Consider the following 72,089-nt stretch of genomic DNA (forward strand, 5'->3'; position numbering starts at 1 on the left):
TAGTATTCCATTGTGTAGATGTACCACAGTTTTCTAATCCACTTATCTGCTGATGGGCACTTAGGTTGTTTCCAAATCTTAGCTATGGTGAATTGTGCTGCTATGAACATAGGGGTGCATATATCCTTTCTGATTGGTGTTTCTGGCTTCTTGGGATATATTCCTAGAAGTGGGATCACTGGGTCAAATGGGAGTTCCATTTTTAATTTTTTGAGGAAACTCCATACTGTGTTCCACAGTGGCTGCACCAGTCTGCATTCCCACCAGCAGGGCAAGAGGGTTCCTTTTTCTCCACATCCTCTCTAGTACTTGTCCTTTGTTGATTTGTTGATGATAGCCATTCTGACAGGTGTGAGATGGTACCTCACTGTTGTTTTGATTTGCATCTCTCGGATGATTAGTGACTTTGAGTATATTTTCATGTCTCTCGGCCTTCTGTATGCCCTCTTTTGAAAAGTGTCTATTTAGGTCCTTTGCCCAGTTTTTGATTAGATTGTTTATCTTCCTTTTGTTAAGTTGTATGAGTTCTCTGTAAATTTTGGAGATTAAACCTTATCTGAAATAGCATTGGCAAATATGTTCTCCTATGCAGTGGGCTTCCTTGTTGTTTTATTGATGGTTTCTTTTGCTGTGCAGAAGCTTTTTATTTTGATGTAGTCCCATTTGTTTATTTTCTCCTTAGTCTACATTGCCCTAGGATCTGTGTCTGTACAGACACTCCTATGACAAATATCTGCTATTTTGCTGCCTATGGAGTCTTATAGGATTTTTATGGTTTCCCACCTTACATTTAAGTCCTTAAGCCATTTTGAGTTTGTTTTTGTGTATGGTGTAAGTTGGTGATCTAGTTTCATTTTTTTGCATGTATCTGACCAAATTTCCCAGCACCATTTATTGGAGAGACTGTCTTGACTCCATTGTACGCTCTTGCCTCCTTTGTCAAATACTAATTCAGCGTAATGGCTTGGGTCGATTTCTGGGTTCTCACATTTATCATGTTTTTGTTCAGTATTTCTCAAATGGAAGTTAAAATATTAAAATTCTCCATTTGAATCATTCAACACTTTATGCATGTTATATATATTTGGGTTTCTGTAGAATTCATTAGTAAAAGCAAATTTTTATATATTCTTTTATCAGTCATCTAAAAGTTTAACTCATATTACAATAATTTTAAAGCAAGCTAGAGAACTGAGATCAGATACATACACTAGAGATTGAAGATAATTAGTGTGATTACTATGATGGATTTCTCTGCTCACTCATTTGTCTATTCTTGTAGTTTTTTAAAAAGATGACTGAAAATAAGAATTAGGCTAGTTCACTGTAGACAAATTTAGTTAGGGTATAATTTGCCTTATGCATCAATAGACACTTTTGGCCTAAAAGTTCTAGGCTTCACTAGTGAAAGTTATACAACTGTGACTCAGTATGCTACTGGTCACCAACGTGTGTTCTCCTCTTCTTTCTTAGCACACCACCAGCTTACATGTTCCACTTGGGATGGTTTCGTAACTGAGTTCTGGTCAATGGAATGTGAATAGAAGTTCCACTACCAGAATGTGTCATTACCAGTCCTGCTCATGAAAATCTCCTATGTCCATTCCTTGTTCTAACCCCATCTTCTGGTTGAATGATGAGGTCTGTGAAGACTTAGAGCAGGGTAGAGCCACCTGATGAAAGGAAAATGTGTCCCTGAGAGACTACATGGAGCAAAGTTCCAACTCCCTTTGCTAACCTGCATTAAATTATGTTGTGAGCAAGAAGTAAAGTATATTGTATTAAGTCACTATAAATTTGGGGTGGGTTGTTAAGGCAGTTAAACCTTCCTGACTAATACTTTGAACAAAATGCGTTACAGACAAGCAGAAAAAAAATTCTGCAATTGAAGACAGGAATCCATTACAGGTTTTGAAACAGACCCAGTACATGATCAAGTTTGAGAGGATGTAAGATCAGAACTTGGAGCACGTTGGATGTAGTTGGTTGTTCTGGGACAAGCAGGAAGGCATATGGGTCCAGAGAGTAGGTCTAGAACCTGGATTCAACCCAAGGGAAGCAATTAGCATTAAAAAGGGTACAGGGACTCATTCTCCTGGAAACCAGGACTCCATGCTGAGAATCCTAGCCTGGAGTCCAGTACAGGAAGCTGGGGGAGTGGGATGTGAGGGAGGAAACTCTGCCAAAGTGAATCTTGAGAGAAATCTAATCTTTTTCTGAAATATGTTAATATAATAAGAGTTCCAGACACAGGGGCCTTGTATCATGTTTTCAAGGCTGTAATCATAGAGCAACACTCAAATAAGAGGGGTTTTTCTGCAAGTTTTTACATTTTCAAAAATATGCAGAAAGACTTTTGAAGTAGGAATGGGAAATGGAAAAAGATGGGTGTAGTTTCTTCTTTGTACTATTTTTAAAAGATTTTTGTGTTTTGTGAAGTCAGGTTTACTCTCAGGGCAGGAAAATATATAAAAAGATCTTTAGACATTTAACTAAGGCAACTGGGCATAGATGCAGATTCACTTTTTTTTGGAAAGTGCTGAGGATATTGATGTCACATATTTTATCTCTCTTTTTATATTTTTGGTTATTCACTTTAACTTATAAATTAAGTCCCTTTTAGCTAGTGAGACATAAACTAAAACCTGGGCAATTTGCTATATAATATAATTTCAGGGCAGCATGAAGCAGGCAAAGGGGTCCAGTGCAATGTCAGAGTTCTCACAGGGCACCCACCTAAACAAAAAGCTCACCCCTGTCTAAGCTCTCCTCACTTCTCCAATTACTCTCTTTCACCCAAGCTGGGGAAGTGTCATCTTTCTGCTAGAAGTTGGAATCCTTGCTTTTAATCTTCCATGCTTCTTTCTGGTCTCCCCTTTCTCTGCTTTTGATTAACACATCCTTTCCCTGAGTCAGTAAACCACAAACAGTCATTGAGCTTTGCCTGGCTGGGGGCAGGGCAGCAAACAGGTCAAGATGTCACAACATTATCCTGCTACACACATATGCACACGTGCACATACTCCAGGCTCCAAATTACACAGAGATAACTACGGTCTGGATTCTCTAAATGCCCCTCTTCACTCGTCCCTTTCTGGATTCTACTCTTTGGTTTCACTGCTTTGTGTTATGTGCTGATGCTGTGTTTTATTCCACTTTTATCCATGTCCCAGCTTAACCCAGCAGATTGGTCAAATTAGTTACTATCAGAGTGATTTTATTGAGTACAGAGAATTCTGTCTCTCTGCAATTGTAAAAAGTTCTGACATTACAGTTTGGATTCTAAAGGTTTTTTTCTTCTTTATTTTATTTCTTTCCATCACCACTTATACTCACTATACCCTCTTCCACCTCTACCCATCCACTCACACACCCCTATTCAATCACCAACGCTGTCCATGAGTTCTTTCTTTTTTCTTTTTCTTTTTTTGTCAATCCCTCCACACCCCCAACCATCTTTCCCCTGACAGCTGTCAGCCTGCTCTTCAACTATGAGTCTGTCTCTATTTTGCATGTTTGTTCATTAGATTTTACATATGAGTGAAATCATATGGTACTTGTCTTTTTCTGACTAGCTTGTTTCACTTAGCCTGATGTTCTCCAGGTCCATTCATGCTGTCCCAAAGTTTAAATTTCCTTCTTTTTTACAGCTGTTTAATATTCTGTTGTGTAAAGGTACCACAGATTTTTTTATCCACTCATCAATTGATGGACACTTGGACTGCTTCCAAGTTTAGATTCTTTAAAAACTACATTTCTGCAACACCAGCTAGTTCCATTTCTAGTTGACACTGCACATATCTGGGCAAATGCAGAAACTTAGGAAGACTTGGGTCTCCTCTAAAATAGACTCTATAAAATGACTATAAAATGTCTTCTCCTCTCTGCACTGTTGTGGAGGGCAGTGATATTATAGGCCCCTTTGATTTGGGGACAGCAATTGAAAATTTTTCTGTTTAGAAACTGTCTAGAAAGGCCATCTTCTCTTTCCTCCACTTATTTGGAGATGCTTACTTTGTGATTACTGCCTATATTGTGTTGTCTTCATTCTCCCAATGGCAACACAGGTTTTTTTTTAATGATCTCTCTCCTCCATTAGTGAAGTTTAGCTATTTAACTATTTGATGCACACACATATGTGGGTGTACACTATCAAAATGTATGCAATAGTCCAGAGGAATTATTGGGGGTGGAAAAAAGAATGATTAATTTCGCCTGAGGAAAAAGGATCAGCAAGAGATATTAAAGGCTTTATGCAGAAGGTGACATTTGAACTAGGTTTGAAGTATAAATAGAATTTCACCATTGGGGGAAGACATCTACCTTGGAGGTAGCAGATATCATAAGGAAAAGAGGGTGACAAATAGAAAGTAGAGTGAGCAAAGGCATAGGAGTGTGCTATGAAAAGAACAGAGGCAATTTCTGATAACTGAAGTGCATGGTACTTGAATCAATAGAGAAATATCTATGGCCATTGTTTAGCCCTGTTTGAATGAGTGTAAAGAATCTGAAAATCTTCAAAAAATAAACACAAAAATCTAAAGAAAATACTAAATTCATAAACCAAAAAAACACTCCTTCTTCCATTTCAAAAAATGTCTTTTGCTTATTGGAACTTTGAACAGGAATCGCAGGCTCTGAGGAGTAAAGAGCACTACATTACGTATAATTTTATGTTCATAACTAGTGACCCGGTGCACAAAATTTGTGTAGGGGTGTTGGGGTGTCCCTCAGCCCAGCCCGCACCCTCTCCAATCTGAAACTCCTGAGGGGATGTGGGATTGGGCCTAAACTGGCAGTTGGACATCCCTCTCACAATCCTGGACCGCTGGCTCCTAACCGTTCACCTGCCTACCTGCCTGATCATCCCTAACAACTCTGCCTACTGGCCCTCTCGCCCCCAACTGCGCCCCCCCTGCCAACCTGCTTGCCCCCAACTGCCCCACCACTAGACTGCTCGCCCCCAACTGCCCTCCCATCCTGGCTTGATCTCCCCTTACCACCTCTGCCTAGGCCCCGCCATCATGGCTTTGTCCGGAAGGACATCCAGAAGGTCTCCCGGAAGGTCTCCTGGCCTAATTAGCATATTACCCTTTTATTAGTATAGATTGTTACCTACACCCCCAGGCATTATCAAACACAAAGAGCTGCCCTTTGATGAAAAACAAAAGCACCTGAAAATATAACCACTATCAACAAATGTGTAAAAACCATATAAAGTGGGGGCTTTCCTGCATTTCTGCCCATCCCCGCTCTACCCCAATCACTTTAATAATGAAGACCCAAATACTAGTGCTGAATGAACCTCTGAGAGTCTAAGCATTTGATTTGGACCACTAATTTACTCCATTCTTTATACCCTCAAATTCTCAAAATATGGAGAGAAAATGTGTGACCTTTAAGGAAGAGAGAAGAAAGGTGAGATGAGGAGAGACGAGATCTGTCAATAGCCCCTTGGCATTTTCTGTCTCCTGATGTTAGTGAAAGCTTACAGCCCCAGCTCCTCCCTCACACTGTGAAATTCTCCACTAGTGCAGTTATCTAGAGATTAATACAGCAGGCCCACCCAGAGAGTGAACACCAGCAAGCCAGGGGTTGGCTCTGTTTGGAATAAATGTTTGAGGAGGCTTTGAAAACTTCATAGAAATAAGGATTGTGACCCTGAAGAAGATATTGGCTGCAAGAAGTTCCCTTTACTCTTGGGAAGCAAATTCCAGCCTCTCCTTGCTTTTAAAAACTCACATGGATAATGAGGAGACCAGCACACTCCCTTTGGATGCCAGAACCTCTCAGCAGACAGGATCGGGGAAGGTGTCAGTTTAACAGATAGGTCCAGCTCTCTGTGGCTGAAGCTGCGAGGACACAGTCACCCCTCCATCCACCTACTCGCTATGCAGCATGTGTTTTACGAGGTTGCTCCAAATGTTATCAGCTACTCCGGCAATCACTCTTAGCATCACAGAGCTGCTGCTTACACTTCAAAGGGTGTCACAGCCCCACATTTGCCATCTTCTAGTGACCTTTCTCTGTTTCAGGAGCAAGGACTTATCTGATGTGTTAACTTCTGCATCCAGTTAGAACAAGACATCAGTGACTCAACACTGACCTCCACTGGTTTTTGTAAAAATACCTCATCCCTTTCTCTCCAAACCTTGCACATTTTCACAGGTTGGGCAGGGGGCCCATAGCACTTTGCACTGCTACATTAGCATTTTGCTATTGATTGAAATGTAAAATGATAATAAAATCCACCTTCCAGGGTACCTATATACATTCTGAAAAACTGGTACAACATAGATCTGTGGGACCACAGACCCTGGCGGGCCTCAAGCCACCCACCCCCACTGCCACAAACCAAAACAGGATGTGCTACCATTTTGCCTATGGCAGGTTTGGATGATCAAGATAGAATTCACAGCGATCTGAGAAATCAAGGTCAACCTATTCCCATGGTGGTATCAATGACTACTCAGTTGCCAATTGACTGAATATCTTTCAAATGCCTCAAACTCAAATTGGCATTTATAACCATATTTTCAACTAGTGTAATAACCTCACCTACAGACTCAATCTGCACAAGATACCAAGTTGCCAATGCCTTCGTTGTTTGCCAGGAGGTAGGCAGGGAAGGCCTACTTAGATCAGTGCCACCGAGAGTGGGCTGTGATTCTCCCCATAGCAGTGGTCAGGGTTTGGAACCAGCCAGGGTTTTTTGGTGAGGTGGTGTGCAAAGTGCACCCTGAAAAAAATGCAAGCCCATTTCTTTCCCGGAAATATTTTAGGAAATATTTACTGTAGCCCTTCAGGAATTTGAGCCCCTTATTGGTTATAAATGGAAGCCTACTGAGGCTCCCCACTCAGGAGTTTACATAAGATTCAAGGAGCAATTGATAGAGGAGATTCTGACTTGGAAATAATTACCATTTGGTCCCACTGAACAGAGGAGGTCAGAAAAGTCTAAGCAAACATGGTAACAGGTGTTTCTGACTATTGAAAAAACAGGACCCAAAAAAACAAACTCTCGGAGACCAAACCTGTGTTTTTTGGGATGGTGCCTGCATTTGGAACAGGATGTTGCCTTAACACCACTATGTTGAGGTTAATCTTAAGGAGAAATTTTAAAGTATACGTTTGCAGTAGATATTTTAAAAAGTGAGTGACACAGTCTCAACTGAAATTCTTGTTGCTTCAATGCCCTTTAATATACTTAAATACTTTATATACATTTTCAATAGGTAATACATATTCATAGTACTAAATTAAAAGGCATTGAAGGGTATACAATAAAAAGTAACTCTCTCTTACCCCTGTCTCATAGTCAACCAGCTTTCTTCCCAGTAGGCAACCACTATTACTAATTACTTATGGATATTTCCAGACTCATTAAATATGTCTGTGTGTATGTATGTTACCTCTGTGTATATGTATACATACGTATGTATATATTTACATAAATTTTTTCACAGTTGGTACTAGATTATTTATACTTATCTGTGTCTTGCCTTTTTCTCCCACGAAACAATACAGCTTAAATAGCTTCCCCTATTATTACATAAAACGGGTTATGTCGGAGATCCATTTCTATGGTGCAATGTAACATGATTTTTGCTGTAGGTCGGAACCCACCTACATAAGCACCTATGTCACTCACATAGAGCACATACACAGCAGTAATGAAGTGAAACAGTAAAAAAAAAAATTTTAAAGAAAGATAACAATTCCTGACCTTTACTTGTGGTAAATAAATAATAAAAAACATAAAGCACATATCTACATACGTCAAAATGACGGAAGTTTTTTTTATATAAATAAATGGGAGATAGCGACATAACCACAAAACAACGTACATTGAGTCCTATGTAACCCGAGGACATAATAAAAGCATAATATGCTAAGTGTCTGACCGATTGGTTGACCATTGGGTCGACTGCTCAACCAGTTGCTATGACGCACAATGACCACTAGGGGGCAGACGCTCCAACTGGTAGGTTAGCTTGTTGCTGGGATCCAGCTGATTGGGACTGGGCGAGAAGGCCAGACACTCCCTGGACCCTTCTCACGGCCCCTCCCTGGCCAGCCGGCACCCATCAGACCTGATCAGGACTGGGCCAGACAGCCTCAATTGATCACCAGCTAGGCTGAGGGACCCCACCCATGCAAGAATTCGTGCACTGGGCCTCTAGTTGTTAATAAAGAAACATCTCCATTCAAAGATCTTTTCAACTCATATTTCAAATGACTGAAATGGGTAAAGGAAGTGAAAGGAGACACCTGGAAACCATGTATTTCTTGATACAGGAAATTACACACACACACACACACACACACACACACACACACACACTTCAGAGTGTTCCAAGTGTGTGCTATAACTCCTGTGCTCTTTAGCTATATTCAGAGCTAGTGTGACATATGCAGGAGGGGATGGGGTTGGTAAAAACTCCTCTCTTCTCTTTGTAGCAACTAAGCCAACACTGTTTTATACTTATTTTAAGGATCATTTTGAATTTATTTTTCCACCAGAAATACTCTTTATGCTCCACAGACATTTCATAATGCTTTAAATGAAGCCATGAAGGTTATTATCAAAGCAAGAGGAATTAATTAGTGTTATAGGGAAAGATTTATGCCAACCATGAAAGTGTCTCCTGACTTATGACTATAAGCATGGGGCAGATATGAGCTTGTCTATAAGCAGAGAAATTTATAAACTATGGTTCTGCTTTAAATACCACTTCTATTGAGCAAAGTATTAAACAAGTCACATCAGACAAAGATAAGCTCTCGGGTAACACACATCAAGGCTATAACTGCTGAGTGAAACCAGGACTGTGGTCACTTTGGGCTATAGAATGGACCACTGGGATCCCAATGAGGATACCTAGATTATAAAAAAAAAAAAAAAAAAACAACACTTATTTGAAGCTCTGCTGAATTAAATGTCTTGAAACTCATGGATGACAGAGTTTATACTCCTCTCAGATTTATAGTCCTCTCAGATTTATCACATAAGTGATAAAGAGCATGAAGAACAATAGAAAATGGGTCCAACTTTTAGAAAGAATTTTTAGACAGGAAAGACTTAATTCTTGAAGTACTGTGTTCTGTATGAAATAACTATCTAAATGATTTCCTACTCTCCAAAGGTTTTCATTGAAACCAAGGAAGGGAATCCACTTTGAGGAAAAACTGTGTCAGATATGTTAGGAAAGCATTTAAATGGAGGGAGAGAACTGGTTCTGAAGACACAAAAGAAAAATTATGAAAATGTATATTAAAAAGTATAACATGTGATCCCTGGCCAGTGTGGCTCAGTTGGTTAGAAGTCCTTCCACACACCAAAAGGTGGAAGGTTCAATTCCCAGTAGTCAGGGCACATACCCAGGTTGTGGGTTTGATCCCCAGTCAGGGTATATGGGAGGCAACCGATCAATGTTTCTTTCACCTCTCTCTCTTCTCTCTCTCTCTCTTTCTCTTTCTCTCTCTCTCTCTCTCTCTCTCTCTATATATATATATATATGTCAATTAAAACATTTTTTAAAATGTATAAAGTGTGTAGTCAAGAAGATGTAGGATCAGGCTGACCTGGGAGCTCTTGGGGCTTTCAGAAAGTACAGAAGGTAGTGAGGATGAGGAAAACATCTAAAGACAAGAGAAAGGGTGGAGGCACTACTTTGTCACTTGCTTGTCAGCTCTACTTAGAAAGTTCCTGTATGGCCTCTACCTTTATTCTACCACCCAGAAATCATTGTTATAGATCATTCAAACATGAGTCCAGGGCAATGGGAGGGTGAAATATCCAAGGAAGTTCAGCAGGAAAAAAATCACATGACTCAAATTTTCTCAACACTATGAAGAGACATCCACAAAGTGTACTCATGCTACTGCTCTGGGAACTATATGGTTTTACATTTAAATCTGTGGCCTGACTCCAAGATGACCAAATCTCCCCAAAACACTTCTGGAACCACAAAAATTTAAGAATTTTCATTACTATTATTTTTGTTGTGATGATGATGATATATATGGCTGTGGACTAAAGCAGCCCACAATATTAAAGCTTAAAATGTTCCTTTTTAAACCTATATATATGCAGTCTTTGCGGTAAGAGAGAAGAGAAAATGTACTCTTTAGCGTGGCCTGGACAGTCATTGTTACAATGGTCACCATAATAATCACTTATTAAATAATAGCTACATAATTATTCTTAACTCAAAACTTGACCAAAATGTGCTGATTAGTTTAACTTTTAAAATTGTCAGACTTTTTCTTTGAGTTTAGTTATTTATGAAAATATATAAGACTTCGGAACTTTCTAAAGGAATCAAATCCCAAGTTTAAAAAAAGCTTCAATTAATAACCATATGACTTCTATGTTTTTATTCATCAAATATTGATTGAGTTGCTGCTCTGGCCAGATGTTTCTACAGTACTGATGAAACAGCCACAGACAATAGCCTGTGCTTATATTCTAATAAGGAAAACAGGTGTATTTAGTTTCTTACGGCTGCTGCAACAAATGATCACAAACGGGTACCTTAAAAGCAGGAATTCTCTCGAAGTTATGGAGACCAGAAGTCCAAAACCCAGTAATCAGCAGGCAGCTCCTGCTGGAGGCTGGAGGGGAGGATCCATTCTTTGCCTCTTCCAGCTTCTGTTTGATGTCAGCATTCCTTGACTTGTAGATACGTCATTCCAACCTATGTCTCTGTCACATTGCTGTCTCCTCTTCTGCCTATATTGTTTCCCGTTGCCTCTTCCTCATAAGGACACTTGTGATGCCATATGTTATAATCCCAAATCATCTTATCTCAATATCCCTAGTGTAATTATGTCTGTTACTACTTAAGGGTATATTCACCTTTGTCATATTTGGTAATTTTCCCATTTCTTCTTACCTTTTAAGGTGGCTACTAAAAACTTGGAGTTTTATATGTGGCTTGCATCATAATTCTATAGAATAGTACTATCCTAGAACATCTACTAGACAATTCAATGCTGTCCTTGACAATTTACTCTTTAATGGGGTTGTTCCATACCTTCTCAAAATTGGTTCTTCTCCATCCTCCTCACTCTTAGCTGATAACCTTGCTTCTGATTGCACAGGGAAAATGAAAGCCATCAGAAGTGCATGTTCATCTTCACACTAGCAGATGTACTTTATATCTGTGTTCCCTTTTGTTGTACGGAAGACCTTCCCTGCTCCTGCTCCTACCTGAGGCTACTTCCTCTCTCTGAAATCAATAAAACAACAACAGCAACAACAAAAAGATATTACTCAGACTGATGTCAAATAATTTACTAGGAGTTTGTGGTTTCAGACCATATATTTAAATCTTTAATTCATTTTGAGTTTATTTTTGTATGTGGTGTAATAAAGTGGTCCAGTACTATTTTTTTTTCATGTATCTGTCCAGTTTTTCCAATACCATTTGAAGAGATTGTAGGTGTCTATCGCTAGATAAATAGATTTTAAAAAGGTATGGTAAATATACAACACAATGGAATATTACACAGCAATAAAAAAATCAGAGGAAACCAAGATGGTGGCATAGGTAAACACCTGAAATTGCTGCCTCGCACAACCACTTCAAAAATACAACTAAAAGACAAAACGGACATCATCCAGAACCACAGGAAAGCTGGCTGAGTGGAAATTCTACAACTAGAAGGAAAGAGAAAAGCACACTGAAACTCAAGGGAGGTGCGGAAGTAAAGTGCAGAGATATGGAGGCGCACGTGGAAAGGGCTGGCAACTGAGGACATGGTTGTCTTTTTCAATCGGGAGGGAGTCTCAAGCTCCCGACTGCTCTGAACTCCAGTTCCAGGCGAGTCTCTGGGGACCCAGACTCATACCGGGAGAAACTGGACTATCTGGCAGCAGGCGGAACTCGAGGGCGGCTTTCTCTCAGAGGTTCTTGCAGCGATTACCGGGACACTGAGATCCAGGGCCTCTTAGGGCAGGGCTGAGGATCAGCCATAGCTGTTTGCTCCACCCTGTTAATTCCCTGAGACCCTGCCCCACCCAAGCTGTGCACAGAGGCTTTTGCATAAGAAAGGCCTGGCCCTTTGCAATCTGAAAATTACCTAACAAACTGCAGCTGGGTCAGAGAGACCCAGAACTTCCAAAAGAAGGCCCAAGGCCCCACAGCAGCTTGCATTGCTTCACAGCTGGGACTCATCTGGGCACCTCCAAACCCCAAACAAAGAAGAGGAATCTGCAGATCTCTCCATAGCTCCTGCTGGGTAGCCTCAGGCAGAGGCTAAATTACCACCTCCTTAGAGATCCAAGAGCCAGTGTACCCAGTGGTCAGAGTGGGACCATCCAGATTACAACTCTTCAGATCCATAAGGGACACACTCAGGGGGCAGACTCAGTGAGCACCAAAGCCCCACTGAAGCAAGTCTTGCCCCAGAAGGGTGTCTCCAGCACTGAAGTTCTCCCACTGTAGACACAGCTGATTCTCACAGCCAATTGGCCTGGAGGTCAATTCCTCCCAGGGATACCTACAACAATCAAGGCTTAACTACAACAAGACTGTGCACAAAGCCCACAAAGGGGTGCACCAAGAGTGTCCATCTCAGGTAATTGGGGAGGCTGAGCCACTGGGCTCTATAGGACACCTAGCACAGAAAGCCACTCTATCAACACAGGCAAGCATAAAAAATGCGGAGACAAAGAAACAGGTCACAAATGACAGAAATGGAGGAAAGCAAACTACTGGATATAGAGTTGAAAATCACAGTTATAAGGTTTTTCAAGAATTTTCTAGAAACAGCCGATAAATTTAGTAAGACCCTCAATAAGTCTAGTGAGACTGCCGATAAATTTAGTGAGACCCTCAAGAAATCTAGTGAGACCCTCAAGGATATGAAAAAGGACCAACTAGAAATTAAGCATACACTGACTGAAATAAATAATATTATACAGAGTTCCAACAGCAGACTAGAGGATCGCAAGAATAACGTCAAAGACTTGAAATATGAAGAAGCAAAAAACACCCAACCAGAAAAACAAAAAGAAAAAAGAATCCAAAAATATGAAGATAGTGTAAGGAGCCTCTGGGACAACTTCAAGCACACCAACATCCAAATTATGGGGGTGCCAGAAGAAGGGAGAGAGCAAGATATTGAAAACCTATTTGAAGAAATAATGACAGAAAACTTCCCCTACCTGGTGAAAGAAATAGACTTACAAGTCCAGGAAGCACAGAGAACCCCAAACAAAAGGAATCCAAAGAGGACCACACCAAGACACATCATAATTAAAATGCCAAGAGCAAAAGACAAAGAGAAAATCTTAAAAGCAGCAAGAGAAAAACAGTTAGTTACCTACAAGGGAGTACCCATACTACTGTCAGCCGATTTCTCAACAGAAACTATGCAGGCCAGAAGGGAGTGCAAGAAATATTCAAAGTGATGAATAGCAAGAACCTACAACCAAGATTACTTCATCCAGCAAAGCTATCATTCAGAAGTGAAGGTCAGATAAAGAGCTTCACAGATAAGGAAAAGCTAAAGGAGTTCATCACCACCAAACCAGTATTATATGAAATGCTGAAAGGTATCCTTTAAGAAGAGGAAGAAGAAGAAAAAGGTAAAGATACAAATTATGAACAACAAATAAATGTCTAATAACAAGTGAATCTAAAAATCAAGTGAATAAATAATCTGATGAACAGAATAAACTGGTGAATATAATAGAATCAGGGGCATAGAAAGGGAGTGGACTGACTATTCTCAGGGGGGAAAGGGGTGTGGGGGATGCGGGAAGAGACTGAACAAAAATCGTACACCTATTGATGAGGACAGTGAGGGTGTGGGGGTAAGGGCCGAGAATGGGGTGGGAACCGGGTGGAGGGGAGCTATGGGGGGAAAAAAAGAGGAACAACTGCAATAATCTGAACAATAAAGATTTAATTTAAAAAAAAAGAAAGAAAGAAAGAAAGTCAGAGCTCCAAAGTAGTAAACCCCTATTTGACTGGGATAAAAGCTAAAGCAAAGAGTTATTAAAAAATAAACAACCAAAAAAGAAGAGGTTTGGGAAAAAATGGGGAGTGACTACTAATGGGCACTGGGTATCTTTTTGGAGTAATGAAAATGTTCTAACATTGATTGTGATAATGGTTGCACTATTCTGTGCATATACTAAAAACCACTGAATTATACATTTTAAATGGGTGAACTGTATGGTATATGAATTATATTTTAATAAAGCTGCTATAAAATAGAAAAAAATCATGAAATTTTCCATCTGCAACAACATGAATGGACCTAGAGAATATCATGCTAAGTGAAATAGTCAGACAGAGAAAGACAAATACTGTATGGTCTCAGTTATATGTGGAATCTGAAAAACAAAACAAAAACAGACCCATAAAAACAGGACTAAATGGATGGTTACCAAAGAGGAAGGAGTGGAGCGGTGGGTGAAAAATATGAAGAGAATATAGTCAATAATATTGTGATAAGTTTGCACTGTGATCATATTTAAGGTATAAAAATGTCAAATCATTATTTTGTACAGCTGAAACTAATATTATATATCAACTGTACTTAAATAAAAAGAGAAATTTTAAAAATTAAAAAAATAATAAAGTTTCCTTCACCAATTAAACAAAATAAACCCATGTGCAGACATGGAGTAGGCAGAGTTGGTCTTGATCAGGAATGGCGTTTACCATAGCATTCAACCAAAGGAAAATAACAGAAGGAAATTGGTGGCATATACAATCAAATGTTATACAGACTGACCATAGAAAGTAAGCTACAAAAGTAACAATTGGGGTGGGGGGTGCTAAAGGTGGTAAGGGCAATGGAAATTATAGTACGGTCTAAGAACTTTTAGAACTGTGGCTGCTATATAATATACAAAACGTCAAGATGCCTGCCCTCACCAAGCCGATCTTGGACAGCCTTGCTATAAGATAGTATATGATAAATGCCTGCTCGGTACCACAAAATGTACTTCATGTGAGTTCACAGAAGGAAGAGCCCAAGTCCTAGTAGGATGTCCCAGGAGGGTTCATGGAGGTTGGGGGTGGGCAAATAAGGTCTAGAAAGATACATGATATTTTAATTGGTCTATGGGAAACACACTGCAAAGTGGGGGAAAGCACAAGCATGAATAAAAAAACAAAAACACTCAACATTTCTTGAGGTAAGAGAAAAAAACCTTAATATTGATGTTGATTGAGAAAGCTACAGTTCACAATTGGGAAAGCGGCCTACAAATAATGACAGGTCTTTAGCGAAGAGTCCTGGGTAATTTCCCTAGAGAAAGACTGAGCAATAAAAGACAGTAATACTCTCAGGACATGAAGTGTCCTAGGAGTAGGAAAACTAAAAGGCAAAAACTATTCCCAAGAAATAAATGCTCTTCCTTTCTGACCCACTTTCCCTCCAGTGGTTCTCAACCTTCTGGCCCTTTAAATACAGTTCCTCATGTTGTGACCCAACCATAAAATTATTTTTGTTGCTACTTCATAACTGTAATGTTGCTACTGTTATGAATCGTAATGTAAATATCTGATATGCAGGATGGTCTTAGGCGACCCTTGTGAAAGGGTCGTTCGACTGCCAAAGGGGTCGAGATCCCCAGGTTGAGAACCACTGCCATACACACACTCACACACACACACGCACACACACACCTTTCATCTTTCATTTAGAATTGTTTCGTATATTGAATTTTCTGCTATGAAAATGGTCAGCTACATTTACAGAAAAGCAATATATTTACATTTCATCCTCAGATTCTGGAAGAAAATATTTGGAAGCAATAGGATTAGAGTATGTGGGATTTAAAAGGCTTTGATTACTATTGTTAACGTAAAAAAAACATTGAAACCTGTAAAGAATTTTTGGTGAGTTTATTTGAGCCAAACTGTCGACATATGCTGGGAAGCAGAACCTCAATGAATTGAGATAGTGCTCCGGAGAATGGCAGGGTTACATTTGTATTTATACATTTCAATCAAAGGAGGTACATAGGTGGGTTACATGAAATTCATTGGTGATAGATTAAGGAGGAGGGATAAAGCAAAGCAGGGAAACCCCTGGGACTGGATAAAAAGTAAAATGATGGACACATACTTAGGTGGGTGCAGGAACAATTAACATGATGATGAAGGAATTTGTGTTATCTGTCTTGGTACCCAGCGCATTTGGTTGTGCCCCAGGGGCTCCAGATACAGGGAAGTCACAAGTTACCCAGACATTTCAAGGGTATGTTATCATAGATGCAAAAAGACAGATAGGCTCAGTTAAGGTAAAGGTTGACCTTGTCAGTGAAGATACTGGCCTAGGACATAACTGCCCACCATAACTGCTTTTAGTTAAGGTTTAATTTCAGACCATCCTTTGTGGTTACTTTAGGTCTCCGAGTTTGCAAGAATGCCATGCAGGCCTCCCCTGAGCTTTTGTCAGGTCAGCATGTGGCCCCTTTCATCCACACTATTAACACTTTCTTTTTTAAAAGTAGATGTACTCTCACCATACAGACCCAGTTTTTCATTCCTCTAGGAAACAAGATGCACAAATACATTGTACTCATTTTTTTTCTAAATCTGATGTCATTTCTATTTTATTTTTAAGGGAAAAGTAGCATTTCAATGTACTTTGGTTTTCAACATAGTCATCATTAAACAAGAAATGTAGTTTCTCCTAAGCTTGTGCAGATCATTGTTGTGGAAACAGTCACCCTCTTTTTGCATAACTATAAATATTTAGGGAAACCTGCCAGTATATTCAACCCCTCCTATTTTTCACAAGAATTTCCTACTTCAAGTGGAATATTTAGAAACAGTAAGAAAGGTTAGACGTTTCCATATGACTTTAATAATACTGTAGTATTTGTATTCACATACCATATAAATCCTGGTACTTCATAGCTCATTATCATTCAAAATTTACAAAGCAGTATATGAAAGCACAAGGTTTAGAAGCAGCTCTTCTCCTGCCCAACAGTAAGTTATTAATGCCAGGACTGGGACTCATAATTACCAACATATGTGGTCCTACAATAGCTCGAGATCAGTCTCATAACAAAAAATAAAGTGCTCAGTAAGTACAATTATCGATTACCAACACCCCATTTATTCAAGATAATTTAAGAAACATGTATCTTTAATCATATGAATAACCACCATATTAAACCTCATAGGTCTACATGAATATAAATATAGATTCATGTATCATTCAATTAAAGTGAATACTTAATATGAATTAATAAATATTTATATACATATAGAATCCAATTAGTTCCACAAAGTAGAATATGTTTCCATCAAAGAAAGTCATCAAATATGACAACACATTTAAAAATGTGAAGTACTGTTTCAAAAATTTTTCACCCACATGCTATAAGGGTACAGATGCCACTGGTTAGATTGCTATATATGGTATCAAGTGTCTCTTTAGTGAGAATCAAAACATCCATTGTTTGCTGACTCAATTAGGAAGGTAAGGTCCCTAGTTCTCTTAGCAGTGCTTAGCTGTGGTTTTGATTCCAGTGTCCTGAGCACTCACATGTCTGGGAGATTCTGTAAGATCTGTCTCAACGAAGCACAGGCTACCACATGAGCATCAGAAGGAAGGTTAGCAAGTGACTGAATCAACTTCTTAACTATCGTCTTCAAACACTGGTGAGCAGCATTCAAATCTCTGTCAAACTGCTGTCCTTCGATCTGTAGAGCCAGATGACTGCAGATGTTTCTAAACTCAACACTGTCCTGAAAGGAACGGCAAAAACCAACAAGCAATTAGACAGATTGTTGAGGACATTTGTTTTATACTTTGTGTACCCAGCTTCCATCCCCATCTCTTCTGATGACAGCACTCTGACTTTTCTCCAAGAGAACTGCTCTCCTCCATTCTCAGCCTGTGTGGTTTGACCAAAGCTGACTCCACGCCACAACTCCAGGGACCAGGCTAATCAGAGCATATCACGCCTCAGCCACTTGGATTCGTTAGGGATGGACAGGTGACTCAACACAGGCCAATAAGCCACAGTCCCAGAATATTCGCGAGACTGGGAAAGAGAAACACTTTTTAACTGAAGCTGTTGGAAAATATCTTGCTACCACAAGGGAGAATCCAAATTACAATGATGCCAACACAGAGAAAACTAGACCAAGAAATTTAAAAAGACTGATTCTAATTACATTTTCTGAACATGTCAACTTAGTCATATGTAAATAAACGCCAGGATTTTTTGTTTATCTGAGTCAACAATTATCCCTTTTTACTTAAGCCATTTGAAGTTGAATTTCTGTTACTTGTTCCTAACAGAGCTTTGACAAATACACAAATAGCCTCTGTTCCTGTTATTCTGTACTCACTTTCTTCAAGTTTCCAATAAAGGATTTAGGATTGAACAGGGTCTCAAGAAATTTCCAGTGCAAATTTAGAAAAAATAGTTCCTAGGTGGCTTAAAACAAGGAAGTAAGTGAATAGATTTTTAATCCCAAAATGTTTCATATTCTAAAATACATTGCATGTAAACGGTACACTGAAATTACTCCACATTACATGGTTTATTTTAAAATCAATGGAAATGATTTCCCACAGACTTCTGGGTCTGGCAACGTGGCATGTTTATTTTCTTCAAAACCTCTTGCTACTAAATGAATGCTAAATAAAATAGAACAAACATCCTTTTTGCACTTGCAGGAAAGTAATGGAAATCCCCAAGGGCCAGAAATAAAAGTAGATTATTTTAACTGCCCGCCAATACCCATCAGAAAAAGAAAATCAGTCTGTCTCTTAAACTGAGTTTAGGATGAGGGTAAAGTTTTCCCAAGAATGTGTAACTATGGGCCTGTAGTACACAGAAGTTTAAGTTTGGAGTTGCCCTCTACATCATATACATGTTCTGGGAACACTCATGCTAAGAAATTAACTTCAAAATTGGAACTGGGCTGAAATATCCATGGACACAAGGAAAAGCAAACAAAAACCTATTCCACAGAACATGTCCACAACCCACGCCCCACTGCGGTATTCCCATAAAGCTCTGTCAAAGACATGCTCTGTATATGAAACTTAAAATACAATTCACCATGATATAGCAGATACAATGCAGGGCGATATTAAATTACAAAAGTTTCAAATATAAACTATAAAATATGCTTAAAATGATTAAATATATAAAAGAAGGAATAAAAAACTTTTTAAGAAAAATCAGGCCCTAACCGGTTTGGCTCAGTGGATAGAGCGTTGGCCTGCGGACTGAAGGGTTTCAGGTTCGATTCCGGTCAAGGGCATGTACCTTGGTTGTGGGCACATTCTCAGAAGAGGGTGTGCAGGAGGCAGCTGATGGATGTTTCTCTCTCATCAATGTTTCTTACTCTCTATCCCTCTCCCTTCCTCTCTGTAAAAAAAATCAATAAAATATAGTTTTTAAAAAAAGAAAGAAAAATCAGGCTTGAAAAAGAACCAAATACAACTTCTAGAAATGACAACTATCATGACAAATTAAATACTCAATGGACAGTTTAAACACTTGAATAGATACATCTGAAGTGAAAATAGTAAACAGGATGGTAAACGTGAGAAAATTGCCCAGAATAAAAAATAAACAGAGCCGAAACCGGTTTGGCTCAGTGGATGGAGCGTCGGCCTGCAGACTGAAAGGTCCCAGGTTCGATTCCGGTCAGGGGCATGTACCTGGGTTGCGGGCACGTCTCCCGTGGGAGATGTGCAGGAGGCAGCTGGTCGATGTTTCTCTCTCATCGATGTTTCTAACTCTCTATCTCTCTCCCTTCCTCTCTGTGAGGAATCAATAAAATATATTTAAAAAAAATAAATAAAATAAAAAATAAATAAATAAAAATAAAAAATAAACAGAGGGAAGATGGGGTGGAGGGATAGGAAAAGATTAACCAGGGAATTTGTATGCATATATACATAGTCCATGGACACAGACAATAGTGTGGTGAAGAACCAGGAGGGGTGGGTACAGGGTGGAAGGGGTCAATGGAAAAAAAAGGGGACATCTGTAATACTTTCAATAAAGATAAATTTTAAAAAAGAAAAATAACAAAACTCCACAACTCAAAAAAAAATAAATAAAAGAAGTTAAAGACATGGGAAATATGAATGAGAGGTTAAGCAACATGGATGACAGAATGCCGAAGTACAACAAATGCATACCCAGAGAGACAAGAGAATCATGAATAATATTATCCAATTCTGATCCAAAACATGAATCCTTAGATTCAGGAAATAAAACAAGCCTTGTACAGAGTAAGTTAAATGATACACAAATCTAAACTCAATAAGGCAAAACTACTTTTAAAAGTAACCAGAGAAAATAAACAAACAGGTTTTAAGGGATGACAAGACAGACAATGGACTTCTAAGCTACAATTGAACGTAGAAAAAATAGAACAATATTGCCAAATAACTTTCAACATAGAATTTTTTTTAATCTAAGTAAACTATTAGGGCAAAATAAATATATCTTCATTTAGAAGGACAAAGGAGTTACCACAAATAGACTCTCACTGTCAGATCTTCCTCAAGATATAATTCAGAAAGAGGAAATTCAATGCAAAAGGAAAGAATGAGATACAAGAAGCAACAGTGAATGAAGAAACTTAAAAATATGTTATAAATCTAAAGAATTGATTGTTCAAAACAAAAATCATAACAACTGACTTGGAGTTTACAAAAGCAAGATGATTCAAGAATGCTGAATAGTAGTAATATGTAGGATGAAGAGATATTTTAAGGCATTGCATTTATTCAAGAGAAAGGTGGCAAAATTGATAAATTTCAGATTTTTAAATTATGTACATGAGAAATGTAAGCATTATTATTAAAGTAGAGAAATAATATATACAACTTCAGAATTAGCAGAGGGAAGGTACATTAAAACTTTATTGATCCTATCTATAAAGGTAAAAATGAAAAAATACACAAACATAAAGCAAGGTGAATAGAAAGCACCAAATAAGACATCTTTGAAATATATAGTGGTAACCAGACTGTATTTTAAAAATCTATACGCTTTTAAAATTTTTTTTAAACTAAAAGTACCTAAATATTGAAAGTAAATGAATACTAACATATATACCAAGCAGAGAAGACAAAATAAAGCCAGAAAAATCATTATTAAGTATAAAAGAAGCCTCAATTAATAGAAGAAATTATTCCCCTAAGGAGATATAACAATTTTGTCCTTGTGTGTGCTCACTATGATAACCCCAATTTACATCCAATCCACAAACATAGAGGCATTTTAGTTCAGCTTTCTCAGAACCTGACAGACAAACAACACAACAATCAGCTTGGAGAGAAAAGATAGAAACACTAATCACAACCGTGGTCCAATGGAGATAAACAAAGATACTTTATTCTCAAAAATATATAAAATATCTATGAATGCTGACTATATTATAATATGTCACAACGCAAATCTCAATGAATATAAAAAGTCTATGTTATACAAATCACAATGCAATAAATGAGAAATCAATAACATAGATAACCTTCCCCAAACATGTATTACTTAACAAGCTACTTGTAAATAATTCATGGTTCAGTGAAAAAAATTTAAAATTTTAAAATACTTTATACTGAACAATTATGAAAATACTATAACACAAATTTATGGGATATGGCTACAGTGAGAAATGCTAGACTTAAATGCTTATATAACTAAAGAATAATCCCTGAAAAACCATGAGCTAAGAATTCAACTCAGTAATTCAGGAAAAGAAAATAAATAATTCAAAATAAAATAAAAGGTAGAACTAAAATTGAACCAATGTTTGATGAAGAACTAGAGTTTTCTTCCTAATTCTTAATAGAAAAACAAAGCTATTCTTCTACCTAATAAAGACTTTGTCATGATGCCCTGGTCAAGTGGCTCGGTTGGAGCATCATCCTGCACACCAAAAAGGTTGCAGGTTCAATTCCTGAGTGAGGCACATGCAGGAGGCAACTGATAGATATTTCTCTCTCACATCAATGTTTCTTTCTTTCTTTCTCTCTCCTCTGTCTCTCTTCCTCTGTCTAAAATCAAAACCATATCCTTGGGTGAAGATTAAAAAAAATAAATAAAGCTTTCCCTCCCCCTAAAAAACAATAACAAAAAATAGAAAAAACAAACAAACACTGTCACTTAGGTGAGAAGAACCTGGGTTTCTGGCAAAATGTTTAATAAAGAACATCTTCCAAGATGCAAAACAAACATCCATTTCTTCAATTCAGCAAACAGTGGCAGTAGGACCCCAGTGTGAGCTAGGCGTAGGATAGAAAACTAAACATGTACAGGCCCTTTACTCAAGGCTTCACAGGCTACCACACGCTTCGGTTTCTTCTCTTTAAAGCATTCTTGCTTCCCTGCTGGTGTGTGTTACTCATTTTTCCTCAGAAGGTATCAGGGGGCTACTTAGATGATCTGCCCCATAGTTTATAGGCCAATCTATATTGCTGAAGCACATTGCTTGGGAATGGGAAAATCTGGGGAAAATGACTCTGGACTACTTGCCATAGATCCACATCAAGCAAAATGGTCCTCTTGCTTTACAGAAGTGATCCAACTCTAAGTACAAAGTGGGAGGATCAAAGACAACTTGCAAAGGGAAATTCAAAATAGAAGGAACCACTGAGATGTGTGCGGACACGTGCCTATTAGCCAGTCTGCAAAGGCATTCGTCACTCAGAGAAGATGAAAATGCCCTTACAATATATTTGTGGGCCTAATATCTGTAGTCAATGCCACGCTTACTATAAAGAATCAAAGAAGGCAACGTTTGGAGAAATTATACTTAACATAAAATTCTATTGCTTGGCTGTACTGATCCCTGAGGCCCTAGGTAAACTTCAGATCTCTGGCAAACTTTGCAAAGTCTCTTTATTTTACTATTTTAATACAGTATTTCCTTTTAATCCTTTCTCAAATATATTAACAGTCAAAGAAAACAAATTAATAGGAATAGCTTTCCATGGACTCTTAAGCCAGGGAAGGGAAAAATAAAGCAAGTGGTTGCTTCTCTTCCTTTCTGGAAGGTCTGAAGGCCAACTATGGATCCAGTCACAATGGCCTCCACCCAAACCTCTAATGATTCTGCTGTATAAGGTGGGGGCACAAGTCACAGTGTTGAGGCAACAGCATATTCAGTGGCTCATGGGCTTTCAGTGGAAATCACATGATCTATATTGGTGATGATTTCAGTTATGTGCTTTCTATTCAATGGTAGAGCACATCCTCCCAGCAAGTTCTTTTATTTAGCAAGTTCCAGGTGCTTTCAGAAATGATGTCATACCCTATACTGGGATGTGGGTGCATTGCCAGAATTAGAACACGCAGCTGAGCAAACTAAAAGCGCTTTTGGAACTTCTAAAGCCTTACGTAATTTCAGAGTCTGGATATGAAATGTATTGATTGCTACAGTGGTCCAAACTGATGGCCAGCAATTACATTGTAAAGTGAGGTGGTAACTCAGCTCACATACTGGGATAATGGCCTCTGCTTGTTTGATTCATTAATGAATCAGCTAATTTTATATCAAGTCTCCACTATCTGATTGACTACACTGAATAAAAGGCAGTAAGATATGTATTTCTTTGGATAAATACCCCAGAAGTAAAATTGCTGGGTCATAAGGTAGTTTTATTTTTAATTTATTGAGGAACCTCTGGACTGTTTTCCACAGTGGCTACACCTATTGGCAATTACATCAACAATACATGAGTGTTCCCTTTCCTCCACACCCTCACCAATACTTGTTGTTTGTTGATTTACTGATGATAGCCATTCTGACAGGTATGAGGTGAAAACACTAACTTGAAAAGACATATGGATCCCTGTGTTCATTGTGGCATCATTTACAATAGCCAAGATGTGGAAGCAACCTAAGTGTCCATCAATAGACAATTGGAAATAGAAGATGTGGTACATATATACAATGGAATATTACTCAGCCATAAAAAAGAATGAAATCTTATCATTTGTAACAGCATCAATGGACCCAGAGGGTATTATGCCAAGTGAAATAAGTCAGAGAAAAAAATACCATATGATTTCACTTACATGTGGAATCTAAAGAATAAAATGAGTGACCTAACAAAACAGAAATAAACACATAGATACAGAGAATAAACTGATGGTTGCCAGATGGGAGGGGGGAGTGAGGGAATGAGTAAAAAAGGTCAATGGATTAATAAATACAAATTGGTAGTTACAAAATAGTCATAGGGATATAAAGTACAGCACAGAGAATATAGTTGATAATACTGTAATAACTGTGTAGAGGGATCATTTCATAACGTATATAAATGTCTAACCACTATGCTGTATACCTAAAACTAATATAAAATAATATTAAATGCCAACTCTAATTGAAAAATAAAAAAATAAATAAAAATAAAGGCAGTATGATATGGTACTTGTTCTCCCAAGAGTTTGTAAACTAGTAAGGAGAATGAGACACATAGAGCATATATACCAACGTCCAATGAAATGTGATGAGGGCTATAGTAAAAAACACAAAAACCCAATCCTATATAGGAACAGACATTTCTAGACTCATAATCTAAGCAATGCACTAGGTTCATACAGAGCTCCTTCGAATGTGTGAATCCTTTCTATAGCATACTTGATATGTGGTTGTCCAAAATTATCTTGGTTACACTAGAGAAACTCACGTGCTTAGGAGGCAACCCATGGCTCTAGTTTTTAGAACATTTCTTCCAATGTTTAGCTGAAATCTGCCATGTGGCTTCCCAAATATGCCCATGTCCTGGTCCTCAGAACCCGGGAGCATATTACCCTACATAGCCAAAGGGACGTTATAGGTGTTAGGTAGGACATGCAGCCTCAGGCAGCTACAAAGACCCTGAGGAAGCAGAGCTTATTCACGCACAAGCACTGGACTTGCTATCAGAGCCCTGGTTCTGTGACTTTGATGGGCCATCTGTGGACAAGACATTTTATCTATGGGATATTCAGTTTTCTCATCTGTAAAATGGAAACAGTAATAATTGCCACATGGAGAGATGTGAATATCAAATTAGCCCATGGATTTGCAAACTCATTGTATTTATAAAGCACTCATCAGTCTAAGTCTAAGGTTATAAGTGAAGCACTCTGCTAGATGGAAGGTCAGAAAGAAGGAAAGGAGGGGAAGGAAGGGGAGAAAAGAAAAATATGTTCCACAGAAACCTGGAATCTAGTTGGTGATATGAAACTATTTAAATTGTTCAGTAGAGCTGTCACAATTAAATTTAGGCTCAGCAAGAGTGGTGGAGCTCACCTCGCATCCATTAGGCTGGCGACCATAAAAAGAAACTGAAACCAAATTTTGGTAAGAATGTGAAAAAAGTGGAACCCTTGTGCACTGCTGGTGGGAAGGTAACATCAAGCAACCACTATAGAGAGAATGGAGATTCCTCAATAAAAGTAAAAATGAAATTAACATATGGTCCAACAATTCCATTTCTGGGTATATATCCAAAGGAACTAAAAGCAAGATCTCTAAGAGCTATTTGCAAACCCATGTTCATAGCAGCACTATTCTCAATAGCCAAGAGGTGGAAGCAGTTCAAGTATCCATGAATGGATAAACAAAATGTGGTATATACATACAATGGAATACTATTCAACCTTAAAAAGGAATGCAATTCTGACTTATGCTACAACATGAATTAACCTTGAGGACATAATGCTAAATGAAACAAATCACACCGAAAAAAGACAAATACCATATGATTCCACTTGCCTGTGGTATCTAGAGTAGTCAAACACATAGAAACAGAAAGTAGACTGGAAGTTGCCAGGGCTGGGGGGAGAGGAAAATGGGGAGTTACTGTTTAATAGGTATAGAGTTTCAGATTTGCAAGATGGAAACATTATGGATATTGCCTGCACAACAATGTTAATGTACTTGACACTAGTGAACTGTAAGCTTAAAATGGTAATTTTTATGTTATGCATTTTTTACCACAATAAAAAATTTTTTAATGCAGTTGAGGCCATCAGAGTGCTGCCAAGGGCATGCAGAAGAGCATGAAGGTTTGGATGAGGCATCAGAGAAATGTTAGGTTGGGAGGACTGTACGGACACTATAAGTCAGGTGGTGTTGAGAAAAGCAGTATTTGATTTATAAGGAAAAGAGATGGCCCCTGCAATTAGAATGAATAACATAAGCAAAGGCCTAAAGTCAAGTAGGGGCTAGGACTGGGAGGAGATCAGTCTGAAAAAAAACGGAGAATCAGGATATAAGCTAGTGTGAAAAGCTGCAAGTGCCCCAGTAAATTCCCTGGAGATTTCCAAGCATGAGAGCAACATGGCAAACCAGCATTTTAAGAACACTAGTCTGGCCCCATGAGCCTGAGCACCTACTGTAGGAGGCGCCAAGCTCCAAGTGAGGCACCTCTGCACCTTGTCTCACTCAAAGAAATGCGGCTTGGCGAGATTAAACGATGTACCTAAATCACACAGCAAGTGAGTGACAGAGCTGGCATTAATCTCCATTTCAAATTTAAATGTTCTGCAAAAACCTGCCTCAAATCAGAACCCGGGCCAGCTGCCCTGAGGACTCAGACAGCAGAACTCACCGTCCAGGACAGGAGACAGACGGGCAAACAGGAACGGTGGAGTTGTGGATGCCACAGTGGGATGAACAGGGACACCATGGGAGCAAGCAGAGGAGGCACCAAACTAACTTTGGCGATGAAACACAAATGTTTACAAGTGAATTGTTGCATGTTTCTTTTTGGCCATAGTCACACTGTTTTTTAAGGTTAACGCAGTGTTATGAGTGTTACAACACTCAAATTGGCCTTGGACACAACTAAATTGAATATTAGCCTGCTGGCCCATCCTTCTTTCCTGCAACATAATTGAGAGCGGTTGGCCATCTGGAAGATATTCAAGGCATGAAACCTTCTGCACCCCATGTAAAGCTGGAGCTCCCCCTTCCTCTGCTCTGTTCTCTCCTATCCAGTGTAAGGGAGGTCTCTTAGAAAAACTTTCCCGCATTATGCATTGTGTTTATTTAGAATGCACACATATGGGACCCTTGAGCAACTTTCCATGCACCTGCAAAGTCCAAACAGGGAAGAAAAGTTAAGCTTTTTTTTTTTCTAGCTTCTTACTGAAAATAAAACTGAGGCTTGAAGGCAAAAAGAATCTGGCTGCAGAAGTCAGTTTCAAAGCTTATTTCCTGAAACCAATACCAATGGATAATAAATTCAAAACACAATATGACTTTATAGGTTCCAAAATGCAGACAGCTTTTCAACAATCCACCAGGACAGTTACTGTTGTTTTCCTATTATGTCACCTTCAAAATTACTTCTAGATCTACATGAACCATAAATCAGTTCATATTCCCTTAACCACTGGCTTTAAAATAAGTTGGTTCTTTTCAAAACAGTCACATCTTGAGCTATATTGTCTTACAATGGCTTCCACAAATCTATTTCTTCTCACTTTTTCCCCTCTCATTCTCCCTGAATTCCTAATGTCCTCTACAGAGAGTAGTAAAGAAAGAGCTTTTCCCCTGCTTTCTGTCGTGGGGCCTGGCTGTAATGAGCGTCAGCATGGCCAGCAGAACATTCTCCACTAAAGCCACCCAGTGCTAGGCACTACAAAGGAACACAAATCCTCTCCCCAAACCCCTTACAACCCTCCAACTGGATGTGTACCTAAAATGAGAACATTCCTCTATGTAGAGAGATGTCATGAGAACCATACCATCAGGATCAGTATCCTTCAAATTGCCCCAACTTCACTCGGTTCATCAACATCTGGCTTTGAGCTACAAATTAACAGGGCCCAGATCAGTCACCAGTTACCTGAAACCCAGATCAATCTCAAATAGATATGTAACTACACACTAATAAAACACCCAATGAAGAACCAAAGTATCTGCCATTCACCATAAAAATCTCTCATCCACAGGAAATTAAAGATTTTTACTTGTGCTGTACCCAGTGTCAATGCCCCACAAGTAACTAAGGTTCCTTATGCATGTGCTTTAGGTACGTCATCATTTTCATTAGGAAAGTCTGTGAAAAGCACTTTGTGATGGATACCAGCACTTGATTCAGGTATGCTCACAAGGCAACCCCAAACTGTAAAACAGAGCATGGCAGCATTTCCACCAAGATGTTAAGCATAAGTAGTTTTGTTTTAGGACCTTTCTGCAATATCTGTTGCTAAATTTTAATTTCAGAAAGTTTATATGTCCTGATTCTTATATCATTCACATAATAAGGAATTACAAACTATAATTAAGCTACTTCTATAGCAGTCACTGGGCCTTTTTCTAAAACATAAGCACAATTTTGTCTCAAGTCAATAGCAACCTCCTGGCTTTGGCTATTAATCATATGATCATAAGCATTTTTTTCTTCAAAAGTATGTGGATAATTTTTGAAGAAACAATTTTCAAATTTGCAGAAACTGGCTCCACTAATTAAAGAGCATTACAGCAATGACTGTGCAACCAAAGCCAATGGTTTCCTAACCACTGGCTTTGCTTTGTAGAATGAAAAAACAGCGAAGGCTACTAAACGTGATGGAATGGTTGGTACCAAAATTAGCTAAATGAAACGGAGAACTCACAGGCAAGTTAAATCTGCAATGTCAGGAAAGTTCTTTTTCCTCTGAAAGTTGGCATCAGCCATAGTTTCCATGAAACTTGCTTCAGAACAGAAAGAACTCTTGGCAACTATAAATATTTTTAACTCTCAAAGGAAGACAGACAAAACTCAATCAGTGGCCTCATAATTGGTTTTTAATAGTCTCTATGTGAGTGGTCATTTTGTGGAGTTTTTAAATCCTAGCCTTCCTTCTGGTGCCCCACACATTTCTATGCTCCTTTTAGGTTGCAGGTGCCTAAAGCATTCTTGCTAGTATTACTAGTTTGACAATGTTTTCCTACATTTGCCTGGTACTTTTTGTCACTATGTAAAGCCGCCATCATGGAAGGAGGCACACAAATCACCCAGTGCTATGGATTGAATTTTGTCTCCCCACCTCCTCCTGCCTTGCCCTACCCCCAAAAAAATGCATATATTGAAAACCTAACCCCCTTGTGACTGTATTTTGAGATAGGGCCTTTAGAGAGGTAATTAAGGCTAAATTATGTCAGAGAGTGGGCCCCAGATCCAATAGGATTGGTGTCCTTTTAAGAAGAGGAAAAGTCCTAGCCGGTTTGGCTCAGTAGTTGGAGCATCTGTCCATGGACTGAAGGGTCTCGGGCATGATTCTGGTCAAGGGCATGTGCCTCCATTGCAGGCTCAACTCCCAGCTCAGGTCAGGGCACGTGCAGGAAGCAACCAATCGATGTGTCTCTCTCACATCAATGTTTCTCTGTGATTTCCCCTCTCTTATACTCTGTCTAAAAATCAATGAAAAAAAAATATCCTCAGTGAGGATTAACCAGAGAGAGAGAGAGAGAGAGAGAGAAGAAGAAGAAGAAGAAGAAGAAGAAGAGACATTTGAGATCTCTCTCTTCCCGCATGCACAGAGGAAAGGCCATGTGAGGACACAGTGAGAAAGTGGCCATCTACAAGCCAGGAAGAGAGCCTTCACCAGAAACCAAATTTACTACCACCTTGCTTGATCTTGGACTTCCCAGCCTCCAGAACAGTGAGAAAATAAATGTTGGAGGTTTAAGCCACATAGTCTGTGGCATTTTGTTATGTCAGCCGGACCTAAGAGTCTATAATGTGACTGTTACATCCCAAGTGGTGTGCAGTGCAGGGCATGCATGACTGTGTTCTGTCGACTAAACACTCTCACATACTTTATTTTAATGAGATGTTTTTAATACCCCTTTAAGCTAGGACTGTGATTTGGTAGAGTCACAAAAAACCATGTTTTGGCCTCAAACATGTTTGACACTCACTCAGTGGTTGAGTGTCAATCCATAACCAAGAGATCCCCAGTTCTATCCCCAGTCAGGGCACATGCCCAGGTTGTGGGTTCGATCCTTTGTAGGGGGCATGCAGGAGGCAGCTGATTGATGTCTCTCTCTGATTGATGTTTCTATATCTCTATCCCTCTCCCTTCCTCTCTCTCTAAAATCAATAAAAACATGTTGGAATCATGGGCCATCACTTCTCAGAAGCAGGATCTTCAGCAAAGTCTTAATATTTCTCTGAGCCTCAGTTTCCTGCTATAAAAAAATTTGTCAAACTGGTCAACTCCATCTTCTCCACCAAATTTAACAAGACTCAGAACTATTAAGCACTTTTTATCCACCACAAAGAAACTCATTTCATGTTTTTTCTTTGCATATGTTTGATAAACTCTAAATGTTCAAAAAGAATATAAATTATTGGTTTCTTTAAGAAAAGAGCAAAGACACCATCTTGAAGGGGAGAGCAGCTATGACTGGGAGCCCAGCCTCACCTCCATCCGGGGAGACCTCGGACACCACCCGGGACCCTACAGCCACACCGGCCAGGGACCAGCTGCCTCGGCTGCGAACCCACGAATACGGAGACTCCAGCCTCCCTGGCCACGGGCTCCTAAAATGTTTGTCCAGGGGGAGACAAAATGGTGGCCAAATAGGCAGATGGGTCCTGCACCTTCTCACGGAGCAGGCAGAAGAAACAGCTGAATCGAATAACATCCACCCGGAATTGGTGAATTAAACACAGCTGGTGAGACAACTGTGGCCGGAAAGGTCAGAGGTCGCCTGGAGAGAGGTGGGATTGGGGTTCTGGGCTGGAGGGAGAGACGCATGCAACCGGGACTAGAGAATCAGAGGGAGACTGCCCTGCACCAAGTCCGTGTCCCTTGGGACAGTGTAGTGCTTGACTGTGGAAGGGGTCCACAGGGCTCCTGGCAGCTAGGGACTCTAGCTCTAAGCACACAGCCATGGGAGGCTGCGCTCAGAAAGGCAGCCTGAAGTTCTGCATCGGCTGTGCAGTGGGGAAGAGGGGGGGGGGCAGGGGGAGGGGGGAGGGGGAGAGACACGCAGCGGCATGTCTTTATATTTTCCTTGCTTTTACTCACTAAACTCAGTGCATAGGATCTTTCAATTACAAACACTCACCAAAGCTGCGGTGCAGGGGAAGGTGGCTTTGTGGAAGCTGGGGAGCAAAATAGGGAGAGGTGATCAGGAGGCCAGCTCTGGGACAGTCCTATCCCTCCAACCCTGAACCAACATGAATCAACATTTTTCTCCTGAAGACCAGACCCCTCCTAGCAGCGCAGCCACACCCAGCCTTGAGCTCAGCAGGGAAACAAGATTTCTGAATACCCTCAGGGAGCCCTCATGGCAGGGGTGGGGGGGCCATTTGGTCCCAGAAACTAATACAGAAACACCGCCACCTAGAGGCCATGTCAGAAATAGACTCTTGTGTAAATACAACTGAAAGCAGGCAGGAAAACAAAGTGGGCAGATTGATCCTAGCTGCCTGAAACCAAGGCTGTGGAGTCTGACACAGAGGAGCAGTCAATCGCTGGGAACTAAACACGGTGCTGACTACCTAAGAGGAAACTGAGACGTGGCAGACAGAACAGTAAAGAGGGGTCTTAAACCAGCCCCCATGGGACATTAAACCTCAGCTGAAGCAAATAAACTTCACTACTTCACTTTTTAATTTTTTATCTTTTACTTAAGAAACTAAATTTTTTTCTCTTTACTTATTTTTAGTATTTATTATTATTATTATTATTATTTTAAGCTTTCACTATTTTTTGGATTAGTGTTCTGCATTCTATTTTTTTTATCATTATTTCACTCTATCTCATTTATCCCTTTATGCCAATCCTTTCTTCCTCATTTCTCTCTTTTTTCTTCCTGTTTCTCTTCTCCTGTCCCTGCTTTAGTTTTTCTCTCTCCTTTCTTTTTACTCCTTTTAAAAAATTGATCTTTATCTGCTGTATTGATGTGTTAGTATTATAGTAGTCTCTGTTGGGTTACTCATATATCTAATTTCCTGTCCCCTGCTCCATGTACATGCACCCTTCTCTTTTCTCTTTCTTCGCTAGCCATTTTTTCCTTGTTGTTGTTGCTTATTTGATTGTTTATTAGTTTGTTTTTTTTGTGGTTTTTTTATTTTATGCTTTGTTTATCCTCTCCTCGCTTGTTCTCTTCTTCTACTAATAGTTTAATTAGTTTCACTCACCAAACTCAGGCCTATCTGTTCTCTACTTTATTCTCCTTTTCCAAAAATAGATAAATAGATAGATAGATTAAAGAAAGGGGAAACTTTTAATTATTTTATATATATATGTTTATATATATATATGCTTTTTAATATATTTTTAATTATTATTTATTATTTTTTTAATTGAGTATTTTGTTTTTTCCTTTCTTCTTACCCACTCACTCTCTTTCTACCTCCTCTAAACTGAACTGTGGCCATTCCCCCTCCATTCAATTCCTTTACCTTACCTTCTGGAAATAAGCTCTGCCTCTCCTCTTTTCTTGGGGTGTTTGTTGTTTCCATTTTTTGGTTTAATTGTTGGTTTTGTGGAGTTTTCTCCCCATATATGTGTATTTTCCCCCTTATTTTTTCTTCTTTTGCTTTTCTCTCTTACCTTTTTTTCTTTTCTCAATATCATTTTTGCACTCTTTTCTCTCCCCTAATTCTCTTTTCTCTGGTGGTCACCTTTATTTTGGTTATCAGTGTTGTGAATACATTTGTGTTTTGTTCCCTCTGTGTGGTGTCTTGTTGAGTTGTATTTTGTGCCTTTTGGTCAATGTGGTAGATACTGAGCCACATAACCAGACACCCTGAGAGGAGCGAAAATGGGGAGACAAAGAAACAACCCCCATATGAAAGAAAAGGAGGAAATCACCAGAAAAAGAAGTAAACAAAATGGAGGCAAGCAATTTGTCAGAGAAAGAATTCAGAGCAATTGTCATAAGGATGGAAGACAAAATCAACAACATGTGTAAGAACCAAGAGGAAATGAAGAAGAACCAAGAAGAAATGAAGAATGACATAGCTTCAATAAAGAACACAATAGAAAGCATCAACAGTAGACTAGAAAAGCTGAGGACCCGAAACAATAAGCTAGAAGACAAGGTAGGAAAAAACACCCAAGCAGAGCAGCAGTTGGAAAAAAAAAACTTGAAAAACAGAAGAGCCTAAGGGAGCTATGAGACAACACAAAACAAAACAACATCCGCATAATACGGGTACTAGAAGGATAGGAAACAGAGCAAGGAATAGAAAACCTGCTTGAAGAAATTATGACAGAAAACTTCCCCGATATTGGGAAGAAAAAACTCACACAAGTCCAAGAAGTTCATAGAGTCCCAAATAAGATAAACCCAAAAAGACCAATGCCAAGATACATCATAAGTAAATAGGCAAACACCGATGACAGAGTAAGAATCTTAAAGGCTACCAGGGAGAAACAGAAAGTTACCTATAAGGGATCTCCCATTAGACTATCAACTGATTTCTCAACAGAAACACATCATGCCAGAAAGGAATGGAATGAAATATTCAAAATGATGCAAAGCAAGGGACTAAATACAAGAATACTATACCCAGCAAAGCTATCATTCACAATTGAAGGTGAAATCAGGAGCTTCACAGACAAAATAGGGCTAAGGGAGTTTATTACCACCAAGCCAGCAATGCAAGAAATGCTAAAAGGATTGCTGTAAAAAGAAGAAATAGGAAGGGAAGAAGGAATACAGGCACAGAATATAAAAATGGTGACAAACAAGTACTTATCAATAATAACCTTAAATGGAAATGGACTAAATGCTCCCATTAAAAGACATAGGGTAGCTGAATGGATAAGAAAACATATGTCTGCTGTCTACAAGAGACCCACCTCAGAACAAAGGACTCACACACAGAATGATAGTGAAGGGATGGGAAAAAAATTTTCTGGTGAATAGAAATGAAAAAAAAAGCTGGGGTAGCAGCTCTTATATCTGACAAGTTAGAACTCAAAGTGAAGGCCATAACCAGAGATAAGGAAGGCCACTTCATAAGACTAAAGGGAGAAATTCTACAAGAGTATATAACTCTGGTAAACATATATGCAGCCAATACAGGAGAACCCAAATACATAAAAAACTTCTGGAAGATATCAAGGGAGAGATAGACAGCAATACAGTCATAGTAGGGGACTTCAATATCCCATTGACACCACTGGGTAAATCCTCTAAACAAAAATCAGCAAAGAAACATCAATCCTAAATTAATCACTAGATCAGATGGAATAAATTGACATTTTCAGAATATTTCACACCAAAGATACAGAATATACATTCTTCTCGAGTACACACGGGACATTTTCAAAGATAGACCACATATTGGGACACAGGCAAAGTCTCTTCAAATTCAAGAAGATAGAAATCATATCAAGCATCTTCTCAGATCACAATGGCATAAAATAAGAAATGAACTACAATAAAAAACAATGAAAAAAAATCAAACAGAGGCTAAATAACATGCTATTAAGCAACTATTGGGTTACCAAAGAGATCAAAGAAGAAATAAAAAACATCCTGGTAACAAATGACAATGAAAGCACAACAATCCAAAATCTATGGAACACGGTGAAAGCAGTCTTGAGAGGGAAGTTCATAGCTCTACAGGCCTACCTCAAAAAAACAAGAAAAAGTTGTAATAAATTATCTAACTCTACAATTCAAAGAATTAGAAAGAGAGCAACAAGAAAAGCCCAGAGTGAGCAGAAGGAAGGAGAAAATAAATATCAGAGCAGAAATAAATGACATAGAGACCAAAAAAACAATACAAAAGATCAATGAAACCAAGAGCTGGTTCTTTGGAAGGATAAAAAAGATTGATGAACCTCTCGTCAGGCTCACCGAGAAGCAAAGAGAGAGGACCCACTAAACAAAATCAGAAATGAAAGAGGTAAAGTAACAACAAATCCCATAGAAATACAAAGGATTATGAAAAAAAAAATACTATGAACAACTCTATTCCAACAAACTGGACAACCTAGACAAAATAGACATATTCCTAGAAAAATACAAGTTTCCAAAACTCAATCAAGAAGAATAAAAAAACCAGAATAGGCCAAAAACTACCAAAGAAATTGAAGCAGTAATCAAAAATCTTCCAGCAAACAAAAGCTTTGGTCTGGACAGCTTTACAGGGAGTTCTACCAAGCATTCAAAGAAAAACTAAAACCTGTCCTCCTTTGACTATTCCAAAAAATTCAAGAGGAAGGAACACTTCCAAGCTCTTTCTATGGAGCCAACATTACCCTAATTCCAAAACCAGATAAAGACACCACCAAGAAAGAGAATTACAGGCCAATATCCGTAATGAACATAGAGGCTAAAATCCTCAACAAAATCCTAGCAAATCAGATCCAGCATTACATTAGAAAGATCATACACCATGACCAAGTGGGATTTATTCTGGGGATGCAAGGATGGTACAATATCCACAAATCAATAAATATGATTCATCACATAAACAAATCGAGAGATAAAAATCACATAATCATATCAATTGATGCAGAAAAGGCATTTGACAAATCCAACACCCTTTCTTGATAAAAACTCTCAGCAAAGTGGGAATAGAGGGATCATACCTCAACATAATAAAAGCCTGATATGGCAAACCTACAGCCATCATCATAATCAATGGGCAAAAACTAAATCCATTTCCCCTAAGAACAAGAACAAGACAGAGATGCCCACTTTCACTACTCCTGTTCAATATAGTATTGAAAGTGCTAGCCATGGCAATCAGACAAGAAGAATAAATAAAAGGCATCCAAATTGGAAAAGAAGAGGTAAAACTGTCATTATTTGCAGATGACATAATACTATACATAGAAAACCCCAAAGACTCCATCAAAAAACTAGTAGACTTAATAAATTAATTCGGCAATGTAGCAGGATACAAAATCAACACCCAGAAATCTATGGTTTTTTTATACACCAACAATGAGCTCACAGAAAAGAAACTAAAAAAACAATCCCATTTACCATTGCACCAAAAACATTAAGATACCTAGGAATCAACTTAACTAAGGAGGTAAAAGACCTGTACTCAGAAAACTATAGGACATTGAGACAAGAGATAGAGGAACACATAAACAAATGGAAGAACATACCATGTTCATGGATTGGTAGAATCAACATCATTAAAATGTCCATACTACCCAAAGCAATTTATACATCCAATGCAATCCCCATTAAAATACCAACGGCATATTTCACAGACTAGAACAAACTCTCCAAAAATTCATCTGGAAGAAAAAAAGATCCCTAATAGCCACAGCAATCCTGAGAAAGAGGACCAAAGTTGGATGGATCACAATACCAGATATCAAGCTATATTACAAAGCCACGGTTCTCAAAACTGCCCAGTACTGGCACAAGAACAGACATATAGACCAGTGGAACAGAACAGAGAACCCAGAAATAGACCCAAGCCTTTATGCTCAATTAATATTTGACAAAGGAGGCAAGAGGATACAATGGAGTCAAGACAGTCTCTTCAATAAATGGTGCTGGGAAAATTAGTCAGATACATGCAAAAAAATGAAACTAGATCAACAACTTATTCCATATACAAAAACAAACTCAAAATGGTTAAAGGACTTAAATGTAAGATGGGAAACCATAAAAATCTTAGAAGACTCCATAGGTAGCAAAATATCAGACATATGTCGTAGTAATATCTTTACCGATAAAGCTCCTAGGGCAATGGAAACTAAGGAGAAAATAAACAAATGAGACTACATCAAAATAAAAAGCTCTGCACAGCAAAAGAAACCATCCACAAAACAACAAGAAAGCACACTGCATGGGAGAACATATTTGCCAATGTTATCTCTGATAAGGGTTTAATCTCCAGCATTTACAGGGAACCCATACAACTTAACAAAAGGAAGATAAACAACCCAATAAAAAAATGGGCAAAGGACCTAAATAGACACTTTTTCAAAGAGGTCCTCTAGAAGGCCATGAGACATATGAAAACATGCTCAAAGTCACTAATCATCCGAGAGATGCAAATCAAAACAACAATGAGGTACCATCTCACACCTGTCAGAATGGCTATCATCAACAAATCAACAAAGGAAAAGTACTGGCGAGGATGTGGAGAAAAATGAACTCTAGTGCACTGCTGGTGGGAATGCAGACTGGTGCAGCCACTCTGTAAAACAGTATGGAGTTTCCTCAAAAAGTTAAAAATGGGGAGAAACCAAGATGGCGGCATAGGTAAACACCGGAGATTGCTGCCTCGCACAACCACTTCAAAAATACAACTAAAAGACATAACGGACATCAACCAGAACCACAGGAAGGCTGACTGAGTGGAATTTCTACAACTAGAAGGAAAGAGAAAAGCATACCGAGACTCAGAGGAGGTGTAGTGCTGAAGTAAATACAAAGGTGCGGAGGTGCATGCGGAGAGGGCGGGCGGCTGAGGACACGATTGTTTTTTTCAATCGGGAGGGAGTCTCAGGCTCTGAACTCCAGTTCCGAGTGAGTCTCTGGGGACCCAGACTCATACAGGAGAAACTGGACTGTCTGGCATCGGTCAGAACTCGAGGGCAGCTTTATCTTGGAGGCACTCTCGGCGATTGCCAGGACTCTGAAGGCAAGACTGAGAGCAGCCATACTGCTCGCTCGGCCCGCCCTGTTGATCCCCTGGGACCCCGCCCCGCCCAAGCCGTGCATGGAGGCTTTTGCATATGAAAGGCCCAGCCCTTTGTAATCTGAAAATAACTTAACAAACTGCAGCTGCCCCAAGGCCCCACGGCAACTCACATTGCTTTACAACTGGCTTCTGCTGGGTAGCCTCAGGCAGAGGCTAGATTAGCACCTCCTTAGATCCAAGAGCCAGTGTACCCAGTGGTCAGAGTGGGACCATCCAATTACAACTCCTCAGATCCATTAGGGACACACTCAGGGGGCAGACTCAGTGAACACCAAAGCCCCACTGAAGCAAGTCTTGCCCCATAAGGGTGTCTTCAGCACAGAAATTCTCCCACCGTAGACACAGCTGATTCTCACAGCGAATTGGCCTGGAGGTCAAATCCTCCCAGTTTTACCTACAACAATCAAGGCTTAACTACAACAAGACTGTGCACAAAACCCACAAGGGGGTGCACTAAGAGTGTCAACCTCAGGTAACTGGGATACTTAGCACAGAAAGCCACTCTATCGACACAGCGAAGCATAAAAAATGTCAAGACAAAGAAACAGGACACAAATGACAGAAATGGAGGAAAGCAAACTTCTGGATATAGAGTTCAAAACCACACTTTTTAGGTTTTTTTCAAGAATTTTCTCGAAACCGCCAATAAACTTAATGAGACCCTCAAGAAATCTAGTGAGACCCTCGATGTTGTGATAAAGGACCAACTAGAAATTAAGCATACACTGACTGAAATAAAGAATATTATACAGACTCCCAACAGCAGACCAGAGGATCGCAAGAATAAAGTCAAAGACTTGAAATACAAAGAAGCAAAAAACACCCAACCGGAAAACCAAAATGAAAAAAGAATCCAAAAATACGAAGATAGTGTAAGGAGCCTCTGGGACAGCTTCAAGCATACCAACATCTGAATTATAGGGGTGCCAAAAGAAGAGAGAGAGCAAGATATTGAAAACCTATTTGAAGAAATAATGACAGAGAACTTCCCCTACCTGGTGAAAGAAATAGACTTACAAGTCCAGGAAGTGCAGAGAACTCCAAACAAAAGGAATCCAAAGAGGACCACACCAAGACACATCATAATTAAAATGCCAAGAGCAAAAGACAAAGAGAGTATCCTAAAAGCAGCAAGAGAAAGAAAGTCAGTTACCTACAAGGGAGTACCCATACGACTGTCAGAAACTTTGCAGGCCAGAAGGGAGTGGCAAGAAATATTCAAAGTGATGAATGCCAAGAACCTACAACCAAGATTACTTCATCCAGCAAAGCTATCATTCAGAAGTGAAGGTCAGATAAGAGCTTCACAGATAAGGAAAAGCTAAAGGAGTTCATCACCACCAAACCAGGATTATATGAAATGCTGAAAGGTATCCTTTAAGAAGAGGAAGAAGAAGAAAAAGGTAAAGATACAAATTATGAACAACAAATAAATGTCTAATAACAAGTGAATCTAAAAATCAAGTGAATAAATAATCTGATGAACAGTATGAACTGGTGATTATAATAGAATCAGGGACATAGAAAGGGAATGGACTGACTATTCTTGGGGGGGAAAGGGGTGTGGGGGGTGCGGGAAGAGATTGGACAATAATTGTGCACCTATGGATGAGGACAGTGGGTGGGGAGTGAGGGCGGAGGGTGGGGTGGGAACTGGGTGGAGGGGAGTTATGGTGGGAAAAAAAAGAGGAACCAATGTAATAATCTGAACAATAAAGATTTAATTTTTTTAAAAAGTTAAAAATGAAACTTCCATTTCACCCAGTAATCCCACTTCCAGGACTATATCCCAAGAAACCACAAACACCAATCAGAAAGGATATATGCACCCCTATGTTCATAGCAGCACAATTTACAATAGCTAAGATTTGGAAGCAGCCTTATCTGCCCATCAGCAGATGAGTGGATTAGAAAACTGTGGTACATCTACACAATGGAATACTACACTGTTGTAAAAAAGAAGGAACTTTTACCATTTGCAACAGCATGGATGGAACTGGAGAGCATTATGTTAAGCGAAATAAGCCAGCCAGAGAAAGATAAATATCACATGATCTCACTCATTTGTGTGATATAATGATCAATATAAACTGATGAACAAAAAGAGACAGGGTAGCACTGAACAGACAGTCTACCCTCAGAAAGAAGGCAGGGGAGGAGGGGTGGTTAGAAATCAACCAAAGGACTTGTATGCATGCATATTAGCATAACCAATGGACACAGACACTGGGGAGGTGGGGGCTTACCTTGGGGGGTGGGAGTAGCGTGGGGGGGAGTCAATTGGGGGAAAGGGAGACGTATGTAATACTTTAAACAATAGAAAAAAAGAGTAAAGTACTACAAAGTACCCATTGTTATTATGGAGAGGGTTTCTCTGCCTTCATGCTATTTTTTGCCTTCTGCCATAGTGAACTAATTTTAATTCCCCCAAACTCAGGTCCTTGCATTGCTTCTGGATCTTAGATCATACAGCTCCCTTAAAATGTGTTTTCCCTTTAATGCCTGGAGAGCAAACATTCACTTTTTTAAGAGGTTACCTCCTACAAGAAACCTGCCAGGATCACCTTAGGTAAAACTGATCACTCAGTCTCTCCTTTTGCCAGCCTATATATCTTGTATATGCTCCTAATATCACACAATGCTTCCTATTTCATCAATTCTAGGATGTGCATTTTTTCCCATTTCAAAAAAATCTCTGAAATGAGACTATCTTACAATCAAAGGTCTGTCATAATATAACTGGCAGGATTTTTTTTTTTATTACTTGGAAGTACATAAAAAGGTGTATCTTAACTCAAGAGCATTGGTGAAATGCAGCTTCATTTTTTAATTTTCTAAGGTGAATGGAGCAGTGCTTTGCATCTGAAGGCATTCCAGCTTTCCCTCTCATGCATGCACATTTGGCAATATTTGGTTTTATCAACTCAAGGTGGGGGGGGTAGGGCGCCAGGGAGGTATGCTGCTGGCATCTACTGGATAGAGACACAGGACAAACCCCCATAACAATTGTCCAGCACAAAATGTCAATAAAGCAGAGGCTGAGAAACCCTAAGGTAGAGTAATAATGCTTATTTGGATGTATGATATGCTTTATTATGTTTGGTTTTTAAATCAGTCTTTTATAGTGAGTATGCAATCTAATATGTAGCAATTTTTGGCTTGTAAAGCATGAATAGCAATTCTTGAGAAGTGCTCTAAGCTTTCTTCATCACCCCTTCCCAGTTCCTTCTGCTAGACTCCCAAGGGAAATGAATGATGCAATACTCCAAGTCAAAACTGGAAAGCCACAAGGCCTCCAAGAGATTGTGACCTTAAACCACCAGTTAGGTTAATTAATGTCATGACCAACACTGTAACCCAGACCCCCAGATTTCCAGGATCCTTCTCAGCCTGGGAGGCAGCTGCTCTGTTTCCTGACAGTTGGGTATCTGAAGAAGAAAATGCACTCTATTAACATTAGGTGCGTGACTTAGTAGGAGGTTAGCATTAGAATTCGCGCTTTGCCCCTGGCCAGTTTGGCTCAGTGGATAGAGTGTTGGCCTGCGGATGGAAGGGTCCCAGGTTTGATTCCGGTCAAGGGCACATGTCTGGGTGGCAGGCGTGGTCCAACGTGCAGGAGGCAGCCTACCAACGATTCCCTCTCATCATTGATGTTTCTATCTCTCTCTTCCTCTCCATTCCTCTGAAATCAATAAAAATAAACTTTAAAAAAAATAAAGTATATGATAAAAAAAAATATAGAATTCACTCTTCAACACTGGGGATCCACCCCACTCTTATCTGTGATTCATAAGTTTCAAAGGACTTTAAATTAATGTAGGTGATTTTGTCATACAGAAGGCAGTGGGGACTTAATACGTGTATTTACAGCCCTGGAAGAAGGGTTAAGTTGGAAGGGGGAGTAGGGGAGCTGTCCTCCATGCCTGTGGAAAGGGCCTTCAGCTGGAGCAGGAAGCTGATTTACTACATAAGAGAGGAAGGAGTTCCAGAGGCCTTTGGCAAGGCCTCTCCCGCTTCTCTGCTCCATACTCAGGCGGCCCCAGGTGGGCACCTCCGCACCCACCCCTCACTCCCCACTCTGAGTTCCCTGCCGTAAGTGCGGAGTCCTCCTCCTATCCCCACCCCCTTCACTCTCCCAGGCGCAGTGAGCAGCTCAGCTTGGGATCCTGTGACCCCACCCAGTCTCCATCTGGGCCCTGCAGCCCCGGCCAGCAGGGGAATCCGGCTCTCGAGGGGGGTGCTGGAGGCCAGACTCACCTTCAGGTGGATGGGGAAGGATCGCTCCTGCAGCAGGGGACTCAGCAACGTCTGCTCCACACTGACCAGCTCTGAGGTCGAGTCCACCACGCGGGCCAGTGCACTGCGCATTGCCATCCGGGCCAGGGTGCATGGCCCGCGGCCCTGGGGGCAGGGCAGCAGCTCCGCGCCCCCCTCGGCGCCTGGCACTACTTCTACCTCGGGGGAGCTCGCCTGCCCCCGGAGCTCCCCATTCCTCAACCCCGGGCCTCCGCTGCCCTCCTCCCGCCCCAGCCCCGCCCGGGCCCGCCGCAGGCCTGAGCGATGCGCTGGAGTGGCAGACACGTGGTCCGGGTCGCGCGAATTTCCACGGGCACCCGGTCCGTCCCCCCAGCCCCACTCCTGCTGCAGGAGCTGCAGGGTCTGCAAAGCCAACATTTGGTGGCTGATGGAGGCCACTAAGGGCGCGGGGCTGGCCATCGTCTCCTTGGCTGGCTCTGTGCGCTCCGCGGGCAGGTGGGGCAGCGAGCGAGGGAGGAGGTGGGTGTTTGAGGTCGCCGGGGTCACATTTCCTAACCCGCGGCTCCCAGGCTTCCAGGCCTCTCGACTTGTGGCGCTGGCCCCGCCCCTGGCCCGCGGTCAGTGATCCGCGCTGGCCAGTGCATTTGCTTAAAGTCCAAATCGCCTTGTTCAGATCCAGGCTGCTCTAAGCGCTGCTGCACGGGCACTTGAAAATCAGCCAGATGCTGAGCTCTAATTCATCCTCCTCTCTGGGGTCCTGCTGAGAAAACATGCCGCTATGTGCATGTGCGTACATATCTGCAGCATTACCCCACCCCCATCCCCTTTGAAAGATGCTTGCCAATGTCCATTAACGCTCTGGGGCTGGGGGTGGGAGGAACATAAAAGACCCTCCTGGGAGTGAAAGTGTAAAGAACCAGAGAAAAGCTCACAAAGGAAGACTGTGCCTGATTCTTCTCTCTCCCTTTCTCACAGCCCTAGGAGAATTTTCAGGAATTTCTTGAAGTATCCTTAAAGGCCTCTAGGCCCCCCAAACAAAAGAAAATGACTGTGTCTCAAAGTTCTGCAGTTCTCCGCCTTGCCCCATGCAACAGGTGCTTGGAGAGCCTGACCATGGAAGTGGCATCAGGGCGAAGCCCTCCAGGCCTGCTCCTGACGTCACTGGTGAAACTGGGGTAGGCACTGCCCAGGTGGAGCGTAAAGGGTTTTGTGTGGAACTCCCAAAGGACTTAGGCAGCAGGGTTTGAAGCTAAATTCTTTTACAAGCCATGAACCCAGGGACAGCTGTACAAATAATTGTGGTTTTAATTAAACCTAACTTCACTGCTTCCTTAACTTATGTTTTGATAGATTAGAAACTATTGGTGTGCAATTGCACTTAAAAAAAAAAAAAGACATTGGAGGGAATGAGATGGAGGCCTGTCCCAGAGGGGCATCATGTCCACTTCCTTCCTGTGTGGGAAACCAGTGAAATAACCTAACAACACAGTAAAGCAAGGGGCAAAGGTATAGGCCCATGGCAGACAAGTGGACCCTAGCACACCTAAAGGATGGATTTCATTTTTCCTTTGTAAGGGAGGGTCCCCCCTGGGTGTTGTGGAGTGAAATTGGGAGAGGTCCTTGCTTGCTTGGGAAAGCTGCTCCAGTGACTATCAGTCTAAAAAGGCAGTTATCAAAGATGTGGGGAGGGGTTCAGGGTCCTTTACGGTTTCTTTAACTCTGGGAGAGTATGACCCCACATATTCCTCCCAGCTCTCCATGGATGATTCCTTCTCCTTCTCACTGATTCTTTTTTTCCATCTATGAAAACAAATCAGAATTACAAGGTAAAGAAAACCTTTCTTAAACAAAAATTAGTATGCTCACACTAATTATAAGTAAATAAAAATCCATGTCTGTCAATTGACAAAGAGAAAATTACTGTGGAGACAAGTAAATAGTTCAATGTTGATTAGATTCTCTTTCCATGAAGTTGCTTAACTTCACAATAAAAAAATAAATTATTCTGTCTCTGTGTGTGTGTGGCGGGGCGGGGGGGGGGGGGGGGGGGGAGGGGTGTTTTATCCTCAAGTGTTGGAATACATTAGGTTCAACAGAGACTAACCAGGAATAGCTAAAACTAACTCCTAATTTTCTCAGAGCATGTCAGATCTCCAGGGGTGCTCCTGTTTCCAGATATGCAGGAAGTCCAGTTTCATGGGCTAACCCTACTGCTATCGAATGGCTGACTGTAAAACCTGCTTGACAGATGGAATTCCAGCCAACAGCACAACTGAAATCACTAGACACAACCTGACCTGAGACCCCACTGTTTTACATACCAGGCTGAGTCTGAGAGCCATGAGACCAATTGAATTTCAGGGGTATGAGGAAAAGGGCCAGAAAATAACACCGGGCCTGTGGGATGGCACATGCCACTTAAAAGCTGCCCAGGTTTCCCAATATCCTTTGAGAGTACTAGATTGTTAAGCAACCCAGCCTTTGTCCGTCTTGGCCATGAGCCACTTACCTTGAAATGGCTGATGTTCCAAAGCTCGAGATATGAGGCCCTAATTGAGGAAACATATTGATTCATAGGCTAACGAGATGATTCAATAGCATAGCAGCTCTGCCTTTGATTTAAAACCTTCAAAGTTATGTATTCTGGGCTACCAGACCAAGTAACAAATCACAACTCCTTAATTTACTATACTGACAATTTCAGGCCACTCTGTAATAAAAGGCACATTCAAAAGGATAAAGTACTGGACACATGATGTTTTTCCTTCACAGTATCTATTTCACTATTTAATGGAAACCATATCCTCATTTCCCAGTAGATATTCTTCCCCGTTCCCCACACTCAGTCCATGTAGTCGGATGGGATACACTCATCCCCCTGCAGAAGTGGACTGGTGCATTGAGGCTGAGGCCAATCACACGTCACATTCCCATTATGTATGGTCAGTGATCATATATGACCCAATTAGAGCCAGTATGACAACTATCAGTTAGGATGCTTTCTGCCGAATGAACCAAATAAGAGAAACAATGAAACTAGAAGAAAATGTAGGCTAAAATATGAAAGAGTAAAAAAGATAATTTCCCGCCCTAGCTGGTTTGGCACAGTGGATAGAGCATTGGCCTTCGGACTGAAGGGTCCCAGGTTCTATTCGGGTCAAGGGCACATGCCCGGCTTGTGGGCTCGGTCCCGGGGTCGTGCAGGAGGCAGCCGATCAATGATTCTCTCTCATTGATATTTCTATCTCTCTCTCTCCCTCTCCCTTCCTCTCTGAAATCAATAAAAATATATATTTTTTAAAAAGATAATCTCCCTTATAACAAGAAAACTTAACATAAAATAGTTTAATCAGTAAGAATAAGTTATTGTTTCCAATCACAAGTCCTGAGGTAGGATGGCTCCAGGGTTAGTTAATCTCCAGGAGTGTCAGATCTCCAGCAGTGTTCCTCTTTCCAGAGCCACTGGTGATCCAGTTTTATGAGGCTGACCCTTCTATTATCAAATGTAGGCCTGCAGTGATTCCTTATGGATGTGAAACAGAGAAGATATAAGTTCTGAAGCTTCTGCAGCCAGATTGTGAGTCTGAAAGGAGAGCTTGCCTATGAATGAGCCAACACTAAAAGATTTATAAAATGAGAGAAATCAGTGGCCTTATCATATCACCTGAGCCCCACATTTTAGCTACATAAGAAGACAGCTGCAACTCTGAGCTTTTCATTTATACAAGCCACTAAAATCTCTTTCTGCTTGAACCACTTTGGGTTGAGTTACTGCCTCTTGCACCAGAAAGTTACAACTGAAGCAAACAACCTAACACATCTAGTAGGATAAACAGTATGTTCATGGAGTGACCCTGTGACCCAATGCCCCTCAGGCAAAACACTGTAAAAGAGTCCCTTCTATCATTTCCAGCAGGGCCTTTGTCATACACCTACTCTTTCTACTATTAACAGTAATTGTGGGAAAAGCTCTTTGAGCAACTTTGGTCATTGTTGACAATTGATTGATGGGACCATTAGAAAATGATCAATGGAACCATTCATGACCCTGGGTGCTGTGGGATGGAAAGTAGAAGAGGAGAAAACTCAGTAAGGTAAGAAACAATTTTCTACCTGTTAATGGACAAGTTAGAGTGTTGTTGCATAAATAACGATTCTGTTGCTTCTATTCATCCAAAGGTTCTTTTTCCATATGAGCAAATGATAAAAGGTCGTGTGTGGAATCATGAAGAAGCCAGGCCCAGTGAGAACAGAAGGGAGCTGGCAAAGGTGCAGCTCTGTGGAGCCTTCCTCACAGGACTTGGCAGAGTCCAGATACATTTGAGCCCTCCTTATATACTTTGGCACTTTGCTCCAAAACGGATCCAAGAGAATTCCAGAAATGGAGCTGTTAACCTTCAACACATGCTGGTGAACTTCATAGGTGGGGGCAAAACAAAACATGTCCAAAGAGGACAAAGAGTTATTATTTTTGAATGAGAATTGTTATTGAGGAGAAACAGATGCTGAATAGATATACTAAGATATGAAAATGTTCTGTAAAAGAGAAAACAAAGGAACTAGGAAAAGAAGGAGTTCCAAAGAAGAAAGAAAAAAGATTAAATTCCCCTTTTAAACACACAATTGTAACGTTTGAATATGCCAGTTCATAAAACTGCACATGTAGTTCTAACTTTGGCCTAAACATTTCATTTTGAGGAGGGAAAAGATGCAATCCTGCCACGAAACCTCCGAATTGCCAAAAACAATTGTTTACATAGGGCAGTGTGTTTTCAGGATATCACATATGTGCTGCCTGCCCAGACCCTAGTCCGCTGGTGAAGCAAAGTGAAGCTTAGTAAAACTAAGTGCAGAAAACCAGGGACGTCTCATAAAGGGAGAAAAAGGAGAAGTAAAGAATGTTGAATCTCACCTGCCTGTGCTGACATAACCTGCTGTGTAACTCACCTCCTCAACACAAAATACTATTTCCCCTGGACTATAAATAGCTTTACTGAATTTTGTCTCAATAGTTATTATATTTCCAAAAGGAATTCTTAATGTTGGCAGAAAAAAATCAAAAGTGGATTTTTAAAGAGTATATTTAATCTTTCCTAATTCTTGTTGCTTTGGTAGGTAATTTGGTTTTTAAGAGTGACAGACTGGCCATGGATTTTCATGCTGCCTACATATAATTTCAACAAGACAACCTTGCTGGGTTCTCCCCTCCATTTCTGATTACAAAATGTAATCTCTAAAGAATATTCTTTCTCTTGGAGGGAAAAATTAAAAAGCTGCTTGATTTCCTGAGCTATCGCAATTATCTGCGTAGAAATGGCTTATAAAATTTAAATGGGGGGGGAAGTAATAGCAATAAAATGGGGAAGGAATAAATGTGGAAGTGTTTTCATACAACTATATTCCAAGGTCTGCAATCTAAGTGAAAAAATGGGACCACCCTCCTCACTGTCCATGATCAACCTGTATGTATTTCCAAGTTCCAGTGGGTACCCTTTTAATATGATAGAAATAAATGTTCGACTTGGGTTGATATATTTAAAACTAAAAGAAATCTTTGCACTCCCTTTCCACACTTTTTATCTTAAGGAATTCTATTCTTGTTCCTCAGTACCTGTTCTACTGTGGTAATTGTAAAAAAAGGGGGGGGGGCATGGAGGAGGGATTGGGAGCACATGGTCTTTTGTTTAAAGATCACTATGCCTATGCTTACATGAAGTGAAACGTTCATACTTGGAAATTCAATAAGCATGTTGTTAGTCTAACTCTTAAACCCTGAGTGCATCAAGAAAGAACTAAATCAGTTTTGAGAACTGGATTAGTGCCTTCCCATGTTGGCTCTCTGTGCTAGGAAAACAAGAGAGACCAACAGATGGGCTTGTTTTATTTGTTTGGTCATTTTCTTCATTTTTGTTTCAAAATATTATTGAGAATGGTCAGAAGAGTTGAAATAAGGTAACAGCCATTTCAAAAACAAAAATTTGTTGAACAAAACTGAAAGACCATTATTTTTCCCTTGGAGGAAAAAAATGTGTAACATTTTAAAACTTAAGTTAACATAAAATTATGGCATTACATATTTTAGCATAAAAAATGTATTTTTTTATTTTCATCATCTGTTTCTCTAACAGTTCACTGCTATTTAGCAAGTGGGATTTTATACATGCTGATCTGACCATAAAACTCAAATGGCCCATACAAATGATCAAATTTCAAGCATATAATCAAGAAAATAATTTGTAAATTTTATTTGGTCTGTAATTCCCATTTGAAAATTGAAACCACATTCAGTAGGATCTTTAACTCCTCTATTCAAATATATAAGCTTTCTTAGAAGCTTAAATAGTAGCCTCTGATGGATCACCGCTAGATAATGGTAGATAATTTGTTAAAGAAGCATTGAAGGATTCTTAATGTCCTATTCATTTTAGGTAAGAGTAAAATCTAATACTTCCTAGGTGAATGCTAATTTTAATACACAATTCTATTTAACCATGGCTTATTTTTTTAATTTTAAGTAACCATCATTTCAAAGCCAAGGTAAAATATAAAATAACAGATGATAAGTAAAAAGTATACCTTGAAATGTCTTATTTTATTTATCACAATTAATGCTATGCTTTAACTTAAAACATTTTTAGTTCCCTTGAATTTTCATGCTAATATTTTAAATTAGCAAATTTAACACTCATGGGAGAACCAATGCCATATGGAAACTAACTGATTAGGCTCTTGTGGATGGTAGAAACATCTGCCTGGAGAATCCAAGAAAATCAATTGAAAACTTGAGAGTTTACTTCAGATATATATAGTCAATATACAAAAACTGATTGGCTTTTGTGTGTACCACAATAACTGATTAGAAATGTCAGGGGGGAAAATGGCCTAATTCATAATTACAACAAACCTACAAAATAGCTGGAAATAAACTAAGCATAAACATTTTCAATACTTATGTCAAAAAAAAAACTGTATGTAAAACAAAATTATTGAAGCTATAAAAAAGATCTAAATAAATGCAGAAAAATAATCCCTTTCTGTTGACCAGTTCAAATTTATAAAGTTATCAATTTTCTCTAAATTAATCTAGAAACTCAATGTAATCCCAATAACATGTCAGTAGGATTTTTATAAAACTAAGCAAAATCATTCTCAAATTCATCTAGAAGAAACAGCATCTAATTAGCTAAAAAAAAAATGAAATAATAATTAGGAGGGAGTTTCTATATCATATATCAAAATGTACTGCAAGTTATACCACTTTAAAAAAGGGATAATGGTACTAAAATGGACAAATAGAACAATACAGTCAAAACCAGGTAGGTATATATATATACTAGAGCAATGGTTCTCAACCTTGGCTGCACATTAGAATCAACTGGGAATCTTTTTAAAATCCTGATTTCTGGGCTTCATCCTCCAGAAATTCTGTTTCTTTGTTATGGGGTGGGGCCACAACATTAGTAACAAAGAAACCACTATACTAGAGGTTGCACCTGTGGAAAGGGCCTTCAGCTGAGAGAGGAAGGAGTTCCAGAGACCTTTGGCAAAGCTTCTCCTGCATCTCTGTTCCACAGTCAGTGGGCCCCAAGTTCTCTGCCCCAAGTGCCAATTGTATATTTTATGTCAAATCAGTGAAGAGCAAATTAGTGATGTAATAATTGACTATCCATTTGGATAAAAACAAAGTTAGATCTATTTCAACTTCATATCCTATATAATAAAAGGCTAATATGCATATCGACCAAACAGCAGAACAACCACTCGCTATGACACACACTGACCAACAGGGGGAAGATGCTCAATTCAGGAGCTGCTCCTTGGTGGTCAGTGTGCTCCCACAGGGGGAGTGCCACTCAGCCAGAAGCCGGGCTCTGGTGAGCACAGTGGTGGTGGCAGGAGCCTCTCCCGCCTCCACGGCAGCACTAAGGATGTCCAACTGAGCGGGCCTAAGCCATCAGTTGGACATCTCCCAAGGGCTCCTGGACTGTGAGAGGGCACAGGCTAGGCTGAGGGACCCCCCCGCCCCCCACCACGACTGCATGAATTTTGTGCACTAGGTCTCTAGTGTAAGTATAAATAATAGATGGACTAAAGTGCTAAATGTAAAATATCAAAATGATAAAAAAAATTAGAAAAAATACTGTTGAATATATTTATAATCACTGAGATGAGATGTTTCTAAATAAGATACAGTATGTATACATCATAAAGGAAAAATTGGATAGTTTTTATTACATAAAATATTAAAACTTTTATTTGATGAAAGATGCCATAAATAACTTTTGAAAACAAATGCAGTCTGATACAATATATTTGCAACATAAAAAGCTGGCAAAGGATTAATCTATAAAAGTAACAATAAATTTTGTAATGATATAGATTTGATTAAATTAGGCAAAGGATATAAAAAAATCAATGATCCAATAAACATATAAAAAGATAGTCTCACTAGTTGTTAGGAAAATGCAAATGAAATCAACATTAAGATATAGCCTTCCTACTCCTCAACCCCTCAGACTGGCAGAAATAAGAGTTGATTAATATAGGCTTGACCAACAATGTAGGGTAGTGGCTAGTCTCATATGCCATTGGTGGAAGTATACAGAGCCAGACTTTTTGCAGGATAATTTTTGTCCTAAAGAAATAGTCACATGTGAGCATAGTTGTATGTACAGTATATATAAAAAAAAATAAGGAAAACATGCAAATAACTGAAATGCCTGTCTTCAGGGAAGTGGATAAATAAAATCATGGGACACCCTGTTACAAAGAATGTTGATGCAAAAAATAGGTAGAACTATAGCTACTAACATGGAAATAAGCAAGTTGCAAAGCAATGCACCTACTTGACAAATGTTAATACTGAATAAGTATCTTAACTAGTCAGGCAGTTCTAGATGCTGGGACACAGAAAAAAGTAAAACATCAAATTCCTCCCTCAAGAAACTTACATTCTAATATAAGTTTGACAATAAACAAATCAACAAATAAATATAAATCGTAATATCCAATAATGAAAAGTCCTGTGAAGAAAGATAAAGCATGGTGTGTCATTTTTACTGTGTTTCGTGTATGAGAAAACCTCATTATCTGAGGTTTACATAAATAAGGATTTATTTATCATGTGGAACAGAAATGCAGGTGAGGGGGAGAAAGCTGGGGGTAGATAATGAAAGAATGAAGCTCCTTTTAGCTTCCTGCTCTACTACCGTATCTTCAGGATGTAGCTTCTGCTCCTCTATGTAATAGATCAGCATTCCAAGCATGAAGGAGGAGGAAGAAAAAACATAGGCAACAAGAGAGTTCTTTTTACTTGTTATTGGCCAGAACACTATCATATGGCCATCTTTAGTTGCAAAAAAGACTGGGAAATTAAGTGTTGGTTTTAGTAGCATGAAGAGTAAAGGCAGAGAAAATGTGGAGTTAAAAATGGAGAACGTGTCAGGCAACCTATAGTGTGCCGCACACAGTAAGGAGATAGAAAGTGGTAAGGACTCTATTTTAGAGATGGCAGGCAAGGCAGTGACCTTTAAGCAGAGGCCTATGTGAAGAGAAGAGTGATCCATAAGATGTTGGGCCCTAGGGAAAGCCTAGCAATGATACAGGGCAAGAGAGTTCTCATTGTGTTTGAAGAACAGCAAGGAGCCTTGGTGGCTTGAGCAGAAGTTCTGGGGACAGTGTTGGAACAAGAGAGAATTCTGAGGTCAGATTACATAGGGCCTTCTGTAAGGACATTGGATTTTTTTTTACTTAACTTTTTATTTTGAAAAAAAATTCAACAAAAATCTAAGAATAGACAAAGTATTATACTCTTCACCTAGAATCTTGATCAATGGTTAACACTTTGCCACTTTGATTTATCTCTCTCAATATCTCTCTTTCACTAAATATTTTTTCTTAAACTTACTCAAGCATAAGTTGCAGACATCATGACCTTTTTTTAAAAGTTTTTTATTCATCTCAGAGAGAGGAAGGGGAAGGGAAAGAGGGACAGAAACATCAATGATGAGAATTATTGATTGGCTGCCTCCTGTATGTCCCCCCACCCCCACAGGGGATCAAGCCTGAAATCCAGGCATGCAGGCATATCCTCTGACCAGGAAATGAACCGTGACCTCCTGGTTCATGGGTCAAAGCTCAATCACTGACCCACACTGGCTGGGCAGACATTATAACTCTTAATACCTAAATATTTTTTATGAATCTCCTAAAAACAACATGCTCTTATATAACCACTAGTGTCCCAGTGCATGAAATTTGTGCACATTAAAAGGGGGCTAATTAGAGGAACTATTTTAATATTGCTATTTGCCCTTTCTCTATAATAGAAGTGTCAGAGATGAAAGAAAATTAGTAAAATGTATATGAAAATCTTCCTCCTGTCAGAGTCTGGGGCATGCGGCAGGACCCAGAGTCAAGCCCCACCCTTGTCAAGCCCTACCAGGCGGGGGGCTCAGCCTCAAGTCCCCTGGCCTGGCGCTGGGGTCGGGGGGTGCAACCTGAGGTCACCTGTCAAGGCCTGCCGGATGGGGGGCACTGTCTGAGGTCCCCCCAGTCCAGGCCGGGGGGGGGGGGGCACAGCCTGAGGTCCCCCATCAAGCCCCACCAGGCAGAGAGCGTGGCCTGAGGTATCCCTGCCTAGCGCCTGGGCAGAGGGAGCGGCCTGAGGTTCCCTGTCAAGCCCCACCAGGCGGGGGGGTGCAGCCTCAGGTTCCTGCTGATTGCTTGTTAAGGCTCATTAGGGGAACTCGGCCTCCACTGTGGGTGCAACTCGGAGGGGGGCATAGCCTCAGGGCCCCTGTCAAACCCCGCCTGGTGGGAGGCACAGCCTCAGGTCCCCTGGCCCGGCGCCAGGTGGGGGGGGGCGCAGCCTCAGTTCCCCCAGCACCTGGGTGGGGGGTGTGGCATGAGGTCTCCTGGCCCGGTGCAGGGGGAGCAGCCTGAGGTTCCCTGGCCCAGCATTGGGGGGGGCACACCTTGAGGTCCCCCGTCTAGCCCCGCCAGGTGGGGGTGTGCCCTGAGATCCCCTGTCAAGCCCCACTGGGTGGGGGGGTGCAACCTCAGGTCCCCTGGCCTGGTGCTGGGGTGGGGGGTGCAGCCTCAGGTCCCCTAGCCCAGTGCTGGGGCAAGGGGGCACAGCCTGAGGTCCCCCGTCAAGCCCTGTTGGGCGGGAGGCATGTCCTGAGGTTCCCTGTCAAGCCCCACCAGGCAGGGAGTGCAGCCTCAGGTCCCTGCTGATTGCTTGTTAAGACTCATTAGGGGAACTTGGCCTCCGCTGTGGGTGCAGCCATCTTTGTGACTGTGTGACGGTCAATTTGCATATTCCCTCTTTATTAGATAGGATGGCATAATTATCAAAGTCAGGACATTGTGCATTGATAAAATACTGCTATCAAATACATACAAATTTCAACAATTGCCCCAGTAATGTCCTTTATAGAGGCCCCCGCCTCATTTTTTCTGAACCAGGATTCAATCCTTTATCACACTTTACATTTAATTGCCATGTGTCTTTAGTCTTCTTTAAGCTGGAACAGTTCCTTGTCCTCTCTTTGTCTTTCATGATATCAATATTTTTAAGAGTATAAGCAAGTTTATTTTGTAGGCTTTCCCTCAGTTTGAGCTTACATAAAAATTCTCTAATGATTAAATTTCGAGCTCACACATTGTACAGTGACACTATACAAATGATGGACTCTTGTAAATGTGCTGCATCAGGAGACACCTGATGTCACCTTGTCTCATTGCTGGTGGTGGACACTTCTGATCACTCCATTCAGATGATTTCCTTGCATAGATACTTTTCTTCTTTGTAATTAATAAGCCACTTGTGGGGAGATATTTTGAGACTGTGTAGATATCCAGTTCCCCAATAAATTTTGACCTGATGGTTCTGAGGACCTTGGATTTTAAATGATGATGAGCCATTAAAAGGTAATAGCATTATTCCAACATTAAATGCTCAGGGGAAAGACTGGGAGGATCTAAACCAAATGATTAACAGTGGACTTCTTGATTGTTGAGGTATTTTATGGAGAACATGTCCATGAATTATCTGTGCAATTTTTTTTAATCCTCACCTGAGGATATATTTTTATTGATTTTAGAAAGAGAGGAAGACAGAGGGAGATACAGAGAAACACCGATGTGAGAGAGAAACATCAATTGGTTGCTTTCCCCTATGCGCCCTGAATCTGCAACCTACATACATGCCCTGACCAGGAATTGACCCTGCAACCTCTCGGTGTATGGGATGGTGCTCCAACCAACTGAGCCACCCAGCTAGGACTGTCTGTGTAATTTTTAAAAACATTTTTAAAAGTCCTAAACAATGTCTGCAGTTATACAGACATGGATTTAGAGCCACAACACCTATTACTAGCTGTAAATTGAGGAACTCAAACTCAAGTTTCTGATCTTTAGACTGGGGATAACATTAGTATTGTATGAATTAAATAAGGAAAACTATATGAACACTTAGCATACAATCACTGAATTCTTTTTATTTTGTTTTTTTCTCTCATAAGTTTCCAGCTTTACTCTATATACTTTCAATCAAATATGCTTGTTATTTTTCACAGCTTAAAAATTTTGTTTTTCCCTCACTTCCATCCTTTACTTCTGAAGCAAACTTCATTAACAGCCTGTCTATTCCCTCTGTGTTTGCTTCCTCACTTCTAACTTTATTCTCACCCTGTATTGAACTACCCTCCAGCCCTCCTCCATTCCAGCAACGGAACCCTTCCCAAGGTCCTGTCAGCCTCCTAGTTGTCAATTCAGTGGCCACTTGTCCGTGTCTTAAACTTTCCATTCTTGAAAAGCCCTCTTCTAGTGGCTTCTGCTACCTTTGTCTGTGGATGTTCTCTCAAGTTTCTGGCCGGTCCTTTCTAATCTTCTTTGTGGATCCTTTTTCTCTTCAGCTTTTAAATGTCAGTTTTCTTCTGTCTTCAGTCCTTGGCCCTCTTGTCTCTTAGCTCCAATGGTACAACATCTCAGAGAAGTCTTTCTCTGACCACTGGATATAAAACACACAGTAATTCTCTGCCATAATGTTTATTTTCAGTAATTCATGTTGTTTATTTTCTTTTTACCACTAGAACTATCTAAAGATCTTATTTATTGAAGTGTTTACTTGTTTATTATTTGTCTCCAGAGGCTTCCCTATGGATTAAACTTCAGTGAGGAAAGATCTTGTATCTTCACTGCTTACCCCCACCCCCATGCTGGCACTGAATGAACAATTTGATGAATGAATGAACTCTATGCATTCATTCTGAGCCATTTCTCTATTTCAAGCATTACTTACCATCTTCATGATAATGACTTCCAAAAATAGAATGGTGACTTATCTCTCTCCAGAGCTCCATGGACACATGTCAACTTGCTAAGAGACATCTCTCCATGGATATACCATAATTACCTCAAATTCAACCTATTCAGGACAGAACTAATTTTCTTTACTCTTCATACCTGCTCTTCCTCCTGTGTTTCAAGCTCCTCGTCCAGTGTCCCAAACAAAGCTAGGTGTCATCCTTGTATCCTCCCCTTTCTTCACTTTCTTCATGAACTCAACCACTGTGACTTGTCCATTTACCTCTGAAATAGATCTACTTCACTGCACAGAAACTAGCTAATATCTAGCTGTGTGCTAGGGAAGGAGAGAAGACAGGTTGATGAATACCTACTAAATTCTGCCACAAGCTCTTATCACACACAGTAGCAATGACTTGTTAACTCAGCTGCCCCTCCCATTAAATGGTTAATTCAGGGAAGACAAGAATCATGTCTGTTTTGTTTGCCATTTTGTACTCAGTGCCAGGCACAAAACTGTAAAAGTAATAGGTAATTGGTAGCATATATTTGAATGAATTAATAAATGGCAGAACCAAGTTTCAAATCTAGATTTTTGTTCTATCCGTTATATTATAATCATTTCCAAATAAGTACAGTAGTCTCTCCCCCTCCCCCATATTTATGGTTTCTCTTTCTATGGTTTCAGTTACCTGAAGTCAACAACAGTCCAAAATATTAACTGGAAATTTCTAGAAACCAAGAATTTATAAGTTTTAAATTGTATGCCATTCTAAGTAGCATAATGAAATCCCATGCTGTCCCACTCTATCTATCCAGATGTTAATCATCTCTTTGTCTAGCATCTACACTCTGTATTCACTCTCTGCCTGTTAGTCACTTAATTGTTTATCAGATGAACTGTCCTGGTATCACAGTAATTGTGTTCAAGTAACCCTTATTTTACTTAATACTATCCCCAAAGCACAAGAACATTGTTGCTGTTAGTTCAGATATACCAAAGAGAAGCTTTAAGGTGCTCTCTTTAAGTGAAAAGATGAAAGTTCTCAACTTAATAAAGAAAGGGGGGAAATCTATACTGAGGTTGCTGAGATCTACACAGTAAGAACAAATCTTCCATCTGTGAAATTGTAAAGAAGGAAAAAGAAATGCATGCTAGTTTTTCTGTCACACCTCAAACTGCAAATATTATAGATAGCCACAGTGCATAATAAGAGCTTAGTTAAGATGGAAAAGGCATTAAATTTGTGGGTGGAAGACATGTTTCAATTTATGGCATTGTGTAGTGTTAGAAACCATTGAGCCTATTAGAAGACCCAGCAAGGGATTCCATGATAGTGACACCAAGCCATTTTTTGCAGATAAGGATGGTTACACAGATTCAGGAATAGGTTTGGCATTTTATCATCTTACATTATAACAAGAAAAAGGATGATTAGAGTACAATAAGGTATTTTGGGAGAGAAAGAGACTACATTCACATAACTTTTATTACAGTATATTGTTTTTTTAAGTTCCTATTTTTTAATATGTTTTCATTGATTTTTAAAAAATATTTCTTTATTGATTTCAGAGAGGAAGGGAGAGGGAGAGAGAGATAGAAACATCAATGATGAGAGAGAATCATTGACCAGCTGCATCCTGCACGCCCCTTACTAGGGATCGAGCTAGCAACCAGGGGAATGTGCCTTGGTTGCTAGCTCGATCCCTAGTAAGGGGCGTGCAGGATGCAGCTGGTCAATGATTCTAAGGCTGTCTTCATTGATTTTTGAGAGAGAGAGAGAGAGATCAGTTGCCTCTTGTATATCTATTAGTTGCCTTCTATATGCACCTGACTGGGGACTGAACCCACAACCTGGACATGTGCCCTGACCAGGAATTGAACTTATGACCTTTTGGTGCAGAGGGTGATGATCAACAAACTATGCCACACCGACAAGGGCATTTACAGTATATTGTTATAATTGCTTTTATTTTATTATTAGTCATTGTTTTATATCTCTTACTGTGCCTAGTTTATAAGTTGCACTTTATATGAAAAAACCCACAATATATAGATGGTTCAGTACTATCCATGATTTCAGACATCCACTGGGGGTCTTGGAATGTATCTTCCATGAATAAGGGGGGAGCACTACTGTAGCTCTATCAGTGATAGCAGATAGTGGTATTCTATATGTGATATTAAAATCTACACATCTATTTACTTGGCCAAAATTCAGAACACTGACAATGCCAAACACTGGTGAGAATGCATCACTGATGGAAATACAAAATAGCACAACCACCGTAAAAGACAGTTTGGCAGCTTCTTACAAAACTAAATGTACATGATCCAGCAGTCACAATCTTTGTACTATTCTCTTTCACTTTTATACATTTGAAAATACTCAAAATATTTTAAATTAAGAACTAAAATGTTAAACTTTTAAAGCATAATATTTCTAAAAGGAAAATGTAAAATATTGTCTCTAGACTCAAAGCTCAAACATATGTACACAAGCAGCAGAGTAAAAAGGTAATCTATGGAATTGAAGAAATATTTGTAAATCATATATCTGATAAGAGTATATTTTTTTAAAACTCCTATAACTCAACAACAGAAAAATCAAATAACCTGATTAAAAAATGGTCAAAGGACTTGAATAGACATTTCTCCACCAATAATATACAGATGACCAAAAAGTATATGAAAAAAAATGCTCAACATTACTAATCATCAGAAAAATGCAAATATCACCTCACAACAATTAAGATGCCTACTCTCAAAAGTCAGAAAGAAGGAAAAGAGGAAAGGAAGAAAGGAAAGAAGGAAAGAAGGAAGGAAGGAAGGAAGGAAGGAAGGAAGGAAGGAAGGAAGGAAGAAAAGAAGGGAGGGAGGGAGGGAGGGAGGGAGGAAGGAAGGAAGATACATCTTTTTTAAAAATATATATTTTATTGATTTTTTTTACAGAGAGGAAGGGAGAGGGATAGAGAGTTAGAAACATCGATGAGAGATAAACATCAATCAACTGCCTCCGGCACACCCGCAACTGGGCATGAGCCCGCAACCAAGGTACATGCCCCTGATAGGAATCAAACCTGGGACCCTTCAGTCCGCAGGCCGATGCTCTATCCACTGAGCCAAACTGGTTAGGGTGGAAAATACATCTTGATAAGGATGTGAAGAAATTGGAAAACTTGTGCACCTTTAGTGTATTTTTTAAATGGTGCAACTATTGTGAAAAGCAGTATAGAAGTATCTCAAACATTAAAAATAAACTACCATATGACACAGCCATCTCACTTCTGGTAATATATCCAAAAGAATTAAAAATAGGGTCTTGAAAAGATATTTATTTGCTCACCCATATTCCCAGCAGCACTGTTCACAATATCTAAGAGGTAAAAGCAATTCAAATGTTTATTAGTGGATGAATGGATAAATAAAATGTGGTAAATATATACAATAGAATATTATTTAGCCTGGAAAAGGAAGGAAATCCTGTCACATGCTACAATGTAGATAAACTTTGAGGACATTATATTAAGTAAAATAAGGTAGTCACCAAAAGACACTGTATGATTCCATTTACATGAGGTATCTAACGCAATCAAACAAAGTAAACTGGTGATTTCTAGTGGTTTTGAGGGAGAGGCAAGTGGGGAGTTGTTGTTTAGTGGGTTCAGAGTTTCAGTTTTGCAAGATGAAGAAGTTCAGGAGATGTTTCACAACAATGTGAATATGTTTAACATTACTGAGCTGTATACTTAGACATGGTTAGGATAGTAAATTTTATGTTATATGTCACAATAAAAAAAGAAGAACACCACCCTAGCTGGTTTGACTCAGTGGATAGAGCATCAGCCTGTGGACTGAAGGGTCCTGGATTCGATTCCAGTCAAGGGCAATTGCCCGGGTTGTGGGCTCAATCCCCAGTGCAGGCGTGCAGGAAACAGCTGATCAATGATTCTCTCTTATCATTGATGTTTCTATCCCTCTCTCCCTCTCCCTTCCTCTCTGAAATCAATAAAAATATATTTTTTAAAAATACCTTTTCCCCCTGCAAAAAAAAAAAGGGGGGGGGAGGGAGAGAGGTAACTTCTTTGAATCAAACTATGTATCAAGAATGCCCTTCAAAAAAAGATAATCTGAACACAGATAATGTTTCTTTGGTGTATAATAAGCCAGTGTTGAAGAATTTACTCTGACACAGATTCACTCGTGGGAAAGTGTGTGTTTGGAGTCATTTTGGGGCATTAGGTGATAGTTTATAAATATTGTAGAAGCAGCAACTTCAGGTGCCTGTAAAAATAATAGTTGTGGAGACGTTTAACATCCCCAGTAACTTTGAAAGCACCACAGGAATATAGCACAGATTTCCATCTCAGATACGCTGATATCGCATTTTAGTTCTGTAGGGATATGAGATGCTTTCTATTACGAAATTTCAGCTGCAGCCTAAAATTTTAGTATGTTTGTGCTTTTGAAGACATGGCTAAATATTTTATCTAACATAGAATGTCAGATATTAAAGGTACCAATCAGATAAAAGTGATATTCATTGCTAAGGAAAGACATGGGAGTATCTAGCAGAGTGGGGTGGGATAGAGAAATTTTACAATACTCTAAGCCGCCCTCATCTATAAGCTGTAATAAGGAAAATAGCTAATATGCAAGGAGACCTACTGAAAGCCATCTCTCTCATCCCTCACTTCTTAGGAACAGTGACAGGAAATAGAAAGACAAGAGGAGCCATGGAGAAGCAATTGATTTTTGCTACAAAGAAACTACCATCCTCTTGATAGTCAAGGACATTTTTCATATATAAACACAGTGATGGGTACATATGTGCATGCTATATGTATTTTTGTTAGTACATTATATAATGCCAAATTATTAATTGACGTAAGGCTTGGTAATTTGGTAATTCCTTTTGTAAAGCTTAATTTCTTTAGACTCATCCACATGGCCTCTGACTTTCCAGTTTTTGAATGGATACTCATGAAGCCTGCGATTCAGCTGTGTCCTGCGGTTCACCAGGTGTGAGATCTTAGGCAGGTAATTCATCTTACCCATTTGCAGCAGTTAAATTGGTAAACCCCAATATTCCCACTGGTTCTGACCTACATTTTGTCAGGTATTTATTTTTTTTGTTCATTCACTCAACAACTATTTACTGAATGTCTACTATGTGTTAGGCACTGTTCTGTGGATACAGCAGTGAACAAAAACAGACCAAGTTCATGCTTTCTTAGAAATTATAGTCTATGAATCTACTTCTTTATTATTCATGAAATATAAATTATAAGTGGTCAGAATGCAAATTTTTGATTCCCTCATTGATTATGACTTACAAATCTTGATTATATCCTGGTTTAGTGAGGATGTAGAAAAGTGAATGAGCACTCTTAGTCTATCTAGGTAGAGTGTAAATTAATTCAGCCATTTTGAAGGATAATTTGGAAATATCCAAATTTTATATTACACCTATATTTTGATCCAGCAAATTCCTTCTGAAGAATATTTGTTATGGAAATAATCATATATGTTCAAAAAAACATAAGTATCACTTATAATATCAGTGTTTATTGTAAAAAAACACACATTTGGAGATTCTCTATTTGTATTGAGATAAATGGATAAATGAGTATATTGTATTAATAAATCCACTGAAACTATTAAAAAATGATATAAGTGCTAAAATGGAAAAAATAGCCAAAGCATAATTTATTTAGTAAAAAGTCATAGAAGGTGTATACAATGATCTCAAATATATTTGTTTGTTTGTTTGTTAATCCTCACCCAAAGATAATTTTTCCACTGATTTTTAGAGATAATGGAAGGGAGTGAGGGAAAGGGAGAGAGAGAAAGAAACATCAATGTGAGAGAGACACATCGATTGATTGCCTCCCACACAGGCCTCGACAAGGGCTGAAATCTAACCTGCAATCCAGATACATGCCCTTGACTGGGAATTGAACCCGTGACCCTTTAGTCAGCAAGCCAACCAACCAGGGCTCAAATATATTTTTTTAAATTATACAGAAAGATATTTTCCAACTGCTACTTCTGATAATGGTAGAGGAGTGAACTAGTCACATGAACCCTCCTTTCAAATAAAAATTAGACAAACTGCATAAAATAAAAATTAGACAAACTGCATAAAATAAAAATTTTAAGATAGTGGAGTATGCAAAAGTAGTCTGAAGCTGTAGGAGAGTTCAAGCTAAAATTTTTCAATTAGAAAGGGTAAGAATTATGAAGATGTGGCTTTCTGGGCCAAATGTACTGCCCAATCCTAGGGTCTATGGCTTCAGAAAATTGTATAAGAAAACTACATCTTTATTAGATAAAAGTACCAGAGATAAGCATTGATGAGTGGAAAAACAGGTGGAAATTTAACAAGGAAATCTTGGCAATGAGAGAGCAAGAGAAAAAGTAAAACATATATTGTTCCCAAATCTTCAACTAACAGTTAAAATCCAAGGGTATTGGAGGAGACCTTAAGGATCCAACAAATAAGCATGGAGAAGGAACTCTACTCTTGAAGGATAAAATTACTTTAAGTCATATCTGTGATTTTTCTGCTTTTAAAAATATATTTTTTGCTCTCTGCTTCCTGCTGCTGTGTCAGCGAGGTGGGGGAGCCGAGCTAGCTCGAATAAAGACTCTTATGCTTCTGCATCGGAAAAAAAATAAAAATAAAAATAAATAAATAAAAATATATTTTTTAACTAACACACTCCTCAACCATGCAACAACTGGGCTGTAAAAAAGTGAAGCCTTATGCATCTGCAGTGCACAGGACAGAGCCTACAGATGGCAGTGCAGCTGGCTGTGAGATCCCTAGAAACAAGGAAAAAACTGAGAAGGCAAGCCCTATCTATGCCCAGAGACTTGGCTGACTGACAGATAATGCAAACACAAAAAGAGGCTATGCTAGAAGCCAGCAGTGGGAAATCATTAGAATAGATCAAGAAATCAGCTGCTACATTATAAGAGGAAAGATTGTAGTTTGAATTCACACAAGTTAACTGAAAAATAGAATAAAAAGCAGTAATCCTCAGAAGAATATAACATAATCCAGAGTCACTACAAAGTATTAAATAAAATGTCCAATCTCAAAGCAGAAAATAGTAAACATGCATAGAAACAGGAAAGTGTAACCCTTATTAAGGAAATAAAGACAATCAATAGAAGTTGACACCAACTGGGTCCAGGTTTGGGATTTAGCAAAGACTACAAAGCAGAAATTATAAATAGACTTAAAATTTTAAAGGTAAATATGGCATTAATGAATAACAGAATAGGGTATCTCTTTATAGAAATAAACATTCTAAAATAATAAAATTTCTAGGAGTGGAATGTATGAAAACTGAAATAAAAATTTAGTGTGCAGATTCAATAACAGATTGGAACTTGCAGGAAGAATAGAGTTTACCCACACCGATACAAGCAGAAAAAATATTGTGTAAAAATGAATAAAACCTCAAAAACATAATGTGAAAATATCAAGCAGCAACATCTGTATAACTAGAATCTTAAGAAAAGAAGAGAAATAAAACAACAAAAATTTGAGGAAATTATGTCTGAGAACTTTCTACAGTTTATGGAAAATATGAACCCATAGATCCAAGAAGTTCAACTATTCCTAAGTAGGATGAACTCAAGTAAAACCATTCTTAGATACATGAGAGTCAAACAGCTAAAAAATGAAGAGAAAGAGAAAATCTTGAAAACAGGAAAAGAAAAACCACATTTTACATATGGGGAGACAATAAAAAGATTATGTAACAACCAAAATAAGGAAGCAAGAAGACTTTGAAAAAAATGTCAACTAAGAATTCTATACCCAGTGATATCATAAAAGAAAAGAAGGCAAAACAATGACATTTTATTTACACACACACACACACACACACACACAAATTTTGCTGCAAATAGAGCTACACTACAGTAAATGCAACAAACAAATCCAAAAATCAAAAAAAAACTTTAGATTAAAGGAAAATAACATCAGATAACAATTAAAATATTTAGGAAAAAGATAAAGAACAACAGAAATGGAAATATGTGAGCAAATAAATACTATGTTTTTTTTATTTCATTAAAAGACGTAAAGCTAGTTAAAAAATTATAATATGTAGATGGCTTAAAACATATAAATGTGTCATGTATGTAACTAAAATAGCTCAAAGAAGAAATAGTAAAGGAAAAGAAATTGTTGTAATATTCCTATATGATACCCAAGTAGCCAGGATATACTGTAATACATATGCAAACAATAAAAATAAAGCAAAGACTTTTAGATAAAAAGCCAATAAGAATAAAAAATGAAATGCTGCAGAATATCTGATTTAAAAATAAAAAGATAAAAAACATAAACAATGATGACTTAAAAGAATAGCAAAATGGCAATTCTAAATACAATTACAACACCACTATACTACTGCAGATTCTACAAACATTAAAAGTATAATAAAAAAATTATGAACAACTTTATGCCAATAATTTCAATAGCTTAAATAAGATAGATAAATTCCTCAAAAGAGACAAATTACCAAAGCACATTTTTTACATATATTTATTGATTTCAGAGAGGAAGGGAGAGATAGAGATAGAGAGACAGAAACATCAATGATGAGAGAGAATCATTGATCAGCTGCTTCCTGCATGCCCCACACTGGGGGTTAAGCCTGCAACCCAAGCATGTGCCCTGACTGGGAATCAAACTGTGACCTCCTGGTTCATAGGTCGATGCTCAATCACTGAGCCATGCCAGCTGGGCAATAAGCACATTTAAGAAGAGTTAAATAACCTAATTAGAGAAAATTATTAGAGAAATTAATCTATATTTCTTAGAGAAAATGAATGTATAGTTATAAACTTTCCCATAAACAAAATTCCTTGTTCACATGGTTTTACTAATATATTCTATCAAGTAATTAATGAAGATACAATATTGATTCTACACAAATTCTTCCAGAAAAATAAGAAGACAAAATATTTTCTAATAGATTCTATGATGCAAGTATCCTGATACTAAAACCTTGCAAAGATACCACAGGAAAACTACTAACCCATGAACATAAACAAGCCCAAAAAATTTGAATAAAAATTTTAATAAATTGAAATTAATATATAAATTTATAAATATACAAATTATTAATTTCAATTTAATAATATATACATTGATAATAAATTATAGCAATTGAGGTTTATTCAGGAATGCAAGGTTTATTTAATATTTGAAAATTATTCAGTTAAATTCAACATACTGTCTAAAAAAAGAAAAACTATATTATTATATTAATAGGTACAGAAAAGTCATTTGACAAAATCCAACATCTATTGCTGATTTTAAAAAAAACAACAACACAACAACAACTTGCTTTAATCTAGGAATGGAAAGAAACTCCCTCAATCTGAAAAAGTGTATCCATGAAAAATGTATAGCCACACCATACTAATGGAAAAAGAGTGAATACTTTTCCCTTAAGGATTAAGACAAGAAAAAAATTTTCACTATGGCCACTTCTAGTTAACATTGTCCTAGAAGATTCTAACCAGTGTAATAAGGCAAGAAAAATAAATTAGGCATCTAAATTGGAAAAGAAAAGGCAAAACTATCCTTTTTGCATTCAACATGATCACATATTGAAAATCCATGTTTTAAGGATAGAAGTCAATTTTCAAAAATCAATTGTCATTGCTATTCAGGGTGTGGTATAAGTAGGTTGTGAGTATGCAAAACACAGAGTTTATTCTTATATTATTATTTATTAATCATTGTATTATTTTTCATATGAACAACTGTAAACTTACTTTTGCACAACCTTGTATATTAGCAACAATTAGAAATTAATACTTTAAAAGATGTGCTATTTATAATACATCAAATAGTAATAAATAATTAAAGATAAATTTGCAGTACTTATGTGCTGAAAATCATAAAACATTGCTGAGAAAAATTAAAGAATATCCAAACAAATGGAGAGATATATCATGTTCATTGATCAGAAGCATTAAATATTGTTAAAATGTCAATTCTTCCTAAATGAATTTGTACAGAATCAATACAATCTCATTCAAAATTTTAGCAGGTATTTTTATATAAATTGACAAACTGACAATAAAATTCAAAGGCCTAAAATATCCAAAACAACTTTGAAAAAGAACAAAGTTGTTTTCAAGATTTTTTATAAGCCATAGTAATCAAAACAATGTGATGTTGGAATAAGCTAAGCAAATAGATCAATGAAAAATAGAGACCAGAAATAGACCCACATATATATGATCAATTAATTTTTTAAAATATATTTTTATTGATTTCAGAGAGGGAGAGATAGAAACATCAATGATGAGAGAGAATCATTGATCAGCTTTCTCCTGCATGCCCCCTACTGGGGATCGAGCCCACAACCTGTGCATGGAATAGAACCATGACCTCCTGGATCATGGTCGACCCTCAACCACAGAGCCACCCCACATCTGGGCTATGATCAAATACTTTTTGACAAAATTGCTAATGTAGCTACACAGAACTTTTATTTCTTTAATGTAGCCTTTTCTTTTTCTTTCCTTTTGATTCAAACTGGCCTTTTCCGGCCTAGGAGCACCCTGACTCACCCTCCTCCCTCTCCCTTGCACGTCCACTCCCTTAAACATTAAGCCTTCAGGACACGAGGTTCTGGTCAGCATCATATAATCTTAGGAACAAAGCCTTAGATCTGTTGACCACAGAGACAGAGTTTTAATAAACTAAAGATAACATCTAGGCCTCGGATGTATTTCAGCTCCAGACCCAGAAAAGCAGAAGGACCCCAACAATCACATCCTTATAAAACCAGACAAAGTGATGCCATGGCTGCCATCAGGACCAGATGCAATGATCAACTACCCACTACCTAGTGCCGACCAATCAATAGAGACCATGACCCTAACTCCACCATGATTAATGATTTCCCTTCATATAACCCTGCCCTAGAAGCCATCAGGGAGCCAGGTCTTTGAACACAAGTTCACCTGTGACTCCTGGTTTGGCACCATTTCCTAAACTAATAAACCTTTACTTTTTTTTTTTTGCAAACTCCTGTTGGGGTTTGATTGGGCTCAAATGAACCCCTTTAGTTTGGTAACACTAAGGCAATTAAATGGGGAAAGAAAATCATTTCAACAGATGTTACTGGTATACCTGCAAAGAATTTAGAATAGTGACAACTATTCTGAAAAATAAGAATGGAGCTAGAGAATTTATACAACACATATATATTCAGGTGATTTTTGACAAAATTAATGAATGGGGTAAGGAAAAGTCTTTTTAATAAATAGTGCTAGAAAAAATGGATATCTACATTTAAAAAAAACTTTAATCCTCATGCCACTCTATAGAAAAAAATTAATTTAGGAGGGATCATATCCTTAAATGTAAACACTCTATAACCATATAGCTTCTAGCAAAAAATCCACATAGATATTTTTAGACAAGTAACAGTAACAATAGTAGCAAAAGAATTGATAAATTGGACTTCATCAAAATTAAATTTTCTGCTATTCAAAAGCCATTATTGAGAAAATGAAAAGGCAAGTCACAGACTGGAGAAAATATTTACAATAAATATCTGACAAAAGACTTGTATTTTGATATGTACAAAGTAATAGTTGAAAAATCTTATTTTTAAAGTGGACACAAAATTTGAACAGACATCTCACAAAAGAAAACATGAGTAACCATTGAGCCTAGGAAAGTAGTTGGACATCATTAGTCATCTGGGAAAGGCAAATTAAAACCACCATGTGCTACAATGTTACATTCACTAGAATTACTTTGAAAAATACAAGACTGACAACAACAAATGTAGGGAGGTTTTGCAGCAGTTGAAACTCTCATGTATCACTGGCAGGAGTGTAAAAAATGGTGCAAACAACAGGGAGAATTATTTGGCAGCTTCTTATAAAATTAAACATACATGTCCCCTGTGACTCAGCAATTACATTCTAGGTACTTACTAAGAGAAATGCAAACATATGTTAGCTAAGGACTTATAAAAGAATATTCATAGCATTCTTATTCACAATGGCAAAACAAAAAAGAAAAAACACATGCCAGTCAACTAAGAGAATGGATAAACAAACTATGTTATATTCACAGAATAAAATACTTCTCAAGAAAGAAAAATTTAAAATTATTGATAATTGCAAATGTGTCTGAATCTTACAGATACTAATCTGATTGCCGCAAATGAACAACAACAATAAAAGTGTACTTACTGATGGTGGCAAAATTTTGGCCCCATGACCTTGGTCATGTTGTTATGTCTATGAATATGCTACATTACATGGCAAAAGGCTCTTTGGAGATGTAATTAGGGTTTACTCATTGGTTGACTTTAAAATAGGAAGATTATTCAGGATTATCCTGGTCCAATCCTCTATACCAGTGGTCGGCAAACTGCGGCTCTCAAGCCACATGTGGCTCTTTGGCCCCTTGAGTGTGGCTCTTCCTAAGCCTTAGGAGTACCCTAATTAAGTTAATAACAGTGTACCTGCCTATATAGTTTAAGTTTAACAAATTTGGCTCTCAAAAGAAATTTCAATCGTTGTACTGTTGATATTTGGCTCTGTTGACTAATGAGTTTGCCGACCACTGCTCTATACTAATATAAGGGTAATAACCTAATTAGACCGGACATCTTCCAGACGTCCTTCCGGGTGCCAAGGCGGGTGCCAGTGGGGGGCCCCCCCAATCTCCCCACCAGTCGCCCTGCAGAAGGAGGCTACCGGCGCCGGTGGCGGGGGCGAGGCTGGCGAGCAGGCGGCGCTAGGCTGGCCAAGGCGGGTGCCAGCGGGGGCCCCCCCAATCACCCTGCCAGTTGCCCCACAGATCGGCCCTGATCACCGGCCAGGCCTAGGGACCCTACCCGTGCACAAATTTCATGCACCAGGCCTCAGGTAATCATATTGTTTGGGTGGAAGTGGGTTATCCTTTTCCCCACTGTGTGCTGGGGGTGGAGTCCTTACAATATCTCAAGAAAACATGAGAGGATGAGTGGTTTTTATTTGCATGGAATTACATCTCTGTGTTTCTAAAGTCCCATTTCCCTTAACCCAGTCCTGGAAAAGTGTAATTGGGGTTTCAGCAGAGCTAAAAGCAAAGCCCATGTCCAGAGTTTCCGTTCCATGTTGCAGCCAGGTCCAGTTCAGCATCAGGCTAGTTACAGTCCATTAGTGTAGGAAATAGGCCTCTGTGATCCATCTCCAGCATAGTCAACTTTTAATGGAAACGGTTATTGAATTTCCCCAGGGCAAACAGGATGAAGGGAGGAGGGAAGAGGATATAAGAACAAAGAACTGTGTATGGGAGCCAGCATCACGGTGAAAAACCCCGTCTCCCAGAACAAGACTCCTCCCACTGGCCTCAACTAGACAGGGGGAGGTGGAGACAACTAGAAAAGGCCTCAATCCATTTTTTAAAATAACTCAGTCAGAGACAATAAGACCTAGGTGACATATGAGCAAACTATTAACCCCAGAGTACTCAGCCAATGAGGAACTGGAGGAGGAACTCTCGCACCCTAGGGATAAATAGCCTGTGATGGTACTCCATGTGTGCTTGTTCGAATGTATTAAAAGTCTCATTTTTCACCATACTTCTGTCTCTGAGTCCGTTATTTGAATTCGGACAGGTGAGTATTTCTCACGTTAGTCCAGTGTGTGAGGGTCTACATGGCCATAAGCCACATAGGAGAATGCAGGGGAGCAAGAGCGTGAGAGCTCCGCAAGCCAGGCGTCAACCCAGAGAAACCCAGGGGGCCAGGAGAGCGAATTCCTTTGTAGGGGATTAAACATCCCACATCTTCCTGTGCTGGCAGCGGCCATGCCTATTCTGGCCAATGACCTGTTCCTAGGTGTGACTGACAGCTAGCACTTTCCCTATGTCACCCCAGCTTTACTGGGCATGCATCTATCTCCCGCTTGTCCAGGCCCTTCCCCCAGTGATCTGCAGGGAATGGCTCCCTGGGGAGTTATAAAGTAACAACTTCTTGGCAAAGCTGCTCAAATGACATGCCTATGATATTTGGCCTTCCCCTTTGTTCCTTTCCTGCTATTAATAACTAGGCTAATTACAACGGTATCAATATGAGTCCTTAAATGCGGAGGCTGAAGGGGAAGTCAGAGATTCGAAGCTTGAGGATAATTCAAGACTAGCTTGGAAATTAATGAGTCCATGTGGAAAGTGTGAGAAAAAAATGGATTCTACCTACAACCAGTACTTGGAAGATGACCTTGAGACCCATTTGAGAACTTCCTCAGCCAATTTTTATAAGACCCTGAGCAGAGAATTAAACCATGCAGTACCGAATTCCTGACCTTTAGAAATTGTAAGATAATAAATGTATTTTGCTTTAAGCTGCAAAGTTTGTGGCAATTTTTCGTGCGAAATAGATAGCTAATACACTGTATGATTTCATGTATTTTAATTACTAGACCTGGCAAACTAATCTATGAGAGAGGTCAGAAAATAATTGCCTGTTATAGGAGACTACTAAGTAAAAGGGACACAGGGAAATTTCTGGGGAAATATAAATGTTCTATATGCTTTTATATGGTGATTATATGGTTTATAAAATCATCAAAAGTCTAACTATATCTCCATCATAAACAAACACAATGAGACATCACTACATGCACACTGGAATGGCTAAAATAAAAAAAGACTGACAGTAAGTGTTGATAAGGATGTGGAGCCACTAGAACTTGTAGGCATTGCTGGTGAAACTATATCCAGAGAAGCTTTTGGCAGCTTTTTATCAAGTTGAACATGCATTTTCCCCATAGTCCAGCAGTTCCACTCATGGAAATTTATCTAAGAAAAATGAATACTATGTTCACAAAATACTCTGTGCAACAATGTTCATCCAGGCCCATTCATAATCGCTCCAAATTGAAAAAAAATAACCCAATGTCTACCAATAGGAGAATGGAAAAACAAGTTGCAGTACTAGTATATCCATGCAATGACTCAGTGGTAAAGGGAATGATACTCACAGCACTATGATTGAATCTTTAAAATATTATATTGAGTAAAATAATTCCTCACAAAAGAATTCATTCTGTTGGTTTAATTTACCGGAAATCCATGAATAGTAAAACTAACTATGGTGGTAAAAATTAGAATGTGATTATCTCTGAATTTTGGAATTAGGAAATTAATTGAAAGGGCCAGATGTTGTTTTGGGTTATGATGACACAGGAGAAATTGTCAAAATTCATCAGACTGAATAATTAAGTCCTGTGTGCTATATCATATGTAAATTATACCTCATTAAAAATGAAAAATAATATCCTAAGGAATCATTTACTCTGTTAATGTAGCTAATTGAGTTCCTTCTATGTGCGCAGCCCTGTGCCGAGCCCTCACACTAGAAGACCGTTTTGTTTTGACATTCTCTGTCCTGTTATCTTGTCAGATGGGCTTCAAACCAGTTAAATTCCATTTCTTTTTTTTAAATATATTTTATTGATTTTTTTACAGAGAGGAAGGGAGAGGGATAGAGAGTTAGAAACATTGATGAGAGAGAAACATCGATCAACTGCCTCCTGCACATCTCCTACTGGGGATGTGTCTGCAACCAAGCCCCTTGACCTGAATTGAACCTGGGACCCTTGAGTCCGAAGGCTGACGCTCTATCCACTGAGCCAACCGGTCAGGGCAAATTCCATTTCTTAAAGGCAGATTTCATCATTTCAAACACGTCCTTAGTACATTAATAGTGGAAAGTTACATATTATAAATACACGAAATTTTAAATTCATCCAAACCTTATGGGTTTGAAGCTTTGGGATTAAACTGAAGGAAGATGTTAAGATTTATATTCCTTTTTCACTTAATGCTCTCCTGGTAGCTTCTATCTACCATGGACTATTTTTTCAATGCTTTCATCCTTGCTGATGCCATTTGTGACATGTTTTTAATGTTATATTGTGGTTATTCTAAATATTTGAAAGTTTTATAGAGAGTAGAGGGGTTATTATAGAGATATAAAGTTTTTTAATCCCATTTGACTTTGCAAAACATTTTTCTTCAAAATTTAAAACAGGTTACAGTTCACAAAAGAAGAAATACAAATGACTAATAAACATGACAGAAATTAAGCCATTTTAATGATAAAAGAAATAAATTAAAAATTAGATGCTATGTTTTTGCCTCTCAATTTATCAAATATTTTTAAAAGTGACATTATCTAGATTCGGCTGAGATGTACCATGGGTTGCTAGTAGAAGTATAAATTGGTACAGTTCTTGGAAGAGCAATCGGGTCATATGCATCAATAACCTTAAAATGCAGGCAGCCCTCTCTTCGCATTGTGCTATGTTTAACTGAAACTCAGTCATATCAGAACTGTGCAAAGTGAGGAGTGTTTGTGTGTTTTAGATACAATAATTCCATCTCCAGGAATCTATTTTGAGATAATAAATAGGAATGCATGAAAGATTAACTTATAAGTATATTTATATTGGGGCATTACTTATAATTAAAAATGGGAGCCCTAACCGGTTTGGCTCAGTGGATAGAGCATCAGCCTGCAGACTCAAGGGTCCCAGGTTCGATTCCGGTCAAGGGCATGTACCTTGGTTTCGGGCACATCCCCAGTGGGGAGTGTGAAGGAGGCAGCTGATCGATGTTTCTCTCTCATTGATGTTTCTAACTCTCTATCCCTCTCCTTTCCTCTCTGTAAAAAATCAATAAAATATATATTAAAAAAATAAAATAAAATAAAAATAAAAATGGGAAATAATTCACATATCCAACAATAAGGAATTGGTTAAATAAATTATAGTGCTTCCATATAGTAGAACACTACGCTTCCATAAAAATCATGTTTTCAAATAATAGAGAAAGACATTTGGAAATTTTTCTAATATTAAATAAAAAACA

At 39.0% G+C, this 72,089-nt stretch overlaps 1 protein-coding gene across 1 annotated transcript; it reads right to left on the reverse strand.

The window, feature by feature from the left end:
- Positions 1-17,253: 17,253 nt before the first annotated feature.
- On the reverse strand, positions 17,254-42,315 carry DLEU7 (deleted in lymphocytic leukemia 7). The gene is made up of 2 exons (XM_070407474.1): positions 41,857-42,315; positions 17,254-17,732 (listed from the first exon to the last, which is right to left on the reverse strand). The coding sequence occupies exons 1-2, from the start codon at positions 42,313-42,315 to the stop codon at positions 17,526-17,528; spliced, it is 666 nt and encodes a 221-aa protein (XP_070263575.1). The 3' UTR covers positions 17,254-17,525.
- Positions 42,316-72,089: the final 29,774 nt, after the last annotated feature.

This window comes from Myotis yumanensis, unplaced genomic scaffold (genome assembly GCF_028538775.1).
Source record: "Myotis yumanensis isolate MYYU_CA2020_CCGP unplaced genomic scaffold, mMyoYum1.0.hap1 SCAF_3, whole genome shotgun sequence".
NCBI lineage: Eukaryota > Metazoa > Chordata > Mammalia > Chiroptera > Vespertilionidae > Myotis > Myotis yumanensis.

Bases quoted from the DNA above. Each gene is read 5' to 3' on its own strand.
- DLEU7 (XM_070407474.1), bottom strand. From the start codon at position 42,315: ATGGCCAGCCCCGCGCCCTTAGTGGCCTCCATCAGCCACCAAATGTTG. The intron at 17,733-41,856 runs GTGAGTCTGGCC...CGTTCCTTTCAG, and splicing joins CCTTCCCCATCCACCTGAAG to GACAGTGTTGAGTTTAGAAA.